We start from the raw sequence: 55,409 nt of genomic DNA on the forward strand, positions 1-55,409 counted from the left end.
CTGTAGGTGGCAGACTCCAGCCTGTGACAAGCAAAGGCATGGGCTGCCTCAGTTTCCCTCCCCAGGTACCTCTCTGCTGTCTTGTCTCCAGTAGCCTCTGCCCTCTGGCCAGGATGAGTGGATTGTCATTGTCACAGAGCAGCCCCAGGGTCGTCACCTGTGCTGGGCGCCAGTGCTCTGGAGCTCTTCACGTTTAGTCGTGCTGCATTCACACTTGTTCATTAAAGTGCACAATCCGGTGACTTTTAGCACATTCCCTTGGTGCACACAGAGTACTTCTGACTAATTCCAGAACATTCCTTACCAAATGCCAAAAGTATCTGTCCCCATGAGCTGCTCCTGTTTCCTAGCTCGCAAGCCTCTTCTGTCACAGGGTCTTAGCCTGTTCCAGACACATAAGATCAATGGGGGCTCTGTGCTGGCTGCTGTCAATCACCACATTGTATTTTTGAGGCTTTCCAGCGTGTGCTTAGAGCGCACTTTGTTTCTCTGTTCCTATGCTGATGGGGACACGACGGCAGTGCTGACGGCGGCAGCAGGTGCTTCCAGCCCATGTGAGTCCTGCTCCTTAGGCCTGTGGTGATGGAGCAGGCTCTGCTCTCCCTCTCTTCCTTTTGTCTGCTTTCCCTTTCTGCTCCCCTTTCCTTTCTGGCTCAGGCCAGATCATGGCTTGTCTCGCCTCTGTTTACCTGTTACAGAAATAGGGACATCAACACACTTGGGGTTTGTGAGAGGAGCCAGGATCCAGGCAGAGGGAGCCACACTCGGTGCCACTATCATCAGTGTGGAGTGAGGCTTCTGCCTGCAGGTGCCTGTGTCTGTCTGCCTGTCTCACTCTGCCCCCTTCTCTGGGTGTTAGGACTCTACGTCACTCCAAGGTGGCCAGGAGTGGGTGGAGAGCCACAGGAAGCCTTGGGTGTTTCTGAGTGGTAGGACTGGGTCCCATTCCTAACTCTGTTCCTCTTGGACAAGCTCTTCTGCTCTCTGAACCTCAGTTTCTCCATCCTGTAAAGAGATTCTGTGTTGCTGCTGGGAGTGAAGGAGCTGAGCTGGCTGGGGGGGGGGGGCTGTGTCCACAAAGGTGGAGGCCACAAAGAAACCTGCATGCTGGCCGGGCACCTCCCCCCAGCAGGGCTGTCTCCCTGTCCTTGGCCCCCACACCTCCAGGCATCTCCACAGCCCCTGACTCTCAGAGCTATTGGCCTCCCTGTGAGCAGGGTCACAACTATCTCTTCATTTTCTCATACTCACTGGCAGAACTCTAGTCCCTTCTCCAGCTGATAACACTTCCAGGACCATTTACTGCTGTGACATCTGAGTGTCTCCTGGTCCCTCCTGAGTCTGAAATCTGTGCATGGTGGCACACAGTACCTGAAGAACAGACTGGGCGGCTTCTCTGCCACGCCTCACCATTGGACAATGGGGCGGGGCTTTAAGGGTCAGTAGCTGAAGAAGGCTTCCTGGTGGAGGCGGTTTTGGGGCCAAGGCTGGACAAGTGGAGGTCACTAAGGACATCTCCATGCAAAGGCCCTGGGATAGGAGGCTGTGCCCCCTGTAGGCACGGCCACAGGCAGGTGTGTAGGGTCCCCCTCTCTGAGAGCAGCAACTTGCCCTGCTAGGGTCTGGAGAGCCCAGGGCAGTTGATTCCCCCCTCTCCAGGGATGGGAGGACTTCTGGGGATTATGGGAGTTTCAGAGACTTCACGGGTGGGGAAACTAAGGCACAGGGCCAAGCCAGTCCTGCTAATCCACTTATCTGCCACTCCCCCAAGCAGCCTGCCTGGGGACTTTCTCATGGGCATAAACAGTGGCAGCCAGTTTCATAAGTGACTGCAGGCTGGTATCGGTTTGCAGATGGCACAACAGATCACCCCGCCTGGGGCAGTGGGGGAGGTTGGCTCTGCTACCTTGTACTAGAGGAAACAGGGCACCAGGCTGGGGCACAAGGACAGAGAGAGAAGAGCTTGGGACCAAGCATGAGCCTCCGTCCCAGGCGCTTAGCCCTGGATCCTCACACACTACTGTCTCATATGGCCCAGGCTGACTTGTAACCCTCCTGCCTCAACTGTGGCAGAAACCCCTGCTGGCTCAGGCCACCAGGGCTGTGATCACAGCTCCCCTCCCACACCAAGTCACAGCCACCTTGTGGTGGAGGTTGCTGGGCCTGGAGCCTGAAGCGGAGGGGGGAGGGGACTGCTGCTCCCTCTGTTCAGGAGCAGGAAGGATGAGACAAGTTTCTCTCCGGGAACTCGGGTAGTGGACTCGGAACCATAGCAGAACTCAGGTGGGTTTCTGAAGCCTCAACTGCATCCCACCTCAGCCTATGCAAATGTCCTGAGTGGACTCGTAGGGACACACTAGGGCACTTTCGTCAATCAAATGGTGTTGTCTGAAGCCTCCTCTTCCAGATCCTTTGGCCCGGCAGCTGTTTCCCACCATCTATCTTCCCTTGGGCATGAACGTCTGGGTTCTTGTGTGCCAGTTCTTTATATGTGCTGTATACTGTTCCTTCATTGGCTGAAGACAATGTCCTGGATTTGCTTTCTGTTGCTGTGACCAACACTAGGACCAAAAGCAACTTGGGGAAGAGAGGGTTCTTTTCATAATCCATCAGGGAGGGACGCCAGGAACTGGAGGCAGGAGTAGATGCAGAGGCCTGGAGGGGAGCTCCCCATGTCTTGCTCAGCCTGCTTTCTTATAGAACCTAGGACTACCTGCCCAAGGATGGCCACACCCACCATGGGATGGGCTCTCCCCTGCCAATTATCAGTCAAGAAAATGCCCTGCAGGCCAATCTGGTGGAAGCATCTTCTCCATTGAGGTCCCTCTTCCCAAATGACTAGCTTGTCTCAAGTTGACAAAAAACTAAGTTACAACAGATATCCTCTGACTTATGGTAGGTTTACATCCTGACAAAATCATCATAAGTTGAAAATGTCAATGAAAAATGTACACAGAGCCTGGCTTGCCTTGAGATGCCTGCTTTGTTCAGGTCCTAGTACCCACACAGCAACTCACAATCTTCAGTGACTCCGGCCCAGAGGTCCCAGCGCCCTCTTCTGGTCTCCGCACAGTGCGCTCGTTCATGTGCGCATAGAATTGTAAAACATAAGGCCCTCAGCCAGCCAAGCATCACAGTTGCAGTAGATGTGTTACTTAGCTCTTTATCTTTCCAATTTCTTCAAGGCATCTTGTGATAAACAAAAAATCCTGTTATTTTTTAAAAAATTATTTATGTATGCTACTGTGTGTGTACTTGCACTTATGCCTGTGTGCGTGTGGAAGCCAGGGCTGAGGGTGGATCAGCATCTGGTGTCTCCACGCCCCCAACCTTCCTTCTCATTGCATTTTCACTCATCTTCCTGAGAGGCATGAGCAGGGATCAGAGGGCAACTTTCAGGAGTTGATTCTCTCCTGGCTCATGGGGCCTGGGGACAGAACTCTGGTTGCCAGGGGTCGACAGCAAACTCTTTTACCCACGAGCCACCTTGCCAGCTTGACCCTGGGACAGTGCCTCTCACAGTACTGACCTCTGTGACCCTCCTGGCCTGCTCCCAGTGCTGAGGCTACAGACAGACACACCCAGCTTTCATCATTTACTTATGGTTTTAGAGACAGAGTTTTTCTGTGTGGTCCTTGCTGTCTTGGAACTCCTAGGTAGACCAGGTTACCTCAAACTCACAGACCTTCCTATGTCACACTGCTGCTGCCTTCCACCCAGCTTTTAAGTGTGCACTAGGGATTTGAACTCAGGTCCTGATGATTGCACAGTAGGGATTTTTCCTACTTCCCCTGCCTTGCTATCCTTATTCAAGTTTGATACATTAATATTTATTTTTTCTGCAGGTTTGTTTGTTTGTTTTGAGACAGAGTCTAGACTCTAATAGCCTAGGCTGGTCTCAAACTTACCATCTTCCTGCCTTCACCAAGTCCTGGGACTGTGAGCAGCATATGCCCTCACACCTGGCCAAAGTCACTCCGGGCGCTGGTGTCCCTCCCTGTTGGGACAGGTCCTCTCTACCTTAGGGCAGAGTTCCTGAGTTGTGCAGGGCCCAGCTCTGATGCAGCTATGGGCTGTGCAATTACTCCCTCCAGTAGGCCCTATCTCGCCTGACTCCTCCCCAGAAGTGCTGGGTCCTGAGCTGCCCTATGCTCTATGTTTCAGGCTCCATGTTGCTGAGACAGGGCCCCATTATGTAGCCTAGGCTGGCCTCAAACTCCCGATGTAGTTCAGGGCCACCTTGAGCATCTACCTCCCAGCCACTGAGATGAAGACCATGCCAATTCTTTGCTGCTGTTGCTTGAGACAGGGTTTCACTCTGTAGTTCTCTGGCTGATCTGGAACTCACAGCTATACCCCTGCCTCAGTCTCCCATATGTCAGGATGACAGGCTTATGCTTCCACACCTGAGTAGAAAATGGAATTCTTCCTGGTTTGATGATGGTCTTCTCTGGTGACGTAGGAATAAAAACCAAGTCCCAGGCTGGCAATATGGCTGAGTGGGTAAAGACATTGCTGCCAAGCCCGAGGGCCAAGTTCAACCCTGGGGGACCCATATGATGGGGGCTGATAACTGACTCTAGAAAAATGTCCTTGACCTCAGCACATGTGCTCTGCACTTCACCCACAAAGTAAATCAACAAAATCAAAATGTAATCTAAACACTTTTTAATATTTTAAACAGTCTCCAGGTGGTGGTGGTGCACACATTTATCCCCAGCATTCGGGAGGCAGAGGCAGGTGGATCTCTGTGAGTTCAAGACCAGCCTGATCTACCAGAGCTAGTTCCAGGACAGCCTCCAAAATCACAGAGAAACCAAAAACCAAAAAACAAACAAACAAACAAAACCAAAAAAGAAAAAAAAACAACCCCCCAAAAAATTTAAACAGTCATGTCCCTTCTTCCTCCTCTTTCTCTTACTCACGAGCATCTCAAAGGCCTCAGGGCCCTCAGCCCCGCAACAACCAAAGCTTTCACCAACACCTCCCAGACCCCCAGAGCAGACCATGGCCACACAGGTCCTGGCCTCCACGTAGGCAGGAGCAGGGCCCACCACACCTGCCCCTGCGAGGCTCACCTGTAGACTGCTTGGCTCTCCAGGCCACACAGTGACCAGCTGGACAGGTCTATTGTAACCCCACTGTGCCCCTGGAACAGACTCCGTATCTCCCTGGACCCCAACCCATCCAGGAACCTCAAAGTCATTTTGAACCTTTTGGAGTCATGGAAAATTCCAGACATGATCAGAAGCCAGGAACACACTCTGATCTACCAGCCAGCCACAGTGACCTGGCTGTGGTTACATGCCACATCTGAGATACAGCCCTGCTCCACCCTTCACCATATCCCTCCAACTCTGCATCCCAGGGTTGGGACCTGGGCTTAGATAGTGTACTCCCATCATCCCAGCATGGGGGGAGGTGGAGGCAGGAGGATCAGGAGTTCAAAGTCATCTTCAGCTGCATTGTGAGTCCCACACCAGGCTGGGCTACATGAGGCAAACAGCTGGGGCAATGGCCCAGGATCTGAAGGGATGCTCTGGGAGAGCTGAGTTCATACCTTGTCACTGGTGTTAAGCTGGGGAAGGTAGGTGCCCTCCGGTCAGGTCACCCCAGCACTGGGGAGCCAAGGCTGGAGGACCCCTCAGGCTCAGTGCTCATTTGGGCTGAATTGCTAAGGTTCAGTGAGAGATCCTGCTTCAGGAACCAGGGCAGTGGGCGATGGAGAGACACAATGTCAGTGTCTGGCCCACACAGACATTGTACCCAGTGTTTGGGTGCAGGGACCCAGCCAGGGCCTGACATCTGGAGCCTCTGTTTCCCCATGTACTCGGGTTGCTCAGGGGCCCCTGACACAGGCACCCCAGGCATGCATGGCCTAGGTGTGACTCTTCTCAACCCACTGTCTCATTTCCTTGTCCTTGCTGGCAGCCATGGTCACTGTGTAGCCCCATCCCTGCATCTACCTGGGACCTGGGTCTCCAGGAGTCCATAGTGAAAGATGCTGGACTTGCCCAGAAGAAACACACTGGATCTCTCCAAGCACCCCCACAGCCTGGCCTGTAGTTTACTCTGCTCCAAAACTGTTCTAGAACATTGGTAATCCCTGGGAGCTGACTGTCCTTGCTGTCCTGATGATGCTCAGAGCCACAGTCTCTCAGTAGAGACACCACAGACATGGACACTCAGGTGCCTTGGGGACTGAGGCAGGAGGATTGCCATGAGTTAGAATCCAACCTGGGTTACATAGTGAGAGAGACTCTTTTGCCACAGTAATAATAATAATTATCATTATTTAATATCATTAATAAATTATTACTTGATCCCAGCACCCTAGAGGCAGAGGCAGGACAATCTCTGTGAGTTTGAGGCCAGTGTGTGCTACATGAAAGCCCTCAAAACAAACAAAAAAGTGACAAAACCTTCAACAAACAAAAGAGAGAGCAAGTATGTTTGTCCCAGACTTCATTACACACCCGGATATAGGCCAGAGACTTTGCCGCCACCGCGTGGATACAGACACTGAGGCACTCAGGAGATCTGTTTGAGGAAGCATCTGGTTGCTGGGGAGCTCTGCGCATGCCCTGCCCTGTAGGCCCCAGTTGCTATGGGAAAGAAGAGCCTGCTGGCTGCAACCAAACCATGAGGTTTTTCTTCTTTATTTATTCATTTTGGGCTCAGTGGATGGAACCTGGGTCCCTGCCCCTGATTACCACTGAGGCTGGAACACATTCCTCCATGTCATCCGGGCCTCTACAACTCCCAGACCTTTGCATGTGTCGGGCCTTTGACAGGACTTGACTAAGTGGTCAACTTTATATAGCTTCTGAATGTTTGTAAAATCATTTGATTATCTATTATATTTATTTATTTTCTTCAGGGGTGGGGACTGTACACATCTTGCTGCTCATGTGCGAGTCATAGGACAGATTGTGAGATTGATTCCATTTCCTTCTGCCATGGAATCTAACTCAAGTCACCAGGCTTGGCTGCTGAGCTGTTGATGGGAAGCCCTCAGAGCTTGTTCTGGGGTTTAGAGGCCGCAATGCCACCAGCCAGGCCATCTCTGCCTGCACACTGTCTGCAAACTCACACCTTGATCCAACAAGGCTGAGGCAGGGGGATTGGGAGTTTCAGGCCAGCCTCAGTTACACAGTGAAACCCTGTCTCAAACAGGAAAGAACAGAAGTCTCTTGTTAGTATGAGATGGAGCCAGTGGGAAACCAGCATTTTGTGGGGTAGCCTCGGCTCACATTTATGTTCCAGGGAGAAAGCTGAGGCCCAAAGAGGCCCACAGTGGCACAGCCAGACAACAGACAAGGTTGGACCCAGACAAGGCACCATCGGCTACCTGAAACATGTCCTCTCCACCTGGACTTGGGCATCTGGCAGCCAACCCTGCTGTGCCATGCCAGCAGCAGACTGAGTTTCACCATCAGCACAGGTATCTGCAGGCACTGCCTGACTCGGGCACACTCCTGTGACCCAGTCTCTGTAAGAGTCTCAGTTGTTGCTGTCACTTGATACCTGGTAAACATTGTCCCCACAGGGGCGGCTGCTACAGGTTCCGGGTGGGATGAGGCTTCTGCCAGGCCAGCACCAGCCCCCCTCCTCCTGTGGTGGTGGTGAAGGCAAGCACTTAATTCAGACACATTGATCCCAAAAGCCAGTTCTCTGCAGGCTGGAGCAGAAGAGTAACTGTGAGCTCCAGGCAAGCCTACCGCCTCAGCATATGCAACAGCTAATCATGTCTACAGGTCCCAGCTAAGTGGGCACCTTTGAGAAATGTGGCCCTACTGTCCTTTCTCTGTGATCCCCTGACAGGCCTCGACCTTAGCAAGGATGGAGAGACAACAACCCACACAAGACACCCTGAGCCAGGCTGGACAGAGGTGGGGCTGAGGAGCGGCTGGGAGGAAGCCAAGCCCAGTATAGTAGAGAAAGGTACACATGAAGTTTTGAAGGGTCAGTAGAAGTTTGCCAGCAAGAATGAGGCATCTGACAGGTGGTGGTGACCCACACTTGAGGCAAAGGCAGATGTCTACAGAACAAGTTCCAGGACAGGCTCCAAAGCTATACACAGAAACCCTGTCTTGAAACAAACAAACAAACAAACAAACAAACAAACATGGAAGGCCCTGGAAATGGATATGGCCGAACTGGATCTGGGGTCTATGTTTAGGGCTGGGCAGGGTCCCCTGGACCAGCCTTCTGAGCAGCCCCTGTGCCCTGTCCCTGACTCCACACAGGGAAAAGCTTGTGCTTGGGAGGGAACTCTGGCATTCCTCAGGCAGGTCCAGTACCCTGCAGGAACCCCGATCCCATCCCCCACTCCCACCTGATATAGCCCTGACCACAGTGGCCCTTTAGCTTGTTCAAGGGAGGACCTGGGCCAAAGACGAGAAAACACCAGCTCTTCTGGCCCTCCAGCTCCATCCCTGGGGGCGCCCAGGGCCAGCTGTCCTCAGTCCCAATTCTGTTCACTACCCATGGCTGTCCCCAGCATCTTTGACTGCTGTTCCCTGTGGCTGGAACACCCTTTCTTGGCAAACTCCTCTTCACCCATCCAAACCCCAACTCCAGTGTCCTCTCCTCACTGTAGGACCCTCCAGACACAGTTCTTCCCATGGCTCCACTTTGGCTTTGTGTGTCAGGTTCTCTGTCCCCTTCTAGGCTTTGGAGACTTGGCCCTACTGCCTTAGTCACTGGGGAAAATGGGCTTGGACACCCTAATTGCCTCTGCTAGGCCCCCAATCTAATTGGCCCTGTCAATCCCATGGCTCTGCCTACCGTGGTCATGTGGGCCGGGAAGTGGGGCGGACCCCCACAGGGCTTTGTGGACTAGGCTTGGGGTTCCCTCCTGCCCACCTGGCCTTTGGGATCCCTGGACCGTTTCTTTAGAGGAGGATTGCTCTCTTTAGGTCCCTCTCCTTCCCAGAGTTATCTTCCTCTCCCCCACTGACCACGGCTGGCACCACCCACCCCAGGCTAGTCACCGCTTCCTCCTCGGCTTTTTTGGGAGACTTTCCTCAACATCACAAACAAGGCAGAGGGACCAGGGCTAGGACTCAGTGGGAAGAGCCCTGGTGTGGCATCCAGGAACACATAAACCATGCCCACCTGTCAAGACAGGTGGAGGCAGGGGGATCAGGAATCCAAGGCCAGCCTGAGCTACATGAAACTGACCCAAAAGCAAACAAAAATAAAAACAAACGGGATCTGGAGGCCGAGGAGCTGGAGCAGCTGTGGCGGAGCAGATGCAAAGGTCCTGGGGCTGGGGCCACTCTGCCTCCTGGGGAAGATGGAGCTAGAGCTGGGAGGGGACCCTGGAGGCTGCGCTGGCGGGAAGTGGGGACAGGGTGTCCTGTAACTGGAGCCCAGCATGGCAACAGCCCCCTCCCCAGCACCCCAGGGCTCCCTGCTCCGGACAGAATGTGCCCTGGGAGATGCAGGGAGATGGCGAGGGCTGCTGCGACCGTGGGTAGATTCCTGAACCGCCGCCCGGCTGGGCCAGCTGCCAACAAGCAGAACAAGTGTCTGCGCCCTGCGTGCCTGTCACCCAGGGCCCGGAGAGAGAAAGGAGAGCCTAGAGTTTGACACTGAGCCCTAATCAGTCAGATTCAAGGGAATCCAGGGAGCAGGTGCAGGGAGGTGACCCCAGAGTCCTGTGGTCACAGGGTTAGGTCCTGAGATGTGAAAGCAGTCATGGTCCTGGCAGAGGGGGAGGAGGAAGGGGCCTGAAGCAGTGCAGCCCCGCCCCTCTGTCCTGGGACCTTGGAGTCAGCTCCTCCCTGCTCAGGTCTCAGCTCACCCTGAAAACCCTTCTGTAAAGATTGGGTCCAGCAACTGCCTGCTCAGGTGACCCTGTCAGCTGGCTGGGCCCAAGGAGCCGCCCTGGAACTGTCCCTGTGTCCCATCTCAGGAGCAAAGCTGAAGCAGGATCTCATCCCAAACACAATGGAGACCCCCTCCTCGCCCCAGGCTTGAGTCCAGGATCTGGTGAAGACTGCTTCCTCACCATGCCCCCAGGATCCCACCTCAAGGGGCCCGGAACTCCCAGAGACCCACCTCCCTGTGCTCCCCAGTGATGGGGTTAAATAATAATTAATGGAATCAATTATCAGTGTTATTACTGCTAGTCTCACTAGGTAGCCTCCTGCCTCAACCTACTGAGTGAGTGCTCAGTTGTTTTGAATGGTCTGTATTCACAGGCTGTGTGGGGACATCATGTACAGACATCACACCCAGGGCCAGAAAATTACACTCTGAAAACCTTAGAAATGTAAGCACAGCAGATGGCAAGAGGTCAGAGGTTAAGGGCACCATCACAGAGCACCCAAAAGGGCTCAACTGCAGCTCCGGCTTCGGGGCCCAAGGCCCCCTTTCTGCCTCAGTGAGCACCGATACATATAAAACAACCAATGCATCTTTTAAAAAGCCAAACAGACAAAACTGTCTACCAGAGGTGGGAGGGTGTGTTAGGAGTGGCGAGTCACAGTCCCCAGACAGGGTCAGAGCTGCACTAGCTCCCAGGACCCCAGAGGAATGAGGAGGCGGCTCAGTCTCCCATTTTTATTTATCCATTTTTAATGTACAAAGATGACAGACTCTTCAGACATCGGAATGGCAAGTCCCTGGCAGGGTTGTGAAGTGCGGGAGGGGACTTGTCAAGCTACCCCCAGCTGCCTGTCTTCCCTTTGGTGTCCTGCCAGGCTACTGTGTCCTTGTCTGGATCCCTACCCCGAGCAGGCCTTGAGCTTCTTGTGGTAAATCTCACACACAGCTCTGGGCCACCTGAGCCCCCAGTCCTCAAAAGCTAGAACCTCTGGACCCTCAGGTCCCATACAGCCTCATAGCTTTCCCCTTACATGTGTGTCCCTGGGCCCTCTGTCCTGCTCACCTCATGCCTGCACACATGGGCTCCCAACCCTAAGATGGAGGTGGTGGGCAGTCTGAGCCCTAATTGTTTCCTCTGTGCTCATCTGCCTGCTGAGCTCCTGTTCAAATGCCAACGCCTCAGCTGAAATGCCCTCTGGACGCTTTCTGCCTCCCCTGGTTCTGGTTCGCCCTGGATTCCTGTCTCCCAGACTATAATCCTCTAGGGGAGTCTAGCACTGGTCAAATGCAGAGAACTGGAGGCCACAGGAAGACACTAGTCCACAGAAGTCATGTCCTGCTCCTCAGTCCTACAAGGTGTTGGAAGACATTCGGCCTTCCCCGAGACTGTATCTCCAAAGCAGACATCTGGACTGCAGTGGCCAGAGAAATGTGAGCCTGGTACCAAGGTGTGGACTCAGACATCAGCAGGTCATGCAGCGTGGCCTCCCAGCTTCTGAGGGTGGATGAGGGTCCTCCTGACAGACAAAGTCCCAGTGAACCACACTGTCCACCCTACCAACCCCAAATCCTATGTCATCTCAGGGAAGAGGCAGTCAGGGGTTACCAGGAGGGTGTGAGGCCTCGATGTATGAATAGTTCGTTTTCTGTTTGAGACCAGGTCCTGCTATGTAGCCCAGGCTGGCCTGGATCAGGGCTGGGATTGGCCCACACCTGCTCACTGATAGCTTTATGGCCCACCAAACACCCCTGAAAGCCAGAGAGGGCACAGGCAGTAGTACCTCAGCGTATAGCGGAGGCGGTCGGTAGCGGAACTCCTGGAGACAGGCAAAGTAGGGTCCTTCCAGGGTCACACTCGGGTGGTTCAGGAGGGGGAAGGGCCCCTGTGAGGCAGCTGGCAGCTGGCTTTCCCTCACCACCTCTGAGTACTCAGGAGGGGCTAGAAGGAAGAGACAAGGTGGCACTGGCACGTCAGGCCCTGGTGCTGGGCTTCTGGGGGACCCATGGCTATGCTGCGATTGTGACTGACTTTCACTGTTGCCCAGGCTTCCCTCCTGCCTCAGTTGGGATCTTGGACTCATGGTTTTGGTTGCCCTCGAGCTCTTGGTGACAAGTCCTCCCACACGTGCCTCAGTTAGCTGTGTCTTGGTTTTAGAGGCTGGGTCCTACAAGTACCCTAGCTGTCGTCTTAATTATTTAGTAGAGACTAGCCTTGAATTGCCCCCTCAGTCCTCGGTGTGCAGAGTTGATGGGTGCTGGGATCAGACCCCTGAGATTCCTGGTCTGGAGGGGTGGGGCCAGGGCTGTGGCTCCGCCCACCCGCATCCTTGGGGGCTGACCGAGCTCACCCTCTGGTGGTTCCATCCCTGTGCACAGGCCCCAGCTCTGCAGGAACTGGCCCACACTGGCCGAGCGGTTGCCCAGGGGATGCAGGGGGACTGTGCCAATGACCAGCGGCAGCTCCAGCAGCAGCTTGGAAGAGCCTGGGATGTCCACACAGACCTGAGGGAGCAGCTGCCATGTGGACTGTGGCCCATCTGTGCCCTCCACCCTGGCCTGAACAATAAGGTGTAGAAGAGTGTGATGGGTACCTTGAGCGAATAGTCCACACTGAGCACGCGGCAGTGCAGGATGGATGGGCCCACTGCGGGGATGCGAAGCATACGACCGGGCCACAGCGCACGGCGACCAGGGCCCACGGGTTCCCCGTCCACACTGGCCACCACAGTGCGCTTCTGCTTGCAGGCACCTCGGGCCATGAAGGTTTGTGTCTGTACCAGGGCGGCCCGGGGCTGTACAGCTCGTGTGGAGCCATTGTCAATCTCCGCAAAGATAGGGATGACCTCGCCTGCAGCACAGGGCAGTTTGCCTGAGTTTCCCCATTGCCAACTCTTCCCACCCCAGCCACATCGGACCCCACCTGTTACCTGGAGTGTAGCCCTTGCGGTCAATCTTGGCTGAGAGGGACACGGGGCCATGGGTGCAGTACCAGGATCTCGCCACCTTCTCTCGGGCTCCAGCCTGGGGTTCCTGTGGGGACACTAAGATACTTTGGGTACCTGAGCACTTGGAGTTTCTATGGAGGGACCCTAGTCACAAGAAGTAGTTGAGGCAGGGAGACTTAGTGCCTGTTCTAGGCCAGCCATCCCTACAAAATGTGACCCTATCTCAAGAAACCAAAAGTTGAATAAAAAATTAAAAGCAAGAATAGGTGTGGTGGCTTACACCTTTGATCCCAGGAGGCAGATCTCTGTTGGGTGAAGCCAGAGACCAGCCAGGGTTACACACATTAGAGACCTTTGTAAAATTAAAAAAAGAAAAAGAACAAGAAACAAACAAATCTCAAAACCAATTAAACAAAAAATTCGCAAGCCCTATTGCGCTGTATTTCCCAAAAAGGGCATCAGAGGATGAGGGAGGGCAAGACACTTAGCCAGAGCTGCACAGCAGGTGGGTGCCCTCGGATTCGCACCTAGTTCTAGTAGGTTTCATACCACTAACTTCTGGCTCCTCTATTTCAGAGACCACATCGAGCAGCCAGGCTGGACCCCACCCTGCCCCCCCACAGGGTAGTCACATACCAGCAGGGCAGGTATATTTATGTCCACGGGTTCAATGACAGTGAACACCTTCTGGGCATGGCGTGCAGGGACCCAGGGCCGGTGCAGGGTGGCTTTGACGGAATAGCGAACGCTGCCGTGTTTGCCCTCGAAGGATGTCACCAGGGAGCTGGATGGCAAGAGTGGGGGATCAGGGTAGGAGACAGAGGTATGCAAGTGGGGTGTTCCGAGGAGTTAGGGTTGGGGCCCACAGATGCCCAGCCGGTGGGCGATAGAGGGACTTACATTGGCAGCTGGAAGCTGAAGGGAAATTCGTGACGTCCGGCGGGCAGCATGGAGATGTCCCCCGAGTCTAGGAGCAAGACACAGGACATAATGGAGGCGGGCCTGGGGATCGTCTGCTCGGAGCGTCCCGAGGGGTCCCCAGGCCGTACCTGGTGCGAGCAGCGTGTCGCGGTGGTTCACGACTTCCACGCGCTCGCTGTAACTCTGAGTGTACGCGGTGCTGGAGCCCGCGCTGCGGGACTCCGTCCAGTGTGCGCGCGCGCGGCCCCGAGCGCGCATCCTGAGCGCGCTCACGCGCGCCGCGCCCGCCAGCTCCAGCAGTACCCGGCCCGCCACGGCTTGGCCTCCGTGGAACACGGGCTCGGTGCCCGCGCGCTCCCCGTCCAGCTGTACCACGAAGGCCTTCACCTTGTCGAACAACATCGCGCTGACGGGCGCGAACCCAAAAGCAGGTCGACCCGGGGCTCGAACCAGCGACACGGGACACCGAGGGGCTGAGAGCGCGGCAGGTTCGAACTACACCCGCGAACACGCAGGACCGAAGGACTCGAGCACTGCTTTGGATCGGCGGCTGCGTCGCTCTTATAAGGCGGGGCGGGGGCGGGGCCTGAGGAGAAGGCCGCCTACCGGAAGATGGTCCACTAGGGGCGGTGCCTGAGAGAGAAAGTTGCGCCCCTTAGGAGAAGCTGGGCCAATAGGGCGACGAAGGAATAGTCTGAGGAGAAAGCCACGCCTCCAGGAAGAGAAACCCACCAATAGCGTGGTGAGGAGGCGGAGCCTGAAACGTCTGGTTTAGCCGAACTAGGCCAAAGGCTTCTCGAGGGCCATGGTCTGAGAAACCACGCCCCCTGGAGGGATTACGCCAATAGCGTTGAGGGGCGTGGATTGATAAACCCGCCCCTTGGGCATTGAGGAGGCGTGGCCTTAGAGAAAGCCTCACCTACCGGAAATTTTTCATCAATAGCACGGAGGGGCGTGGCGCCTTCAGGCTGGGCCTCACACTGAGCCTCAGTGGGCGGTGTTGCAGTGAAGGGCCCCTGCTGAGAGTCCCGCAGGTCCAGAGTCAAGAAGGGAAACTGAGGCCCAGAAATGGGGGACTGGGTCTGAGGCACACAGCATGGCAACTGCCATTTCCTTTTTTTCCTCATGTAGCCCAGGCTTGCCGGGAACTTCAGACAGTCCTGTGTCAGCCTCCTGAGTGACTGACTGGATGACAGCACTAGTCATGAAACCTGGTTGCTTTTATTTATTTTGGTTGTTTTGAGACAGAATTTCTCTGTGTAGCCTTGGGTTTGGAACTCATTTGTGCAGACCAGGCTGGCCTCGAACTCATGAAGGTGAGGCTGCCTCTGCCTCCCTAGTGCTGGGATAAAAGCTCAAATCTGGCTTTTGAACTCGACGAAAGCTTTATGTCCTTTTGAGGCCGGGCCTCGCATAGTCCAGGCTGGCCTCCAATTCTCTGAACTTGAGGATGACTTTGAACTTCCGGTCCTCGGCCCCATTCTTCCAAAGCTGGCTTGACAGGCGTTTGCCGCAACGCCTGGCTGTTTGTGGGTGTTGAGACAGGATCTCACCCTGTGACCCAGGACTGACACCTGCAGACTTCAGGTGCATTCCCGGCGGTGTGGGTTGGTGGGGGTCTTCTTTCTCCAGTTGGGTACACCAGGTCAGCAAGGAGATCCGGCACAGGACCACTATTTCCACTTCCGCGGAGCCTGGGAGAGGTCAGTCCCGGCCACAGAATGCGGTACGCGGATCGCCGTGCATACCCTGCTCGAACCCAGGAGACGCTCTGACATTTCGAGTTCAGGGCTGTATCGTGCAGGGGACAGTGTGACCCTCCTCGGTGCCTCAGTTTCCTCCTAAGGGCGGCAGGGAGAGTTGCTCCTCCAGGGGATCTTGCCCAGAGTTTGTGGGACACGTGCGCCCCCTGGTGACCGACGGATGCACTGCGGCTGTGTGGGTGGACACAGGGATCTTGAAGCTGCTGCAGGGTCAGCAGCATCTCCAGCGTGGGATTCAGCGCTGAAGGGCACGAGCAGCCCGTGAAAAAGGAGGTCGAGCTAGAGGACCGGGAGGGCAGAGTGGGGACAGTGTACATCCACTGCACCAGAGCGAGGGCACCACACAGATAAGCCTGCAGAGGCCCAGGGAGGACCCGGCCTTCGTCCGAGGTCGCATAGTAAGTCAACTGCCACCACCTCTCAGAGAAAGTCTGGGCGGCTTCAGAATTTCCCTTGGTTCCCACAGGTCTACCTGCCCAGTGCTGACGAAGTAGCTTCTGCTTCTGTACCACTCACTTCACGGTCGGGCACACTGAGGTTTGGCTCAGCTGTGTGATCGAGGGGCCCGGAGCTCAGAGAGGCGACACCTGCCTTGCACACACGGCTGGCGCTGATGCTGGGCTGGGAACTCTCTAGTTGTACTCCAGGTTGACTGAGGTGGAAGGGTGATGAGCAGGGAGACATCTCAAGCCTACCCACAAACACCATCAGGGAAAGACACTGCAAGGCAAAACGAGGCAGGGTTCTGGGTGCATGGAGATAAGAGGCTTCTTTGAGAATTGGGACTCACACACCTGGAGGCTTCCTAGCCCACCCCAGGGGTTCTGCAGCCTCTGCATGGGGGCCAGAATCCCCACACTTTAATTGGGGGTGTCCCACTGTGTGAGCTCTATGTCCAGGTTGTCACAGGCCTGAAATGGGGACACAATCCAAGTATGAGGACTTCACCCAGGATGGATGGCTGTCCCTATGGGAAATCACTGGGAGCTCTTCCATTTTTTTTTTTTTTTTTTTTTTTTTGACAGTCTATTGTAGCCCAGGGTAAACTCAAAGAACTATGAACTATCTGCCTGCCTCAGGCTCCCCAGTGCTGTGATGACAGACGTGTGCAACCACACCTAACTCTTGTTTCCCATGTGTTCAGACAGGGTCTGGACATGTAACTCCTGATAGTCCTCCTGTCTCAGCTTCTTGAGTGTCTACTGCATAGGGCGTCCCTGCTTCTGCGAGCTCCCCTGGAAGAGCACCTGCTGTCCTCGAAGGTAGGTCTGGTTGCAGTGAAGTCGCTGGCTGTGCTGCACCCCTCCAGCCAGTGCTCGGCCACCACCATGAACGCTTGCACCTGCAGAGGCGCTGTGTGCTGCTACACACACACACACACACACACACACACACACACACACACTGCGGTGCCCGTATCAGGGCAGCTGCAGCGCAAAGCTGAGCAGGGCACCCAGCTGCGTGGCCCTGGGCAGGTGCTGGGACTTTGTGTCCCAGCATGCACAGTTACACTGCCAAGGAGACCTAGGGCTCTACAGCTTCATTTCATACTCATTCTGCTCCACCCCACGTCACTTCCTCACACCTCAGATCCTGCCCTGAACCTTTGTACTTGCTGAGTCTGAGGGACTCTGTTGGCCTCCACCCCCAAATGTCACCACAAAGGAGTCCCAGATCACCTCCAGCCTTGTCTCACTGTAGCTAGGGAATGCACAGCAATCCACCTGCTTTTGGCCCCAAGAGTTAGTATTGAAGACTGCCTCCTGTCTTGTTTATCTCTTCAGGTTCTGTTGATGGGAGTTAACACAGCTCACAGAGGACAGTAGGAGGCCATGTTCCCCAGGCCCTCATGGCAGTCTCTGAAGGAAGTGTTTATTGAGCACTACCTCTGGGCCTGCCTGTCCCTGGCAGAGGCAGCAGGGAAGTGGGGCTCAGTCCAACCTCTGAGCTCCTTCCCACCTGCTTCTTGTTGTGGAGTCCAGGAAGCCAGCCACAGGTCCACTGTCTCCCAAGATCAAGTGGCTGAAGCCTTATTAGAGGCTGCACAGCTGGTCCTGACTGGCCACCTATCCCCATCAGGGACCCAGTGCACTTCCCCAACTGACCAAAGCAAGGAAGGAACCCAAGGCCTGAAGGACCTGGCCATTCTGCTAGCCTATGACCCTGGTCTCCCACTACCTCCAAGTCTGACCCTCCCAGATGCCCTCACTTTGACCTTAGTGGAATCTATCCACTCTTGCTTCGTGGCTGAAGGCCAGTGGTCTCACCTCTGAGCTTGTGTCTTATTCCAGTCAGATAGATCCTGAAGTCATTGTATACAGCAGGCACTCAATGTCTGTGCAGTGACCCCACCATTCAGGAGCCCTCAGTTGGGGCATCCACCTCCTCTGGGGAGAAGCTCGGGGTCCCCCCCCTGCTATGTAAACAGAAGGTGGTTGGTGTCTCCTGATTTACTAAGAAATGGCAAGCCCCTCCCTCTTCCCCCGCTGTAACTCCTTGCCCTCCTGGGGCTTAGGACAGCTAAGGGCCCAGCAAGATCCCATGGTCCAGTCTCAGGGGAATGAATGCCAGTTCTCTTGGCTCAACTCCTCCCAGGCTTGCAAATCCAGAGCTCCAGAACGATGAGGAACTAGCTGAGGCCACATGATGGCCAAGATTTAGCAGTCTGGTGACCAGCAGGCAGTCACCCGAAGTCCGACCCCACAGTGGGCAGCCAGTGGCCTGGCAGGCTCTGGGTGGCTAGGGCTGGGTGGCCAGGCCCTGGCCAGGGAGGTGGCAGAGGGCATATGGCTTGGGCAATGAGGCCTGGCAGGGCCTGCAGGGAGGCACCCAGGGCATCCAGGCGACTCTCCAGGGAAGCCAGACGTGCTTCCAACTCCTCCTGCTGGGCCTGCAGCTCGGACACCACTTCATACGCGATGCTCTGTGCCTACAGAGATGGAGAGATAGACAGAGTGAGAAAGGCAGGGAACAGGGAATGGCTGAGGATGGGTGGTTAAGGACACCAGGGGCCACCATGAGGGTCAAAATAGCACAGGACTGCAACCCTTTCTGCGAATGGAGCTGGCCCGGTATGTGACTATGGCCTTGGCCAGCAGGAGGCGCCAGAGGTGTGGGGCTCCCGACACAGGCGACACACTCATAGCCAGGAGTCTTGTGAACATGGTCAGCTAGGCAGTAAGGCACAGAAAGACTGAGCTCAAGCCACTCTAACCCAGCCACTATCCTTAGGGCTGCCTCCCCCATTGCCCAGGCTGTACCTCACTTGTCCCCATTCTTAAATAAACCAGGGTGTAACATTTGGAGAAACTCATAACTGCAACCAGCTTTCAAGTGGCTCAGGACCCTCTCTGTTATTTTATTTTTATTTATTGAGACAGGACATCACCATGGCTGACCTGGATTCGCTATATAGACCAGACTGGCCTCGAACTCCCAAACTCTGCCTCCCAAGAGCTGGGATTAAAGTTGTTTATCACCAGACCCAGTTTGACTTTTTCTTTATTTAGTTTTGTTTTTTCAAGACAGTGTTTCTTTGGCTGTCCTGAGACTCACTCTGTAGACCAGGCTGGCCTCAAACTCATAGAGATCCACCTGCCTCTGCCTCCTGAGTGCTGGTACTAAAGATATGCACCAGTACACTGAACTTGACTTTTTATTTTTATTTATTTGTATGTATATTTTGAGATACAGTCTGCAGGCCATCTTTGAATTCAAAGCAATCATCCTACCGCACCTTCTTAATACTGGAATAAATAATGTCTAACGATTCCTGTAACCTTTGACTAACACCCCTGAATTCTAGAAACTGAGGCAGGAGCGGTAGTTCTAAGTTGTCCTTGGCTACAAAGTGAATTCCAGGACAGACTGGGCTACAAGACATCCTGTCTCAAAAACATCAAAAAGAATTCAATAACTTCAGAAAATATTACTGGGTAGAACTGGGCTGTGAGGTGGATCTGCCTAGAATCCCCCAGTGAGGGGCTGGCTGGGTGTGGGGGAAAAGGGCCAGACAAAAAAAAAAAAATACCGAGCAGAGCCAAAAAAAACACACTTTGGCCCTGCAACCAAAACCAAAAAAAAAAAATGCATCCTGGCCCTGAAACCAGTGCCAAAGAAACACACTTTGTCCCTGGAATCACAGCCAGTGAAAGAAATACATCCTGGCCCTACAATTAGAGCCAAAAGGCTAAAAGGGACCAGTGAAGGAAACACACTTTAGCCCTGAAACCAGAGCCAAATCTGACTCTAAACCTGTGCAGAAAACCAACCAATCACTGAGAACGAGATCTAGCCAGTCTGAGCTCCTGGAGAAACACCACCCCCTAAGAAACCCTACATAAACCCTGTGTCTGTTCAGCTTGTGGCTGTCTGCCTGCCTGGCTATCCTCTGCTACTCTAACAGAGGACGGCAACTCTCCTGGATTCTTCCCTCCCAATAAATCTCTTGGATGAGGTTTGGGTGAGACCTTCCTTCCCCTGAATGGAGCATGGAGGAGCTGTAACACTTTTGCTGGGGAAACCTTCCCCTAGTGAAGCAGAGTTGTTACACCTCCACTAGAAAAACAGAATTGTTACAGTTCTGGATCAGAGCTGAACTGTAACAACTTGGCTGGGGAAGACCTCCCTTGCTGGAGCAGAGCTGATAAACAGGGGAAGCCTTTCCCTGGAGCAGGGCTGTAAGCTGCTACATTTACTGTGACTGTGGTATTCCTGGGCTCCCGTGTGCCAGAATACCTTTCCATCCCAGCTGTAACACTCAGTATTCTTTGGCTCCTGAGTGCCAGAATCCATCCCCATCCCATCTGAGCTGCTGCAATGCTTACACTAGGGGTGTGGCTCAGGAGTGGAGCCCTGCCTAGAATCCCCCAGTGAGGGGCTGTGGCTGTGGCTTGGGAGATGGAGACCTGACTAGAATCCTAAGCTGTCTATATGTTCAACACTGGATCTCTATGTTTCCTAGGCTATTTCTGACCTCCTAGTCTCAAGGGATCCTCCTGTCTCAGCATCTGGAGGAGCCAGGAGTTCCTGGTTTACAATCCTATGACTGTTAATTGTGAATTTAAACACTTGATGCTACATTGTGGGTTCCCATCCTCCTCTGATAGGATACCCTATCCTCTGGTTCCCCTCCTCTCCCCTCCCTCCTGTCCTGCCCAATGCTTACCTTGGCAAGGTCGGCCAGCGTGTTGGCCTGATCATTCACTTTCCCTTGTTCAATCTTCACACTCCGCAGCCTGGGGAGACAGAAGTGAGGGTATGTCAGGCTACAGCAGGTTACAAGGCTGAGAGTGGGATGCATCTGCAAGTCTGATCTAGATCAGATCAAGGACCTGGACACACCTTACCCTCAGGATGAACATTGTCTCTGCCCACTAGGACACACCTGTGTTGTGCCCCTCCCCATGGGCATCATGAGTCCCCCAGTCTTCCAATAAGCCCAAGACTTACTTCTGAGCCCTGGCAGGAGCCGGAAAAGCAGAGAAAAAGAAAGAGGAAGAAAAAACACAAAGCAATTTTAATCCCATGTAGCAACATGCTGAGTGCCTGCCCACCAGCATCCCCAGGCACTGCCCATCATTCATTCTGCAGCCTGAGAGGGTTAAGTGTCAGGTACCTCACCTCCAAGGGCAACTTGTTCAGGAAACACCCTGACAAGGAAGCTGAGATGGCCAAGGGCAGCACCACAGGGGTCAGCACACAATCAGGACTTGACCCCTTGACTGCTGGTCAGGCATGGTGCCCTTGACCCATGAGGAGCTGTTCCCCCAGAAGGGCTGCTGGGGCAGATTCCATCCTCTCTGTACCACATTCTGCAGCTAAATACCCCCCAGAGGGTGTGACTGCCTCCTAAGCCCAGGATCTGACCCTGGCACCCACTGAGCATTATAGCATCACAGGCAAAACATAAAGTAAAGGAAAGAGAGGCAGGGTGGCAGACAGGCAGAACACATCCAGGGCAGGGAGCCTGTGGATGGAGAGCTGGGATGCAGTCTCTATAGACTGGAAAGATTCAGACCCAACCCAAGGCACATATGCCCTCTTTTTTTTTTTTTTCCCCAGAACTTTTCATTTCTTGGTTTTATTATTATTTGATTTCCCTAGAACTCAGACACTACTTCCATTGTGGGGGCTCTCCTACTCAGTGCACCCCCTGCCCATGCTGGCCTCCGTACCTCCCTGTCTCAGCCTAGGCTTTGCACCATCCTTGGCATGGCCACCCCCACCCCCCTCACCTCCACCTCGGATCCAGTCCACACCCCTCCCCTCTCTTGGCCCTAATCTATTTTTTTTGTTTTGCTTTGTTTTTGGTTTTTTGAGACAAGGTTTCTCTGTGTAGTCCTGGCTTCCCTGGAACTCACTGTGTAGATCAGGCTGGCCTCAAACTCTCAGAGATCCTCCTGCCTCCACCTCCCAAGTGCTGTGATTAAAGGCATGTGCCACCACCTAATCCAAACCTTGTTTGGCTTTGATAATTGCTGTAGCATTCAGGAAAAGGCCATGGAGGTACAGGGCGATCTATGTCAGAGTGCCAGTGCCCCAGCGCACAGACTCACACAGAGACTCATCTATTTGGACACACTACCTCTCAGCAAATCCCCCTTTCCTTTTCTGAGATATTTTCAAACATTCTGGAACATTCCTTCGGGTCAGCTCTAGGGTATAGCCATGAGTGGCTGCCTGAGAGCCAGGGGCACAGGGAAAGGAACTGTGAAGGTACCACACTTACTGATGGATGGCTTGGAGGAACTTACGCTGGTGTTTCCGAACCCGGCCTTGGTCTGGCTTCTTAACTAGCCTGCTGTGTTTGTAGATAAGCCATGTCTCCCTGAGAACATTTGCAGCTGCGTTTCTGACCTGGGGAGCAGAAGAGAACAGTTCTTTAGGGTTGTTATCAGATGACCCAAACCTTATGCAAATTTCTAAAAACTCTAGAAATCCAAGAACCATCTGTTGGGGTTCCCTACACTGTGAGCCAGAGGCATGTTTGCATGTCCCTGTAATGTCACATGGGTGTCAGACTGTCAATACTGAAAGTGGGGATGTAGCAACCCCCATATAGTAGCTTCCCTTTACAGCAGTGGTTCTCTCTGTGTAGATCGCAACCCCTTTGGGAAACAGATATTGACTTTATGACCCATATTTACTTTATGGTTCAGTAGCAAAATTATAGCTATGAAGTAGCAACAAAAATAATTGCATGGTTGGGAGGGGTCACCATAACTAATGAGAGACTCTGTTAAAGGGTCGCAGCATTAGGAAGATTGAGAACCACTGGTTTACAGGGTCTCATGTAGCCCAGGCTAGCCTGAAACTCACTGTGTAGCTGAGGATGGCCTTAATCACCTGCTTCTGGCTCCTGAGTGCTGGGATGACAGGCCTGGGCCACCATGCCTGGTTCATGTCGTGCTGGGTGGAATCCAGTGCTCTGTGCATGCTAGACAAGCTCTCTGACAACTGGGCTCCAGGCCCTCATTCATTTTATAGTCGAGGAACCTGAGGCATGGAGAGGGCAAGGTGCAAACGCTGAAAAGTTCATGGTGTGCACTTAGCAGCTTGGTCCAAAGCTGGTACATGTGGCCCTGTATCCTCTGAGCTGCAGATACTTGTGTAGTGGGAATCTAGTAGTCAGTGTATCTAGGGTAAACATTAGAATGTAACAATTGTTTCCCACTGTACTGGGGTAACAGTAGAGTATATTCACATTTATAGAAAGTACCTAGACCTTGAAGAAACCATGTAGAGGAGAGTGATTGTTTTCTATGCTTTATAGAGTTGTTCTGAAGGGGTTTTCTATGTATTACAAGACTTTGGCCACAAGACTATCCAGGCGCATTTGGAGGTCTTGCACAGGAGGGCCCTGTACACAGTACTCAATAAGGACTAAAGGCTGTGGGGGTGTGATGGTTTCCTTCAGAGAGCATATAGCTAAGTCAAAGGGACTTTGGTATGAGAAACATATTGTGCCCCAAGCACAGTCAGTAAGTATCTTCTGAATAGAGGTTCATGGTTCAGTTCACAGAAACTGTTCCTCCTGCTGCCAGAGAGCCTGAATTATGTTCTGGAGTGACTCTTTTGAATGTCTCCTGCAACACAGAACACTTGACACATGTGGACATGATGCTGAGCCTGGAACAGCTCTGGAATAGCTGCTGTGGTGTCCCACAGAGACAGGAGTGTGTCACCCACTGGCTGAGGCCTGCAGGGAGGAGCTCACCCGTTTGGTGAGTTGTGTGTCCATCATGAAGTTGTGCACGTGTTTCTCAGCCTTGGTGAGCTCCAACTTCCTGGCCACTACAGCCACCACCAACGCAGTGCAGCCTGCTCCCTGTGTGGGGTAAGGACATGTCAGTCCCAATGCCAAGTACACCCTCCTTCAGGAAGCCCTCCCTGGGTCCTGCCCCTTTGCCACAGTGGGATGGGGACACAAGAAAGAGGGGAAGGGGACACTGCCACAATGAAACAGGGCACTGCCAATACCCCAGGGGACTAATGGCACAGGATGGAGGCAGGTGCTGAGCCCAGACAGGGCAGGCAGAGTACAGAAACCGCCCTGAAGAGTCTCTCTCATTCCTGGTCAGGGTTAGTCTTTGAAGGACCCAGAAGCCTCTTTTGGGGAAAAGTCATACTGACAAGGTCAAAGCAACTTGCTGGAAAAGTGTGTGTGGGCAAAGAACAGGGAAAAGATCCACACATGCATGGAAGAACATACAGTCATGAGTCATAATTACTAAAAGGCCAGGCACAGCGGCATCAGATTCAAGGAGAAAATGGTGGGTGCTGGATATGAGGAAGACGAAAGTGTGGCTGCCTGTGCCCAGAGAGAGAAGGGTGACAGAAGAGAGGAGGGAGCAGAAGCCAGGCGGTGTGCGTGGCACACGAGGAGACGAGAGGACTGCCTGGGCCACAGAAAGACGGTCAAAATCGGGGCCTGGGGTTTGACTCAAGCTGCTAGTTAGAATTTTCTGGAAGGAGTCATACCTTTTTGTTTGTTTTTTGAGGCAGGGTTTCTCTGTGTAGCCCTAGCTGTCTTGGAACTCACTTGTAGACCAGGCTGGCCTGGAACTCAGAGACCTGCCTGCCTCTGCCTCTTGAGTGCTGGGGTTAAAGGTGTGCACCACTGTGCCTGGTGGTCATGCTTTTAAATCTGTGTCCATTTAAGGGATTGTGGCTAACCACAGAACTTCCTGGAAGGAGGCTGGCTCATTAGAAAATGTAGTTTTGTATTCCCTCCATGCCTCTCCAGGTTAGAAGGCTTCTGCTTGGGGCTCCAGGAGGGTGGGCCAGAGACCATGCTTAGTTTTTCCTTTCTCCTGGGTGGAACCTGGCCAGTAAATTAGCAACAATGCCAGGAAGGCTTTTGGGGAGAAAGGGGAACATGAGTTATTTTTGTTTTGAGACAGAATCTTGCAAGGTACCCAAAGTGGCATGGAAGGTCCATCTTCCTGTCTCAGCTTCCCAAATGCCAACTGGGATGGCAGGTGTGTGCTGGCATGCCCATCTCATGACCCTCTTTGTGCAAGAATAGGTCACTGTACTTCAACAAGAATGGGACCTGAGGGTCCAGACTGTCAGGGGCTCAGAAGACTGCTGCTTAGCCTGTGACAATGGTGTATACCTTTAATTCCAGCACTCAGGAAGCACACACAGTCAGATAGATCTCTGTGTTACACAGTGAGACCCTGTCTCAAACAAAGACAAAAATAAAAAGTTTGCTCAAATCAGATTAATGAAGCTGATATTCCAAGTGGCCCACATCTACCAAAGGTAGAAGCTTTCTCTGCCTGGGCTTCTAAAGTCCTTGTAGACAAACTTGCAGAGGTTCCAATGAGCCATGCAGGCTCCCTGAAATCAGATGTGGGGGCAGCTAGGGCCTCTAGGTATGGTGAGGGGGCCTCAGAATTCACTAAGCAAAACCTTGCAGCATGCATAGCAAAATAAGGAGCAAGGGCCCTAACTCTGGGGTGCAGGTGGCCAGGAGCTATCACTCACCATGATGCCGGTAAGCAGACACACGCCCTTCCCACAGTAGGTGTGTGGGACCATGTCTCCATAGCCGATGGACAGAAAGGTAATGGAGATGAGCCACATGGCTCCCAGGAAGTTGCTGGTCACTTCCTGCTTGTCATGGTACCTGGGGTTGGGGATAGACAGCTTGGTCATCCACACCGCCCTAACCACCTTCATCTAGCAAGGGGAACAGAACTTTGGGGCTCGTCTGTCCCTGGATGCTAAGGGAATGGGGTGGGGGCTGAGTGATAAAGGCCCTGGTACAAGCTGGGATAGGAGCTCCTTGCCGTCCTTCCTCATGGACCTTCCAGCCTCTCCCTGCCGTGTCTGCTCTCCCTAACCCCACGACAGTACCGAGGATGACCCAAATGCACAGCTGCATAGGGAAGACTTCCCACATAGCCAGTGAGGCCTGACTAAAGAGGACTGGGGACACTGAAGCCAGCAGGTGGCTGTAGGAGAGGAGAGGGGAAGGGGTGCTGAGGGTCAGGCTGTCCCCAGCCTGCAGCCTTGGATGTGGGACGGGAGACCCTGGAGAGCAGAGCTCTGCTGGAAAGGCCGGCTGAGATCCCACCTACTAGAGCTATAGAGATTGGATACCCAACCTGGGGCTGGCATGGCAGGAAGGTGGCTCTGGGGATGGTGGTAAGGGACTTAATCACAATCCCAAATTCTCCAGAGATCATTCTGGTTTTTGCTTTTCAAGACAGGGCTTCTTCATGTAGCTTTGCAGCCTGCCATGGAACTTGCTCTGTAGAACAGTCTGGCTTCAAATTCACAGAGATTCACCTGCCTCTGCCTCCTGAGTGCTGGGGTTAAAGGTGTACGCTACAACTGCCGCCAGAGATCATTCTATAATTAGTTTTTTTCCTTTTTGAGACTGGGTGTCATGTAGCCCAGGCTGGCTCACAAGCTTGCTATGCAGTGAAGGATGAGCCCCTGATCTTCCGGCTTCCATCTCCCTAGTGCTGAGATGACAGACCGTGTCCCTATTTCAAGCCACTGCCACGGGATGCTTCAGGGTGACCCAGGTGTGGAGATGGGACATGTAGGGACAGGGCTGTGGGGTCAGAGCAAGCAGCAGTGCCTGGTATTTAAGATGAGCTTTGTGCTCCCTCTTCTGGGCCCCCAGCTCAGACAGGTGTGAGGAGAGCCCTGAGGTCACTGATCAGTGGGGTTAGAGGACAGGAATAGCAGCAGGTGCATCAAACTCCCAGGGAGCTGGCGGGAAGATGGGGTGAGCATGGGAAGCTGGGCCTTTTCCAACTAGGCACAGTGCAACAAATGGATCTCACAGCCACCAAAGCACCCCTGTGCCGATAAAGCCCAGCCATACCTGTCTCCAGTCAGGCAGGCTAGGGACCCCAGGCGCGTCCTATGACCCCTGAGGACTTCAGTGTCCTCTACAGGTTCCCTTACTCCACGCCCCCAGCCAGACCTATGGGTGACCTGGGACCCCTGGTTCTCAGAGCCTAGCTGAAAAGACCCTGGGCTCTGGGGTGTCCCTTGTCTCCAGCCAGGCCCATCCTGGATGCCAGCTTCCCTCCCTCACAAATAATCTTAAACTCTTGGCTGTTGGGAACCATAGTGGTAGCTCAGTGACTGCAGTCATGGGGATCGTTGTGGGGTGGAGGGGCTGGCGGCAGCTCAGCTGAGGGTGGGACTCACATGTTCCCTCTAGGGTCCAGAAGGCCAGAGATTAGAGGGAGGGAAAGTTAACATTAAACTTGAGCCTGTCCCTGGTGGCCCCAGCCCTGAGTCCTACCCCGGACCCCCAGAAACAAGAGTGGGGTGTCAGGGCAGGAACCAGGGGTGAGGGACAGCTCTGAGTCTAAGGCTCCTTCTGCTGGCCTGATTTCAGAGGCCAGCATGGGATGCCTGGAGGTGGTCAGGGATAGAGTGATGGATGGGTCTCCAGGGGAACAATTGAGGCTGACAACCCAGCTCTCAGCCAGAGATGCTGAGGTCCAGCCAGAGATGCAGGGTCACAGGATGGAAGTGGAGACTAGGGGTCAAGGTTGGAGGATAGGAAGGTGGGACCTGGGGTTTGGGTTCAAGTAGGTGGCCATGGTCAGTCACCTCTCACACACGCGCACTGTCCAGGCAGCGACAATCCAGGAGGAGATGCTGAAGACCAACAGTACAGTGCCAGGGCAGATGGTCATGAGCGTCTTGGTGACGAAGCGCGTGTTGAAGGTAACACGGTTGAGGGCCCCGATGCTACGGCTCGATGCATCAGTGAAGATGCGACTGTGCAAGAGCATGACCCGAGCCAGCAGGTAGAGGCGTAGGAACATGGGGATGGACAGCAGCACATCCAGGTCTGCCTCAGCCGCCGACGGCACCAGGGAGAAGGCCAGCCGTGCTGTCCACGTGAAGCGGTAGTGACCAGGCACTGGGTGGATGGCACACACAGCCAGCTCCAGTGAGATCAGGGACACTCGCTCCCACGTCATGGCAATGCGCCAGTCATCGGCACCATTGTCCACCAGGAACAGCTGCAGGAAGGGGTCACTGGGTGGGTCTCCTGAGCATGGAGCTACCTCTCAGGGGGAATGCTGGCCTAGGCCTCAGCCTCACCCAGCTCAAGATTTTTACACAAAGATTTTTTTGTTTGTGTATTTTTGAGAAAGGGTCTCATGTAGCTGGCCCTGAACTCCTATACAGCCAATGATGACTCTGAGGTTCTGATCTCATACATCAACCTGCCAAATTCTGGGATGACAGGTATAGAACACCCCATCTGGCTGGTTTGTTTTGCCTTTTGGAGACAGGGTTTTATTTGGGGCTGGCCTTGAACCATCAGCAATCCTCCTGCCTCAGTCTCCAAAGTGCCAGGACGATAGGGCATGTGCCATGCGCAACACTTGGTTGGTTTCTCAGTTCTAGTCCTAACTCAAAACCAATCAAAGGCACTCGCGGCAAGCCTGAGGACCTGAGTTCAAGACCTGAAACTCAAAAACAATAACCAACACATGTGCACACTCACAAAATGGGGGAAAAAGTGTGGATGGAGGGAGACTGGGCTCAGTGGAAGAATGCTGGCTATCTACCCTGGGTCTGACCACTGGGACTGCAAACAGGACCTTTACAATTTTAATCCCACTTTGCCCTGACCCTGTCTGGTGATGCAGTGCTTAGGGCGGTGCACTGGCAGCCTCCCTGAGATCCTGAGGGAACAGCCCCACACTCTGCTGGGCTGCACTGACCCTGGGAAGGGAAGGTAGAGTTATGCTGTGACGTGGCTGTGGATGACAGGGTGTGAGCTTGGTGACAACCACTGACTTCATCACTGTCAGCTCTCACCCTGACTCCCTGTTCTGGAACATTCTCAGCAATGCACAGCTACACCTGTGGCTTTGGGGCCTCCCTCAGCTGTCACTCTTCCACCTTGGGTCAGAACGCTTAAGGTGGAAATGAAGGCTTCTCGGGCATCACCCAGCATCAAGGGGGTGGGGTGACTAGAGGGGAAAACGGGTTGTCATCCTGGCACCCAGAAACAGTGACCAAAAAAAAAAAAAAAAAAATCAGTTGTTTCCAGCCTGGGCTACTTGAGACCCTGTCTCAAAAAACCCAGAAAACAAGCCCCTGGAAACAGACAGGTACAAAATGTGGGGGAGGGGATTGAGAGTGGGGTGCCATCCCACAGGCCTCCCCAGTCCTGACCCCATCACACCTCTGAGTACCAACCTGGATCTCCCGGGCATGGTAGAGGACGACAAGGCCAAGCAGGATGAGAGTGGACAGGCTGATGAGGCATTTCAGGGCAAATGAGTACAGTGACCCCTGCACACAGAGAGGGGACACTGCAGAGCGCTGGGGCAACCACTACCCAAATGGGGTGTCCCCATGGCTTCCCCCACTCCAAGTCTTGGTGTCTCTAGAGCTTTTGGGCTACCTTGTAAGGGGCCTGGCAGTCACCAGAGAACATGCCAGTGTCTCACAACCTTGTGGCTCTTGGCAACATCTGGCCCAGGCACACAGCAGCACCCTACTAGCACCCCTCCCCCATCCCTTGTCCTTGCTCAGGTGGCCCATCTGAGGCCCCAACCCCAGGCTGAGCAGATGGGGGGGCAGTGCCTACCTTGGTGTACACACCCCAGGACAGCTCTGTTTCTGTCACCATGACAACAATCCCAAACATGCCAAAGATGAGAGCATAGTCACTGAGGCGTTTGCGCTTCTCGAAGAGGGCCCTGCGGTGGCCCAGGCGATGGCTGACAGTAGAGGGCTTCCTGGCATCCAGCCTGGACGAATCTTCCTCCTCTTCCTCCTCCTCCTGCTCCTGGGGATGGCCCCTGGGGTTACCAGGTGACAACCGAGCAGGCTGGCCCTTGGCCACCATCTGCAGGCCAGGACCTTGGGCAGGCTGCAGGGGGCAGCCTGCCTCAGGGTCCATAGGCTCCCAGCCCAGTAATTCAGGGCCACTGCCCAGAGGTCGTCCCACACTGCCATTGTGGCTGCTGTTACTCATGGCCATCTGCCTCCCTGGGCTGGACTTGCAGCAGGCCTGTGCAGGCCCGGCATGGCTCAGCAGCAGGGCACCAGAACAGACCTGTGGAGACAGAAAACAGTGAACATCTCCATGGCCATTCCAGAACAACCCAAGGCCCTGGAGAACCCACAACACACTAACGGTCTGAAAAGTGCTCAAGTCAGTGTATACCTTCTGCTCAAGAGCCTGATATGGCTCCCTAGTACTACTAGCCTGGCAGAAACTAGTGTGCCCTGTACCCACCCTGCTCCATGAACACCCTACCCCTCAAGCTGCTGAATTGGCAGCAGGTGATGTGGTGGCCTGTGTGTCCAAGGCCTTCTGCATACCACTCTCCACACTTCATGGGTGAAAAGGCAGTTTGGGGCTGTGACTTGGCTGTCCGACACACACGCCAAGCGCAGACCAGCAGCTGCCATGTTCATTCCCGAGACAGCTCCCTCCTGGTCACAGTGTGCAAAGAGAATCCACCTGGGTGACCAACCAGTCTGGGACTCACTCTGCATTTTGAGCCTCCAGTTAGAAGAATGTCTGCTGCCCCAGCACAGAGGGAACTCCTCTTCCCTGTTCATAAAGCTGAGGGAGGCCAGGCAGGGACGTGCTACACAGCAGGACCCACAGCTGTGAGAGGAAACCAGCCTGGTCCTACCCAGCTGTGAGCTGGGGACACCAGCCTGGGGATTAACTGCTGCCTGAAACATCAGCTCAGTCCATTTCTTCCTCCCCCTCCCCCACTGAGATTTCATTCATTCATTTATTTACTTTAGAGATTGGCTCTCACTCTATAGCCCAGGATGGCCTTGAGCTTGTGCCACACACCAAGTGTTGGGATGACAGATATAGCCACTATGCCAGGTATGGTGATACATGCCCACCACCTAAGCAAATGGGGATGCTGAGCCAGGACGCTCTGAACTCCAAGGCCAGCTTGGGCTACATAATGAGTTTGAGGCCAGCTTGGGCCACATGAGACCTTCTCAAAATAAAATACAATAAATTCAGAGCAATAGGTGTTCCTTGCTGAGAGTCTCAAGGAGGGACCCACCTCCTGCGCACCCCTTCACAGGAGCCACGGTGAGAATGGCCCATGATGAAAACTCCCAGGACACTAGACCTGTGCAGGGTGGCCTCCCCAGCAACCAGAGGGTGGATGGGGCAGAGGAAGGACCCCAGCTCTCTCCTCAGCAGGCTCATTGACTCCTTAGGGTGACTTGTTCTGCTTGCCCTTTGCCCACTGACCACCAGGGAGCTTACTGGGCCAGGCACGGTCTCAGAGAACCTGATCCCAGTTCAGAGTGGCCCGCGAGCGCGTGCTCAGGTCACTAGCTGTGCCACATCTACCCTTGGGCACCGACTTTGTGGACTTGGCATTCTCCACTCGCAATCTTCCTTCACCGGGTACACACGCACCCGCTTTCTTGTATCTCTTACCCTGACCCCGCGGCTACACCATCCTCTGCCACGTCCCCAGCCGCATGATCCAGGTACTTGCGATTACCAGACTCCTGCTCCCTCACGCCAGTACCTGCGTGCCACTGCGGGTACCTGGACCCGCATGCCAGCGCGTCCACGCCTCGGCCGCCCGAGGTGGGGGGCAGCGCCCGCCCCTGATGAGCGGCTCCTTGGATTGGCTGAATGCATCAGGCCCCGCCCCCAGTGACCCCGCAGGCTCCGCCCACGCTTAAAGCTCCCTCCTGGGCTCCGGAGGCGAGGATGGGAACCCAGGTGATGGACAGCTGCGCTCGGGTTGCCCGCTGTTGCAGGGGGTCCCGGACACTAGGGGCCTCGCCTTTGGGAACAGACAATCCCGCTCCCTTCGGGGATTCCCCAGTCCTGAACCCCCAACAGCCTTTCAGGCAGGAAGAGCTCCGGGGATCTGGAGTTATCAAGTCTGGGGGGACCCCTCCACCTGCTGTCTCCCCATCAACAAGACAGCCCTGAGCAGGACTCCCTCGTGCAAGTTTTGTTTTAAATTAAGGTCTCATGTAGTTCAGGCTGCCCTAGAACTTTCCAGATAGCCCAGGTTAGTCTTAACTGGCTTTGTAGCAAAGGGATGACCTAGAACTCCTGTTCCGTTCCTTCTCCCTCCACTCCTGGACAACAGCAGGGGCAGGCTTGGGCCACCCAGCTGCTACAACGTTTTGATTTTCTGTTTTTCGAAAGGGTGCCACTCTGTAGCCAAGGCTGATCTCTGGTTCACTCACTTGAATCCTCCTGCCTCAGCCTTCTCCCTGGGGTGTCTAAGTGACAGGTGTCTCCTAAGACACCTTAGGGACCAAGAGATGACCCTATTCTTTTCCCCCTGCCTCCAAACCATGCCATTGTGAATAAGCTAGGAGGTTCTGGAGTCTTGGGTTCTCAGGTCAGTCCCTTCCCCTCGCCTTCTCTCAGTGCAGCTCAGAGCCCGGCAGGTGACAACGCTGACGCTGATCCCCAAGCAGAGCCACCCACATCTCAGAATCAGCCAATTCCTATGGGGACCACCAGACATGGTGACAGTCCAGGTGTAGCGGTCACTGCCACATCTGCACTATTCACACAGACATAAGTGGGTTTCACAAGACACCAGAGTGGCAGGCCTTTGTAACCCTGCTGTGCCCCAGGAGCACCATGTTGCCTCCAGCCTGGGAACCTCTTGCCCCCAGGCCACCTCACTGACTTGAAGCACCTAAGAATCTTTTTTTTTTTTTTCCCCTTGAGAAAGGGTATTGTGTATCCAAGGCCAGGCTAAAACTCACTGTGTAGCTGAGAATGACCTTGAACTTCAGATCCTCCTGTCTTTATCTCTTGGGTCCTGGGATGATAGGCATGTGCCATCAAGCCCCATTTATGCAGTAGTGCCAATGATGGAACCAGGACTTCATAAATGCTAGGGAAGCAGTCTACCAGCTGAGCCAGAAGCACTCTATCAACTAAGCTATAAGCATTCAACCAGCCAAGGTACATTTCAGCCTCTTTAATGAGCACTGGCTGGCTGACTGACCAAGCTACCCATTGTTCCCAGGGATTGGACACATGCCCATCTAGCCCTGCTCGGGTCCCTATCTCGCCATGCATTGCCATGGTGGCTGTGGCCAACTGTGGTCTCTCATTCTGACTGCCTTTCACACCCAAGTCCAACAAAGGAATTCAGAGCCTAAGCAGACATCTCTGCCTCTGAGCTGCATCCTCTTTTTCTTAGGGCCACCTTGCCTTCAAGCAGCCCCTCAAGGAGGTATCCTAGCAACCAGCTGGGCTGGCCCTGAGGACCCATTAGGCTGATGGTGGCAACAGGGCGGGGAGGGACCTGAGGAGTCACAGGTGCATGACACAGGCACTTGAGACACCACTGGAACCCCCTTGACAGGAAACAGACTTGCAAAAACTATCCTCTGGAGACTGCTGGACAGGAGGCGCATCCCTGGAGCCTGAGGGTTGAGCCCGCAGCCAGAGGAAGTGACTGCAGGACTTTGGGAGCCTGGACAGGCCCAGAGGCACCCAGAGACAGGGCTCACACAGAGGTGGCCTGGCAATATGCTCCCTGCTCTCTCCATTCCACACCAGCTAGGCACGGAGGCATACACACTCCAGACTGGAGCATCAGAAGTTAAAGCCAGTCTTCTCTGCATAGATAGAAAGCCATCCTGGGCTACAGCCCTGTCTCAAAATGAAAAACACAGCAAAGATGAGAGAGTTGGTCATGCCTACACTGAAGCAAAGTGTGCAAAGGCCCTGGGGCAGGAGGGGAGACATGAGTCATTGAAGGGGTGCACACTTCTTGGGGAGCTGATTCTGGGTTATCTGGGGCTCAGAGGTCTTGGATTCCCCCATCAGTGTGCCTTGGGCCCCTCCTGTATATAGAGCTTGTACTCTCAGGGATGAAGAAGGCCCCCATCAAACCAGGCCTCAAGTGAGAGAGAAGTAGCCCCTAGGAAGGGACAGGGCCCAGCCCCCACCCCCAGCCCCAGTCATAAGCAAGGCTGTTGAAGTTGAAGGCCCCTTACCCTGCAGTCATCAGGAACTCCCATTGTCCCCACACTGGGCACAGCTCTGTGAACATCAGCTTCACTTGGAAAGCCTAGCCAGTTTCAACAGAAACACTGTGCAAACTTGCATTTCTGCCCCCAAACTTCATAATGTGACCTTATTTGGAAGTAGGACCACACCTATAGCGAGAGCTATGCAGTGTTTGTTGATTGACTAATATTGATCTCATGTACAGCTCAGGGCTGACCTTAGATATCAGCCAGGAGTGGAGATTGGAGGTGAGTGGCAGGGTCTTTGGACTTGCCTTAATTCCACCCTCCAGGCTGTGTGACACTGAGCAAGTCACCAACCTTTTCGAACTGGCTGTCCAATCCTGCACTGGCTCCAGCCACCACTGTTCTTACTTTACTGTTACTGTTTCCCTGGCCTTTTTCCTTTTGCAGTTGTTTTCATGGGGCTTTCGTTTTTTAGTTTCTTCCTTTATTTTGTTTTGTTATTTCAGAGGGACAAGATATCACTATGTAGCCGTGGCTGTCTTGAGATTCACTCTGAAGACCAGGCTGATCTCAAACTGACAGACTTCCACTTGCCTCTGCCTCCTGGGACCAAAGGTGAGCACCACCATTGCCAAACACTTGTTTTCATGTTTCAAGACAGGGTCTTATGAAGCCCAGATTGGCCTCAAATTCACTATGAGGCCAAGGATAACCTTGAACTTTAGATCTTCCTGGCTCCTTCTCCCACAAGATTAATTTTTTTCAGTACTGGGAATAGAAGCCAGGGTATGGTGTAGTTCAGGTAAGCACTCTACCAAATGAACAGGAGTCCGGCCCTTTTAAAATATCTAATTGAGGGTGGGGTGGTGGTGATGCATGCGTTTAGTTCCAGCAGAGGCAGGTGGATCTCTGTGAGTGCAAGGCCACCCTGGTCTACAGAATGAGTTCCAGGACAGCTAGAGCTACACAGAGGACCCTCTCTCAGAAAACAAACAAACAAACAAACAAACAAAAAAACCTGAGAGGGCTGATACCTACAAGGCATCTCACAAGCAGCTGCAACTCTTATTCCAGGGGAGCTACTGCTCTCTTCTGGCCTCCAAAGGCAGCATTGCATGTGATGCACAGACATAAATGCACTCAGTCATACACATAAAAAGAAACGAACTCTCAGAATTTTGTTGTTTGGTTTGGTTTTTTGAGACAGGTTTCTTCTCTGTGTAGCTCTAGCTGCCCTTGAACTCACTCTGTAGACCAGGCTGGCTTCAGACTCACAGAGATCTGCCTGTCTCTGTCTCCCAAGTGCTGGGACTAAAGGTGTGTGCCACACCCTGCTCTTCCCAGTGCACTGTGGATAGGATCCACGCTGCTCTATTCCCCACTTACACTCCAGCCTTTGCTTTTCTATTGCAGTTTTTGAAACAAAATATCAGTCTGTGGCCCAAGCTAGCCTCCCATCTAAAACCCTCCTGATTCTGGCTCCCAAGTGCTGGGATGAAAGGGCCCTAACCGCAAGCCTGGCAGTCATCAGCTCTCATACCCAGAATGGTGACCAGGGCTGGGAAACTCACCCTGGGATTCAAGGGGTTCTGGAAGCCACCAACCTGACGCCCATGTTCTTCAGTACTTTGAAGTTGTCCCTCAGCGCTGGGACAGCTCTGACTGTATCTCTTTTCAGCACCTGTAAAGATCAGACATAGGTACCAGATGGGATAGGATCACAGTATTCCTTTTTGTTTTTTTGGGTTTTGTTTGTTTGTTTTCCAGACAGGATTTCTCTGTGCAGCCCTGGCTGTTCTGGAACTCGAACTGTAGATCAGGCTGGCCTCAAACTCACAGAGATCCTCCTGCCTCTGCCTCCTGAGTACTGGGATTAAAGGCGTGAACCACCACCATCCAGCTAAAGATCTATTGACCCCTAGTTCTTTAAAATTAGTGGCTTTAAAGGAAAAAAAAAAAAAAATTAGTAGCTTTAGCCAAGTGTGGCCACCACAATGTGAGCCCAGCATTTGAGGCAGGAAGATCTTAGGTTCCAGAGCAGCCTGGGTGTTCAAATAAGATATTGTATTTAAAAAGCCAAAGAAACAAAACATAACCCCAAGCTGAACAAGGTGGTCCACATTTCATTCCAGCACTGAGGTGGGCAGAGAAAGGTCAGCCTCTGAATTCAATGCCAGCCAGGGCTATTCTCTGAGACTTTCTCCCCAAACATGAATGCTCCCATTTGTCAATGAGGCCTTGGGTGTCCTCAGGCCCATGCTGGAGGTCTGTCTCTTCACCTGAGCCTGGAGCTCTGCTCTGCATACTGCCTTTTCCCCTCCCCCTTCCCCCTCCTGCTTCCTCCCCCTAAGCTGCTGTGAACTTCAAAGTGTCACTCCTCTCTTCCTAGGAGGAAGGCAAGGGGCAGCCAAGGTCATTTGGCCCCCTCCCCCCCCTCCCGAAACCTGCCTCCTGGGCTTTTCCCTGCTAAGGTTTCAGGCAGCCTCCAAACTCCTTCAAGGCCAACTCTGGGGACCCTAATTTAACCCCCTAATTCCTAGGAACCAGGGAGGGACTAAGGCAGGATGGGAAAACCCAAACAGGCCTCCAGTGGGAGGCTGGGCTCATGCCTGCTGTGCCTGCTGCCTTGCTGAGTGACCTTGGGTAAGTTCGGGCCCTTTCTGGACCTCCCAGCTACCCACTGCAGGGGGCTGATGCCCAGAAAGCCAGAGGGAAATCCTGTGTGTCTAGTAGGTCACCTCCGAGGCTCCCACCCACCACAGCCGGGGGAATCCCCGCCAAACAGAACCAATGCCCAAGGAAGGGGCCATGGGGACTACCATGCTGGGTGACTGGCAGTCTCCGGGTACCCATCCTCACCCTAGAGCTCAGTCCCCTTTTCCAGGGACTCAGAGTTCGTTTTGGGGCAGTCTCAGCTCCAGGTGATGGGAGGAAAACGAAGGGACACTCCGCGGTTCCAGCAGGTCTCTGGAGCATTGGCCTATTTATGAAAACCCGGTAAAGAAACACCCCCACCTCATTGCCCAGTCATCCCGCTCTCCCTTCTTCTGTCTGTAACTCACCAGCAGTCTTGGCCTCAGCTGCTGGAGCCCCAGCGTCCCAGCCTGAGAGCAAAACCAAGTGAACCCGCGGCCACGCAAGGGCGTGAGAACTGAGATGCGCGCGCCGCCGCCACGGGGACCCCTGCCCCTGGCTCACTGGGGACGGCCAGGTGTTCCCTCCGCGGCTCCCAGCGCGCTCTCGCCGCCCAGGCACTCCAAGGACTGGGGCGACCCTTGGTGGCCGTTGGCTTAAAGCACTGTTTGCAGACGAGGGAAACTGAGGCTACGACAGGGACAGGAAATCCCTGCCCCTCACCTCAGTCAGGCGCTGCAGCTGTCGCCTCCCCGCAGCAAGAAGCTGAGGTCGAGAGGCCGCGCGGGACAGAGTCCGGGGGCAGGGGAGGTCACGGGGGGGGGGACGCCTGGAACTCCCGCAGCTGGTGACACGGCCCAGGCTGGAAGATCACAGTTAGTAGGGGAGTGGGGTCTAAGTGACCAGTCGCAGCGGAGAAAACTTCGTCCGGGTGTCTGACTGAGAGGCGCCACCCATGCAGCCGGGGTCCCCCTGCTCCCCTAACCGCGGAGGCCGGGGTGGCGGGACCGTGAAGGTCAAACTACCCAGAGAGAACAATGCGTCTCCTGGGGTCTGGAGCGCTTAAGGCGCGGGCACGCAGAGGCTGGGCTGGGGAGAAGCCGGAGACCTTTTCCGAGATCCTGACCAGACCCAAGCCTCAGTCTCCCCAGCTCACCTCTGGGGTGGCTCGCAAATTTGAGATGTGGGCAGCTATCTGTGTCTTGCTTTGTCCTCTCAATGTTGTTCCTCCACCCCATCCACCCTCGTAGCCCCTCCCTCCAAGCCCCACCCCTGAGCACCCACCCACCCACCTTCTGCCACGGTCTGAGGCAGGGGGATTTCTTCCTGGGAGCTCGGAGATCTATAAGAGCCTCCATCATGTTTCGTTGTTGTTATTTTGGCTTTTGTATTTTTTTTTCCTCCCGTTTTCTTCCATATGTTCTAAAAAATAGCCGTTCCCCTCTCGCGGGTCCCCCAGCCCCGCAGCATGTCGTGAGCTGCGCCGCGCTCCCGCGGTGGCCGGGGATTCCTCGAACGGGCGGGGCTGCGCCGACGACACGCGCGCGCGGGCTGTGAGCGCTCCTCCCACCGCGGAGCCGCGGGAAGAAAGGGGCAGAGAAGACAGAAAGGAGGACTTCGCAGAGCTCGCCGGGGGCCGCAAGCACACGGCTCAGCCGGACACCTCCCCGTGCGCTGTGCCCATTGCAGAAAGTCGGGAAGCGATGGGGACAAAGACTCCCATTGTTGTGTGTGTGTGGGGGGGCTGAACCTTAGTGGAGTCCCCGAGCTGCGGTTCGCGACTTCCTACAATTCCTGCTTCATGACACACCTTGATGGCCCGTTGACAGGTCACAATCCTGTCCCGCACACATTCCTCTCTCCCCGAAGACCAACCTGAGTTCTGCCGGGTCCCATTGTCTTTCCCAGACCCCCTAGGTTGCCCCGACCAACTCCAGCGTCCCTCGGAACCCATCCAGCCTCGGGAACCATAGCATTTGGATCTTTTGCCAGCTCCGTCCAGTGACAACTGCTCCCACCCCTCTCCCACAGCCTCAAGGTGACCGGTCCCTACCGGCGTCCGTACTGGCCACCACGCAAGGGTTTCATGTCCCCGAGGCTCTCTATTCCCGGCATATCAATCCTCCTGTCCCAGGAGAAAAGAGGAGCCCAAGGCCACTTGGGAGGCGGGAGCTGCATCTGGGGCGACCCAGCCTCAAAGAAGGAAGGTTGTGCAGAGACGCCTGGGAAGGGTCTTTGGACCCAGCCTAAACGGTCCTTCGTGCTTTCTGCAGGACGTCCCTGAAACTTCAGTAACACTGTGGGTTGCTCCTCCGCTGTGAACCGAGGTCCCAAGGACGGAAGGCAATGAGTGTTCAGGGTGTCGCTGGGGCCCGACCCTCCTTGCGGTTCACTTTCCCCATTGCCTCATTGGTCACACTTGCCCCACAAAGGAGGGGTGAGAGGAAGGGAGCTTTCTGTTGATGACAAAGGCACAAGGAAAGCGTGGTCCCTAAAAGCAGCTGCGCGCAGCCCAAGACAGGAGACTGTCCCTCAGCGCTGCCAGAGTCCCGGTCCTGGAGGAACCAAAAGCGCAGCCCCAGGGGCAGGCACCGGGCTAAGGGGCGCAGAGCTACGGAGAGGGCACCAAGGCTTCGCATGTTCTTGTATTCTGGGCTGGGGTTCAAGGTCCGGGTATGGGGAGAGGCTGAGGGAGGGATTTTGGGAGATGTTTGAGGATGGGAAGGGAAAAAGATGGGAGTAAGAACACCATGGGAAGAGGATGGGGTGGGGAGAGGCTGAGGACCGGGAAATGAAGAGCCAAATTATGGCTGCAGGCTCTGTGTCTTGCAACCTATTTTTAATTTTTAGACAAGGCCTCAAGAAGGCCACGTTGGCCTCGAACTCCAAACTTCTCTGCCTCCACGAACTGCTGGGCTGCGAGCTCGGCAATTCCTGGGCCTGGCGGGGCCGCGGGACCAGAATGCCGGGCTCTGCTACAGTACCGCGCGGATCCCTTTGTCTCGGGCGACTCCGCCGCGTCCCCGCGCGGAGGGGAACCCCTGCTCCCGCGGCACATGCGCACACCCGCCCGGCTTCCCCGGGCAGCCCCCGCGTTGTTGCCATGACGACCACGAGGGCAGGAACGTGGGGAAGACCCCGCTGGCAGCCCGCCCCCGCCGCCCTCGCCCGGAGCTCCAGTCTGGTTCGAGCCGGTTTTCCCGGACCGCGTGGGCTCTGGGGCGGTGGAGGATTCCCCTAGTCCCCAGTGACTCGCAATGGCTGGCGCATGCGCGCAGGGCATGTCCCCTCCCAACACATACACACACACACACACACACACACACACACACACGGAAAGCCCAGGTGAGAAGAGCAAATACTATGCGCGCATGCGCGTCGCGTGATACGGCGCGCTAGTTTCCTTGGCAACTACTCGGAACTTCCCTTTGTCACCCACTCCTGGAGCCGGGGATTTCCCCACTGCTAGTGCGCAGGCGCAGGCCGGGATTCCAGAAGATGAGGTTTTTCTACAGAACAAAGACTGTCGCTGTTTGGATCATTTTTATTTTGACACAATGTCTCTGTATTTGGCTCAGCCTGCTTAGAACTTATAGCAATGCTCCTGCCTCAGACTGGCGAGGGCCAACTCACATGGCTCCGGTATTTTGTGCGGGATCTCGCGCGCGAGCTCTCCGCTGCTCTGGAGTGGACCCCACGCCCTTGCCCCCTCTGCTGGTTTCTTCCGCTGTCACCAGGAGAGTCCTAACTGCGACGCCCTCCCTAGCGTTCCCAGTTCCACGGTGACTCCGAAAGCAGGGTGTGGCGGTGCATCAGGCCCCAGCCCCAGCAGTAGGGACGTGGAGGGAGAATCCGTTTAAGGTCAACCTTGGTGAATCAGACCTTGTCTCAAACTACGACTTTAGTTTTAAACGTTTATGTGTATATTGTTTTGTCTGAATACACATATGTCTGAATGTACATCTGTATGTGAATTACGTGTGTATCTGGTGCCCTAGGAGAGCTCAGGTCGTCGGGTACCCTGACACTGGACTTACAGTTGTGAGCAGCCATGTAGGTGCTGGCATTGAACTCGGGTCCTCAGCAAGAGCAACACGTGCTCTTACCTACTGAGCCAACTTTCTAGCTTCCTGAATTTCTTTCTTTTTTCTCTCTTTCCTTTTTTAAGAGGTCTCCATAGCCCAGGTTGGCTTTGAACTCCCAGAAATCCTCCTGCTCAGGGTAACTTTTCGTAAGATCTTAGATGCAGCCAAGGTTAATGCAAACACCTTTTTATGAGGAGCTATCAGACCAATTTTGTAGTTGAGACACCGGAAGCCAAAAGCATGGTGGGCCCCTTTGCCTCGTGTTCATGTGCCAGTTGCTTTGTCGCTGCCACACCCCTTCATGGTCCCTTTCTATTGCCTCCCACAAGGATCACCCAGGCCTTTTCCAGAGATGCCACACACCCTCCAGCCCTGTTCTCGGGGTTGTCCATTGATGAACTGCCTTGCTTCGGCCTTGTCAGTCATTATTTGGTACTCCCTACCATAACCCATTTAGACTCGCGGCCCAAACTCCCACGAGTGCTGGGGTGGCAGGCGTGCACCCCCATGCCCAGTTCTGGAGCTGGAGCCCAGGGCCGCACACATGCAGCTAAGTGCTGCCTGCCACTCAGTCATGTCCCTGACCCATCTTGCTACACTAGGTTTTACACTGCTTTCTGACCCAGAGTATTTTTCAGCTATATCATTTATGAACTCCCTCTCCCTTTAAAAGTAGGCTAGGCCTTTGCATCAATGGGTCCTTCTCTCTTGATGGGATACAGAAAACCTCACTTCATGAGATTTACATTTGATCAGAACCAACCTCCTTCATCAAAGGGGGGTACCTTCGGGAACCTCCACCCTTCTTGGTACATGAAACTGATAGGTCTTGAGGTGACACAGTTGCTGTGTAGGGAGAATCCAAGAAAAACCTGGGCTGAGAAAAGACGAAGTGGCAGGTGACAACCTTGTCTATGTAGGGTGTTGTAGGACCTAATAAATTCCCCCACCTGTCCCTGTCCTTGTATCTTTATTTCCCCATGATGGGCCATCTTAATGTCCTAGGACCACTTCAGGAAGTGCTGCTGACAACTATGTCTGCCCAGTGCACCTATTATCCAACCATTTTCAGGGGGACATGGCCAACCTTCCACACACTGGATGCAGTTTGCACTGCCTACACAAGCTTGATGCAGCTAGAGAAAGCAGTTCTGATTTCAAATCCTATACTCTTCCCCCTCATGGCCAATCCCTGCACCTGTCAGGTTCAGCTGCCCTAGTGCCTGTCAGCTGGGAGGCATCTGCTGTGGGAAACCTGCCTCACACCTCAGGCTCCCGGTGGGTACAACCTGCAGCTCCTCCTGCTGCTGTGTGGCTTCAAGGCTTAGCCACCTCTCCAATCACCTGCTACTGTCCTGGGGGCTGGCAGATATGAAGCAGTGGTTCGGACATGGTCATCAGACAGCCCCTCCCTTCACCAGTGGTCCCCACCACACACGTGGACATGGGCCTCAGGCAGCCTCTCCACAACCTTTATTGGGCGGATGCTCAGCCAGGCTCCATAGGGAACATGGGCTGGGTGTCGCTCAGAGCAGGGACCCTCTGGATTATTGAGAGTGACAGATAATGCAGCCAGAAGAGCTCCAGGATCAGAACTATCTGGATGCCCAGGCAGGCCTGGCTGGAGGAGGACGCCTGGACTCACAGGAGCTGGAGCTGGACAAACTGTACTTGGACCTGGTTTCATCACTTGGGTGCATTAAAGGGCAATGCACGTTGGTTCATGGGGTTGTCGGGGGAGCGCAACCACTCCTTCTTCAGCAGCTGCTTCAGCTGCGACAGCCGCATGTTGGGGTTCTCCTGCTTCAGCCTTGGCAGCTGTACCTCCTCGAATGCGGTGAAGGCTGCGCGCATGCGACGCTCGGGGTGCCGGTCTGCATCCTCTGCCACACTATGAAGCCTGGAGTCAGCGCCCAGAGCCCAGGCCTAGGCCCCGCCCATGCCTGCACAGGCCCTGTCCCAACCATGCCTCCTGCCCCAGGCCCTGCCCACCTGAGCACTGCTATGGCATCCTCTACAGTGCGAGCCTCCACGCTGCCCTCTTCCTGCATGCGCCGGTTCAGGTTCTCCTCCAGCGGTAGCTCCAGGTGGCTCTTGGCCTTCTCCACTGCTGAGGACATGGACCGGATGTGAGCACGCAGCTGTGGGCCAAGTCCTTAGGGGTGCACCACCCTCAGCCCTGTGCGCACCTGGCTCCACTCGCTGCTCTCTGCGCAAGGAGTCCTCAATCTGCGCGCGGGTGACCTTGGCGGGTGCCACCCGAGGGGCTTTGCCGCCCTTAAGCCGTGAGTCCTCCTCCTCCAGCAGGCGCTGTGTCTCCTTCTTGCGTTCCAACTGTTCCAGGCGTCGCTTCTCCTTTTCCTCCTATGACAGCAACAGGGTCACCATGGAAGGCCTTGTCTGTCTAGATACCACCTGAGGCCCCAAAGATGGTACCCAAGCCGGTGGTTGATCCCTTCCTCTCAACCCCCCAGGGCACCCTTGTGCAGTTGGACCAGGAGAGCTAAAGTGTTTCACAAGGGTACTACTCCGTGAGCCTCCGCCCCAAATAGGAAAGCCCTTCTGGGTTCACAGTCAAAGGTATTTGAGGGCAGAAGGCCTGGGCTCAGCTGTATGCCCGTAGCTCCCACTCCCAAAGAAGGCACAGTTTCGTAAAGTTCAAAGAGCCCAGTACCAAGTGGTCATCATATTGAGTGAAACAACAAAAATCTGGTGATAGTGGTGTGAGCCTGGGGTACCCTGAGCTGCAGAGGAAACTAAGGCAGGAGGAGTGGCGGAGCACAGCATCCCAGGCCAGCCTGGGTCTTGGAGACTTGGTCCACAATCCCCAAAGGCTAAGGAAGCTGATACTGGGCATTTTTCCAACCCAGCTGAGTAGACCTGCTGAGGGGGCCTGGGTCTCTGTTGCCACCTAGTAGGCTGACCTGTCAGCACTGCCCTGAACCGGGTTGGCACCTGGGGTTCAAAGGTAAACTTCTGTCAGGTCCTCTTCAGCTAGCCGCTGCATCTGCATCCCTGCATGGCTACCTAGAGCTGGCCACAGGACGCCACCACCCACCTTGCGCTGCTCCTTTCGCATCACGTGTTTGTCCTCATCCTTCCAGTAAGCATCTTCCAGCTCCTTCTGTTTTTTGGCATCAGCTGCCGCCTTGGCTTCAGCCCTCCGTGCTCGGGCAGCTGCCGACTTGCTGTTCTCGCCCTGGAACTTCTTGGGCATCCCTCAGCAGACTGCAGGGAAGACACTGTTGAGGGGGGTTGGACCGCGGCCAGCACCCATCCCATGACTTACAACGGTTTTTTAAAGACAGGGTCTTGCTATGTAGCCTAGGTTGGCAGGACAACATAATCCTCTCTGATCCTTGATCTACATTCCCTCTCTGACTTTGTCCCTGGAGACACTTCCTGCTAACAGATTATACGCCATGTGGCCTCTCTGTCTGGCTGTTGTCCCTAAGCGTCGTTGTATTTTTAGTGTCCGAACCTCATTCACATTCCTTGTGGAGTGATATTTTACAGTAGCATATGCCGTATGGAGTGTATCTGATCTGCCCCTGGTGTCCATCCACTGCAGTGCAGCCCTGCAGACACCTCCCACTGCCATCTGGGAACCCCATTTTAGGCTTTGCCTATGGGAAGGTACTCGCTCAGATATCACAGCGGATCCCATCAGATGAAAGGGTACACAGCTGCCTTGGACAGGCACTGTACAATGACTGACTCAACCCTAAGGGCCCAGAACCTTAACCGTGGGGATGGTCAGTCACCCCCAAGGAAAATGCACAAGTTGAGGAGTCTGGCCTTGGGGGGAGCTATACTGCTGTGGTACCAGGAGCACCCCTCTTCCTGTCAGGCGGGGAGGGGTATACCTGTAACCCAAACACTTGGGGAGGCTGAGACATGGGGGTCAGCCATTTAAGGTCAGCTTGGCTACACAATGAGGCCATATCAAAAAGTAACCAGCACTGTATGGCCCAGGACCACCAGGACATTAACCACCTTCAAGCCTTCTCTCCTTATAAAGTGCCCCCTTTCTGACCCTATGCATCCATAGCCATGTCTTCTATCAGGAGAGGATCCCCTTCAGACAGCTGTGTGGCAGAAATGAGGCTTTATGTTTAGAGGTCTTTGGAGGTCCCAGTGGTGAGTGAATCGAGAGGATGGCAGGGCTTAGGACACACTCCTATCTGGCTCATGAAGCCCTGTTCAGCCGATGGGGTTAGTGAGGGCTAGGATAGCCACTGTGAGTACAGCTGGGTGTGAACTCTGTTTTTGAGAGCTGGCTACATGGCCAAAACCATTCCTTTGGTAGCAGTAGTGTGGGCCTGACCTACTGGCCAGAGATAGCCCGAGACGGGACAGACATGAGGACAAGTTCATGTAGGGCTCAGACCTGGCTCCTAAGCACTGTCCTACTTCAGACAGTCCATCAGACAGGGACAGAGCAGTGTGGTCCCCTCCATGGCTCTGTCCCTGTGGCCTAGGCACTCCTGTGTGCCTTCGTTCCCTCATCAGGGACACTGGATTCTGACAGACACATCCCGCCATGGGGCAGGCACCAGAGCGCCTGCATGCACAAGACACTCCAGCTGGACCCCAAACCCACTGAGCAGGCAGAAAACGGTGAGCAGTAAAGGCTCTCTGGGCTTGCAAGGAACATGTTCAGAAAGCAAGGCCACTCTCCCAGACACCGCGGGAACTTAGGCACCCAACTCCACCCTGTGGTATCATGGCAGTCCCCGAATCTTTTCTAGTGGTAGCCAACCCTGACTGTATTTGAGTCTTCAGACATCGTTCAGTCCTGTACCTCAGGAAATTTCCCTCCTCCTGCCTCAGCAGTGCTGGGTGACAGATATGCAGAACCATGCCAGGCTTACCCCTTCTAACCCAGTAAATGCCAGGGTGGGCGTGGTGGCCCATGTTGAGTTCCAGGCTAGCTTGGGCTATGCAGAACTGCCTCAAGCAGGTGTGGGCACATCGAAAATGCCAACCGGAATTTTCTCTATAAGACATTTGTTAGGGAAGCATTTTTCTCTTGACAGAGCCCAGTTATCTTGCCCTGGCTGGCCTGGAACACATAGTCCTCTTGGCTGAGTGACTACTGTGTATTTATCATTTAAATCATCGTTCCCTGCAGGTTGGGAGCATAAAGAAGGCCGTATGCAAAGGGTCCTCACCCGGAACCAGATCAAGTGCGCACCACCACCTCGGCTTCCGGACCTACAAAAACAACCACCAGAAAAGACGTTTCCAGGCCGAGCATCGCGGGCGAACGCCTGGGATCCCACCACTTGGTAAAGCTGAGGCAGGAGGACTAAGCTCGAGGTAGCCTAGACTACAAAATGAGTCCAGGGGTCCAAATGATCCCACTTAAAAAGTGCCCGCGTCGTTCCCGGTGACTGCCAGGCCGCGCGGCAGGTAAAAAGGTCGCGAAAAATGCCTCCTCCTCCAGGAAGCCCTCCAGGCTCCCCGCGATCTGCCACGCCTGAGCGCCAGGAGCGTCCACCACTGGGCACCCCATCTCCGGATCTGCCTTCCTGGCGGGAGGACCCCAAGGCCGAACCGCGCCCGCCCAGCCAGCCCCGCAGTCCGGCTCCGCCCGCGCCGCAGCCTCTCCTACCTCTTCCCCCGGCACCAGCCCGGTCGCGTGTCAGTGACGTCGCCGCGCCTGCGCACTCACCTACCGGTGGCGCTCTGCTCGTGACGTTCTCCGGTGCCGCCATGTTGGTAGGGGTATACTGACAAGCTAGCTTTCCACTAAGCCAAAATTCTCAACCGATGTTGCCAGCTTTCTTCTATTTCAAAGAAAACTATGTCTCAGATATCATGTCATAGTTTTGTTTTGGGTATTGATGGATAAAAACGGAAGATAAAGCTACCCACCCTTAACAATGACCCTACCAAGCTGGCCGCTGCCCGGAGTAAAGATGGCGCCGCTGGCGTCACATTGGATCTTTCGTTGCCAGACCGCCAGGGGGCGTCTGTGACCCACGCGGGCATGAGGCCTGGCCTTTCCTGGGCACTTAGCCGATCAAATGGCTACCCCAGCTCAGAGTAAAAGGGAGAACAGCATTCTTTGCCCCGCCCTGGTGGGGAAACCGAGGACCAAAGGGAGTAGAAATTGAATTAGACTAAAGTGCAACCGACGTAGCAAGGCATGATTTCCCAGCACAAAGGAGCCTAAAGCAGGACAGCAAGCTAAACAGTGACACTGTCTCAAAACTAAATGAAAATAAATTAATACTACTAGGTTTCCTGTGTTGCACTCATCAGCCTCTCCCTTATTGTGAAGTCAACTATAAATGTTTATTCTTTTTTCTTTCTTTTTTTTTTTTTCTTCGAAACAGGGTTTCACTGTGTTGCTCTGTAGAACAGGCTGGCCTGGAATTCACAGAGATCCTCCTGCCTCTGCCTCCCCAGTACTGGGATTAAAGGCGTGTGTCACCACCGCCCGGCTATTTATTCTTTCTTTATTCATCCACTCCACCTAATTTTTCTTTTTTGACACCTGTATTGCTTCATCAGTAATTAAGTGTATCTTAGTATGTCATACTTCAAGTGCGTACATCCCAGTCAGACTTACTGCCACTTCAGATCGTCCTTGGAGTCTCTGTGTGTCAAGATGGTAGTTTCAGAGGGGTTCAGTTTCATGCCCCGAGGAGGGAAGCGTGCGGCTTTCAGTTAGGTTCCACAGGATAAGTTGAGTCATTTTCCCAATGGCATCTTCCTCACGCTGCTTGGGACCTGAATCACTCCAGGAACCTCCCTGCTCTTGCACCTGCCATGGCTCCCGGTTGCCCTGCAGATCTTCCTCTACCGCCTCGCCTCAGAGCGCCAGCCTTCATCGTTTACTGTCCAGTCCCAACCCCTCCAGTCTCGCCTGGTCCTGCCTGATTCTGCTTCCCCTATGACGAACTGGAAACCGAGGGCCTGCGGACATTGGGGTGTTGTTTGGCATCCGGAAAGTGGGGAGACACAAGGAGAGGGAGAAGCTGAGACATCCTCCCCACGCCATACCATAGGCGGGATCCATCTCTACACTCACTGTGGGGGGTGGGGAGGCTGGGGCACAACCCCCCACTGTCCCCGAAGAGCAACTCTTCCAGGGAATTTGACTCAGGTGAAGGCCGGATGCTGCCTATCTGGAAGGAAAAGGGATTCGGGGAATTTGCATCTGGTATGAGGTGCAGAGTGACTAAGAGAGGTTCCCGAGGCGAGGCTAACCGGGATGCGGGCGTGGACTTCAGGGAAGAACCGCTCTCCAGTAAAAGATTTTTTAAGTTTTTAAAGTTCCATTTTCCTTGAGGTGTGCACGCGCTCGCGCGCCGCCTCCTGGCCTGGGTGCAGATGTGGGGGGGGGGCGGTCGGAGGACACCTAGCCGGTCCCCTCACCTCGGGGAGAGGCAGAATGTGTCAAAGGAGGGGCCAGGCGCAGCCTGGGCTATGCTCGCCCTATACATGGAAAATGACTAGGACATTTCAGGTTTCTACCTGGGGAGAGAGGGGCCTTGAGCACTAGAAACTAACTGTAGGGGTCCCTGCTCAGCCAGGTCCCTGGGTGATGGTTCCCTCCCATATCAGGGTCCCATGGTTTGTGCCCCATCCTTCCTCCAGTATGGGGCGCAGAGATCAGATGGTACTTTCCAGGGAGATGCTGACCTCAGGTTCCTATTTTAGGTGTTTGAGGAGATCAGACAGAGTAGACCAGACTGGCCTGGAACTCATAGAAATCCACCTGCCTCTGACCGCCACCACACCTGGTCTTGTTTGTTTGTTTATGGAGACAGAGTACTATGTGGCCCAGGCTAGACTAGAACTCACTATGTAGCCATGGATAACACAGAACCTGCCTCCTGTCAGCTGGGATGGTAGGCAAGCCCCTATGAAAGGAACACATCCGGTTGGTGCAGTTCCAGGTGTCTGACACCATAAGAGGCTTTAAAAACAAAACAGAGTGGAAAAGATGGCTCAGTGGGGAAAGGTACTGCACCCCAACATCCAGAGCTTATCCCCGATCCATGTGGGGGAAGTTGAGAAGGACCGGAAGGAAAGAGACACAGTTGTCAACATGTAACTAAAGTTGGCTTTCCCAGGTACTTCAGAGCTACAAGATCACCATCTGCAGTGATGGGATGAACCCCAGACAAGGACCACCTCCTTCTGGGCCAGGTCCTGCAGGGCCTCTGTTGCCGTGAAGACAACCACATTGTATGCTATTCAAAGGAAATTAGCCAAAGAATACCAGGTGTGGTAGCACAAATGCACTAGGAAGGCTGGAGTGGGAGGATTATCATGAGTCTGAGACCAGCCTGAGCTATATAGTAAGACATATTTCAAAAAAGTGGGTTCTGGGGCTCAGTGGGTAGAGTGTTTTCATGGACAAAACTTGAGTCCATATACTGGATACATGGTCACACCATCTGTCACCCCAGGACATAGGAGTCTGAGGAAGGAGGATCAGAAGTTCAAAGCTTGCCTTGAATTTGAGGCCAGAGGGGGCTACAGGAGACCCTGACCCCCCAAAAAAAAACAAAGAAAGAAAAAAAGCAGTGATGGCTCACGCATTTAACCCCAGCACTTGAGAGGCAGAGAGAGGCAGGTGAGTTTGAGGCCAGTCAGGGCTATAGAGAGAAAGAAGAAAAGGACTATAAAAAGTGCTGTTTCTGCTTCAAGTGACAGAAAGGCCGCTGTCCTTCAGTGAATGACAACATCACTTGGTACGTCTGGGGAAATGCAAACGTTTGTCCTGATAAAGTCATTGCCTGTGTTTGCTATTAAACTTCTTAATTTTATCTAAATGGTAAAGTTCATGTATGACATTGCTTTGATATGATGATAAATTTATAGTTTGTTTGAAGACAGAAACTCAAGCAACTGGGGTGACCTCCTTTGGTTGATGTTGAGACAGGTTCTCTCTGTGTAGAGTAGGCTGATCTCAAGCTAAGAGATTCTCCAGCCTCAGTCTCCTGCGGGGTGAGGATTGAAGGCACATTGCACCCTAATTATGGTGGGGCTGGAACCCAGCGATAGGCAAGCACTCAACACACTGTGCTACCACATTCTTCCTGCTGTCATGCCACCACAGCACTACCATGTTGTTGTTATTATTATTATCATTATTATTATTACTTTGGTTTTTTGAGACAGGGTCTTTCGCTGGCTTTGGAGGCTGTCCTGGAACTAGCTCTTGTAGACCAGGCTGGTTTTGAACTCACAGAGATCCGACTGCCTCTGCTGCTAGTATTAAAGGCATGCACCACCACTGCCCAGCTTCACTACCATGTTTTATAAAGTCAGTTTTGATGTAAAGGTTAGGCTGTCCCCAAACCCTGAAAAGCTGCCCCTGTAGGAGGTGACAGAAGTGGGTTCATACCCAGCTCAAAATTAGTCATGCATTTTTAGTTAAATACAGACTGATCAGGCAGCCAGCAGGCTCAAGTTCCCTCCCACAGTCTGGTGTGGCATGTAGATATCGCTAAACACCAAACACCGAGTCCCCTTGTCATAGCACAGCTTTAAACAGCAATTAACAGTGGGAATCATTGCATGTGGTTTCCCTTCCCTAGATCACAGCAATCCTGGCAACAGACATGAATCAGTATACTTCAGTGGTACCACACTGGCCAAACATGATGACAGCCTAGATTGGGACCACAGCACCTCAAAAACTAGGAGGAGGAAGAGAAGGAGGGGAGAAGGAGCCACCTTCTCTGACAAGCACCTTGGAAAACACCTTGAAGAATCTATATGCTCCTCCCAAAAGGTACATTTTTCACACACTTGCGAAATTCATCTGCTCAAAATCAGGTCTTAATCTTCTGCACATGAAACACACTGAGGTCATGATGCCTGGGTCAGCAAGCCAGAACAAACTGGGTTATCTTCGCACAGTCAGCAGGATCCAGAGGCCCAGGTTGCAGTGAGGAGAGGTGGGGTGCAGGTGGGGCTCCACTTAGGATCCCCCTCAGGGGCTGGATCTGTACCTAGGTTCGTCCCAAGTAAGGGACATTGAAGAAAAACAGGAGAGGATGGAGTCGGTTCCACTAAAATGAATCCCAAGATCCAAACAAGGCCCTGGTAAAGGCAGAGAGAGACCCTGGGCAGCTTGATCACTGCACCAGAGGCCTCCTCACAATCCCTTTTCTTTCTTTTTTTCATCGGAATTCATGTAATTGTTGTGGTTTGCTGTTTTTCATTTTAAAGACAGTGTCTCTCATTGCAGCCTAGGCTGGCCTGAAACTCATGGCAATCCTTCTGCCTCAACTTCTTTAATGCTGAGATGACTGTGTACACAAAACCTGGCCTTAATTTTATTTTGTTCCTATAGGTTTCTTATTTTTGAGACAGTGTTTTTCTGTGTAGTCCTGGCTGTAGACCAAGCTGGTTTCAAACTCACAGAGATCCACCTGCCTCTGCCTCCCAAGTGCTGGGATCAAAGGCATGTGCCACCACCCAGCTGTTATTGTTTTCTATTGTGTTTCTAAGTTATTGGTTTGTTCATTCTCTGTGTGTGAAGCCCAGAAGTTGGCACTGGGCTACTTTCTCCCCCCTCTGCCTCCTCCTTTTGAGGCAGGCTCTCTCACTGAACCTGGAGGTCACCAATTTACCTAGACTGGCCAGCCAGCAAGTCCCAGAAGGACTTCTTGCCTCTCTCTATGTCCCCATGCTGGGATGATAGTGGCATACCTGGCATATTTTGTTTTTAAAATGGTATGTGTATGACTGTTTTGCCTGCATGTCTGTCTGTGCACCAAGTGCATTCAGGACTCACACAGATAAGAAGAGGGTGTCAGGACCCCCTCAACTGGAGGCCCAGGTGGTCATAGCCACCATGTAGTGCTGGGAGTCAAACTCTGTGGAGCAGCCAGTGCTCTCAACAGCTAAGCATCTCTCCAGCTCCTAGGTCTGGTGTATTTGATTTAAGCTGATGTAAAATGAAAGTTACCATGGTGTCCAGTCCACAGGAACTTGGCATCTTCTCTTCTGAGGTCCCCCCCAACCCCTGCCAAGTCCCAGAATGTTCCACTGCCAAACTGTTGGCAGTCACCCCAGCTCTAGCCTGTTCAAGTTCAGTAGAGTCACTCACTCTGATGACTTCTGTGCCCTGTGTCACCCAGGGTCTTATGTGTCAGTTTCTTCCCAGAGTCCATGATGGGAATCCCTGCAGATTCCTGGTCCCTTGGCCGAACACTGTGCCTTGTGCTGGTCCCTCCTCAGTGACCCCAGATTCTCATCTGACCCTGAGGCCTGTGCAGCTGCAGCCCTGCCTCAGCCCTCTCCTCAGCTGCCCTGCGTGACTCACCTGCAGGCATCTTGTCTCAAAACAAATGTTTGAGAAAGGACCAGATCCAGCAGCCACCCTGGAGCCTGCTGTGAGGTGGGCTGGATGGGCATGAAGCCCAGCATGTGGCGAGGCCCCTAGGGACACAAAGGGAGGCCAAGGGCTGTTTGCTTTCTGGGGTTGACCTCTCTTCTCCTCTCAGCTGCAATCTGCTGCACTGGATAAGATGGGCCATACATGATTGCTGATAGGGGACAATCTGCAGACTCTGCTGGCATCAGGAGGGTATCACCAGGAACCTGTGGGGTCTCTTGTTACAGGCACACCTTCAGCAGCGGAACCTGGGGACATCTCCAAAACAACCCCACCTTCTTCCTTCCATTTTCTTTTCTTTCCCACCCTCCTTCTCTCTCCCCCTCTCTTTCTTTCTTGTCCAGCTCAATAACTGTAAATCTTGTTCACTTTGAAAGTTTTTTCTTTTAAAAGTATTTATTTTGGCCGGGGGTTGGTGACTCATGCATTTGATCCCAGCACTCAGGAAGCAGAGGCAGGCGGATCTCTGTGAGTTCAAGTCCAGCCTGGTTTACAATAGCTAGTTCCAGGACAGCCTCCAAAGCCACAGAGAAACCCTGTCTCGAAATATGTGTGTGTGTGTGTGTGTGTGTGTGTGTGTGTGTATGTGTGTGTGTGCACTTGTGTGCCTGGAGCCTGCAGAGAGAGGTCAAAAGCTCCGGGATCCCCCGGAGCTGTGAGGCACCATGTGGGTTCTGGGAGCCAGGTCCTCTGCAGGAACAGCCAGTGCTCTTTGCCACTGAACTCTCCCTCTAGCCTGTACAGCTTGTCTTTTTATTTTTGTTACAAAGGAAGTGGTGGGATTGTTCTTGAGGTTGGCTAAAAAGTTCCAAAGCCCTAGTGTCACGTCCCATGTTGGATGAATTCAGGAAAATAATTTACACCACCAAGAAGCAGACAGTACTTTGTGTCATCACTGGGCTTGAGGCTCAGGGATCAGGGGCTTTGAACTCTAGGCCAACAGCCTGGCCAACCACTGTAACCAGTGCAGCTCCAGTCAGGGACACACAGTCTGTCCTAACTACCACCTGCATCCTGGAGATTTCAATGGGGCTCCCTCACACATCCTCTATGGCTCCCTACTGCCCTCCTACACTTTCTCCTCCCGGTCCTATTCTTGTTTGGTGCTCTGTGGCACTTCAGGCAAACTTCCTGGGGGTGGCTGGTCTAGAGCTGTACATAGGCATGACTCAATACTGCCACAATGGAGGGCTATAGGATGACAGCCATCTACCTTTTACTCACACATGCCTAGCAGGTACTCTGCAGCTGAGCCTTGCTCCCCCTCCCCCCCTCCCCCAAAGGATGCTGAGTTTTTAGAAAAGCACAAAGCAGAGTCTGGTCAGGCTCTGTGCTCCCAGGGCAACTGTATTTCAACTCCCGCTGAGTAGCCATGGTCTGGCCAGGTATGGAGAACAGTATGGAGAACCAGAGAGGTGCAGCCACTGGCTACAGATCATACAGCAACCTCAGTGGGATTCTAGTGGATGATGTCCTGTGCGGGGAGCCCCAGTTCTGAGGGAGGACCCCAATACTCCCTGCATTGTGAGGCTCAACCTTGAATTTGTTTGGGACTTGAGACAGTTCCAGGTAGCCCAGGCTGGCTTTACATCCATCACAAAGTCAACGATGATGCCTTCAGCTTCTGGTCCTCCTACCTCCGCTGCCTGGGCCACTCAGCTGGGTGGTCGTTGGGTTTCTGCTTCACAGGTATCCTAGAGCTAGGCAAGCCTGGAGCTGATGCTGCCAAGGAACTTAACTACTTCCTGTCTGGTGAGGCCCCGTGTCTCCTGACTGTTGTGGCCCTGTCTCCTCTGTCCCTCCTGTCTGCTGTGGCCCCCTCCATCCTGCTGCCCCAGAGCTAACAGGAATGTCTGCCCAGCTCTTGGCCTCAGCCATGGCTGCCAGATTGGCAGGGGAACCCTGGAGGGGAGGGCCCCACCTGGCCCTTTGGGCAATCAATAGAGTGTGGGCATGAGCAGGAGGTTAGGGCTCAGTGCTCTGTCCTGGAGGGCCGCAGGAGGGTCGACAGAGTCTGGTGAGTCAGCAGGTGGAGCTTCAAGTGAGCTTCTAGAATTTCTATTCAAATGAGCTCCACCACAGGATAGAGCTGTGCAGAACAGCCAGGGGCCTGTATGTGCAAAAATGCTAAAGACAATATTAGAGGATTGAAGCCAGCTGTGAAGGACACAGGGTGCGGGGGGGGGGGGGTTGCTTCATGCCAGGGACCAAGGGGACCCTGGAGCTCTAAGGGCCTGGATCATTCAAACACATGAAGAGGAAAAATTCCCCAAAACCAGTTCCCCGTGCTGAGGAGCCGATAACATCCCACAGCCCTTCCAAGACTTAAAGCCTTGTGCTAAATGAGGAACTGGAGAAATCAGGCTGATGGAAGCCCGGAAGTGGATCTGGCCGCTGGCCTCAGGTCAGGTGACTGAAGGGCAGACTGATATATTCCAGGTGTGGCAGGGCTGAGGCCACCCTGGCTGGCAGTAAAAGCTGTTGTGAGGATGTTTGTCACTGAGATAAGAAAAAGAACAGAGGCCAGGGTGAAACAGAAAAGGGGGCCATCGAGAGGGCTCAGTAGGTAAAGGAGGTTGCTGCCAAGCCTGAGAACCTAAGTTTGACCCTCCTGTCTCACAGGGAGGAAGAAGAGGGAGCCAATTCCTGCATGCTGTCCTCTGGGCTGCATAGGCCTGGCATTACTATGTGTCTGCATACACACAAATAAAAGCAACACTTTTTTTTTTTAATATAAAGGAAGGGATGACAGGGCATTGGTGGCACAGGCTTTTAATCCCAGCACTCAGGAGGCAGAGGGAGGTGGATCTCTGTGAGTTCAAGGCCAGCCTGATCTACAGAGCGAGTTCCAGGACAGCCAGGGCTGTTACACAGAGAAACCCTGTCTCAGAAAACCAATAGATAGATGGATGTGTGGATAGACAGATGGATAGACAAAATAAGGAAGTGGTGGGTCCTGGAGGTGAGGGTGTGGGAGGCTCCTGAACTTGCTTAACAAAGTGAAGATAGAATGAGATAGAGAGGCAAGAGGTCGTCCTGAGCTATACAGCAAATGACAGGCCAACCTGGGCTACATTGATTTTGTCTCAGTCTTGCCCCTTAAATTAAGTACGGTGACCTGAGGAGAGTGGCTTCCATGATGTGGTGCCTGCTTAGGGCCCTGATGCGCAGTTTTGTAGAATATTCCTTTACACTGCGAGAATACATGTCACTGTGATAGGTTTAATGAGGAAACTGGCTGGCCTGTAGTTAGACAGGATAGGGTTAGCATGAGAACCAGACTAAGAGAATGCTGGGAAGAAGGAGGGCAGCGTCTGAGGATTCCAGAGGCAGACTGGAAATATGTTCACAGATTTCATGGGGGCAGTACATAGATTAATATAAA

At 53.8% G+C, this 55,409-nt stretch overlaps 3 protein-coding genes across 6 annotated transcripts; all 3 read right to left on the minus strand.

Annotated features, from left to right (window-relative positions):
* Positions 1 to 10,598: 10,598 nt before the first annotated feature.
* On the minus strand, positions 10,599 to 14,136 carry Arrdc2 (arrestin domain containing 2). The gene is made up of 8 exons (XM_051178127.1): positions 13,832 to 14,136; positions 13,683 to 13,749; positions 13,419 to 13,566; positions 12,765 to 12,867; positions 12,429 to 12,685; positions 12,186 to 12,339; positions 11,619 to 11,776; positions 10,599 to 11,354 (listed from the first exon to the last, which is right to left on the minus strand). Exons 1-8 carry the CDS (start codon positions 14,103 to 14,105, stop codon positions 11,301 to 11,303), a joined length of 1,215 nt encoding a protein of 404 aa, XP_051034084.1. The 5' UTR covers positions 14,106 to 14,136; the 3' UTR covers positions 10,599 to 11,300.
* Positions 14,137 to 17,963: 3,827 nt separating this feature from the next.
* Kcnn1 (potassium calcium-activated channel subfamily N member 1) lies at positions 17,964 to 29,966 on the minus strand. The gene is made up of 8 exons (XM_051178129.1): positions 29,562 to 29,966; positions 29,168 to 29,263; positions 27,557 to 27,975; positions 25,460 to 25,601; positions 23,685 to 23,795; positions 22,197 to 22,324; positions 20,634 to 20,703; positions 17,964 to 18,395 (listed from the first exon to the last, which is right to left on the minus strand). The coding sequence occupies exons 1-8, from the start codon at positions 29,955 to 29,957 to the stop codon at positions 18,150 to 18,152; spliced, it is 1,608 nt and encodes a 535-aa protein (XP_051034086.1). The 5' UTR covers positions 29,958 to 29,966; the 3' UTR covers positions 17,964 to 18,149.
* A 12,143-nt stretch (positions 29,967 to 42,109) lies between these two features.
* Positions 42,110 to 53,112, minus strand: Ccdc124 (coiled-coil domain containing 124). 4 transcript variants are annotated; one of them, XM_051178130.1, is made up of 5 exons: positions 53,102 to 53,112; positions 43,712 to 43,882; positions 42,843 to 43,017; positions 42,646 to 42,763; positions 42,110 to 42,544 (listed from the first exon to the last, which is right to left on the minus strand). In XM_051178130.1, the coding sequence occupies exons 2-5, from the start codon at positions 43,868 to 43,870 to the stop codon at positions 42,340 to 42,342; spliced, it is 657 nt and encodes a 218-aa protein (XP_051034087.1). In that variant the 5' UTR covers positions 43,871 to 43,882; positions 53,102 to 53,112; the 3' UTR covers positions 42,110 to 42,339. The 4 variants fall into 4 exon arrangements, with proteins under 4 accessions (XP_051034087.1, XP_051034088.1, XP_051034089.1 ...); XM_051178131.1 differs by lacking the exon at positions 53,102 to 53,112 and adding an exon at positions 46,271 to 46,347 and having other exon boundaries at positions 43,712 to 43,881; XM_051178132.1 differs by lacking the exon at positions 53,102 to 53,112 and adding an exon at positions 44,650 to 44,670 and having other exon boundaries at positions 43,712 to 43,881.
* Between the last annotated feature and the right edge of the window lie 2,297 nt (positions 53,113 to 55,409).

Source organism: Phodopus roborovskii, unplaced genomic scaffold (genome assembly GCF_943737965.1).
Source record: "Phodopus roborovskii unplaced genomic scaffold, PHOROB, whole genome shotgun sequence".
In the NCBI taxonomy this organism is placed as follows: Eukaryota; Metazoa; Chordata; class Mammalia; order Rodentia; family Cricetidae; genus Phodopus; species Phodopus roborovskii.

What these genes read in the sequence shown, in the direction of transcription:
- Arrdc2 (XM_051178127.1), bottom strand. Translation starts at nt 14,105, where the DNA reads ATGTTGTTCGACAAGGTGAAGGCCTTCGTGGTACAGCTGGACGGGGAG. An exon ending in CGACACGCTGCTCGCACCAG is followed by an intron (nt 13,750 to 13,831) that starts GTACGGCCTGGG and finishes TCTTGCTCCTAG; the next exon opens with ACTCGGGGGACATCTCCATG. An exon ending in TAAATATACCTGCCCTGCTG is followed by an intron (nt 12,868 to 13,418) that starts GTATGTGACTAC and finishes GTGTCCCCACAG; the next exon opens with GAACCCCAGGCTGGAGCCCG.
- Kcnn1 (XM_051178129.1), bottom strand. Translation starts at nt 29,957, where the DNA reads ATGGCCATGAGTAACAGCAGCCACAATGGCAGTGTGGGACGACCTCTG. An exon ending in CCTGGGGTGTGTACACCAAG is followed by an intron (nt 29,264 to 29,561) that starts GTAGGCACTGCC and finishes CTCTGTGTGCAG; the next exon opens with GGGTCACTGTACTCATTTGC. An exon ending in TTCCTCCAAGCCATCCATCA is followed by an intron (nt 20,704 to 22,196) that starts GTAAGTGTGGTA and finishes CTGTCTCCCCAG; the next exon opens with GCTGCGGAGTGTGAAGATTG.
- Ccdc124 (XM_051178130.1), bottom strand. Translation starts at nt 43,870, where the DNA reads ATGCCCAAGAAGTTCCAGGGCGAGAACAGCAAGTCGGCAGCTGCCCGA. An exon ending in AGAGCAGCGAGTGGAGCCAG is followed by an intron (nt 42,764 to 42,842) that starts GTGCGCACAGGG and finishes CCATGTCCTCAG; the next exon opens with CAGTGGAGAAGGCCAAGAGC. An exon ending in GATGCCATAGCAGTGCTCAG is followed by an intron (nt 42,545 to 42,645) that starts GTGGGCAGGGCC and finishes CAGGCTTCATAG; the next exon opens with TGTGGCAGAGGATGCAGACC.